Raw genomic sequence first — 72,089 nt, 5'->3', positions numbered from 1 at the left:
ATACATAGATTACAGGCGCACTCTGATTATCATCTTGGCAGAATGGATGTCTTGGTTAGTGTGGATAAGCAATGGGCTGAGAAGTAATATCATTTGTGAGTGGTTGCAGAACAGTGATAACAGATTAATGGTGTCGCACACTGAAAGTAACTGGATGACTTATAACGGTGATGCAAAGTGAGCGGTTCTGGGTTCCATGTTTACTAAATTACAGAATACCTTTCAAGAAGTATTGAATGAATTTGGTAACACATTAGATTCAGGGGTCCATACAGTGGAATTTTTGTAATTTACTTTAGAATTTCAAGACAGAGCTCGCGCTATCGAAATATCTGATTTAGATGCATTGAACTTAATTGCGGTAATGGTAAGAGACAAGCTCCGAGACGTAATTTTGCAGGCTATTCAGATAAAGGATATGTGGCGACCTTTGGGGTTGGGGTATGAAGGCTCATTCGAGGTCGAACGTTAAGGAAAATAGTCTGTATCATTAAGGAAGGGAAGACGTCACGGTATTATTAGTAGAATACGTAGGACGAATTAAAAGGAGTGTAGCGGTAGTAGTATTGAATTGTATGGAAGAACAATGTAACCCACTTACAGAGTGAATCCTGAAAGTAAGAAAAGAGCTATATGTTATCAGATATGAAATTCGCACAGGTGAATTAAGTAATAAGACAAGTTCAGTCAATGGAGCTTCTCGATTGCCGTGTAGAGACCTGCGAGATGAGAAATGTAGTCGGGAAAATAATCAGATGGAAGGGAGAAGGTTTCACGGAGGGGTACAAACTGGAAGTAATGGAAAGGGAGGTCAGCCAAAAAAGGGAGTCCCGAAACTCAGGTGTTGGTATCGCAACAAAACGGGTCACATGAAGAAGGTATAAATGTTGTGGCAACTACTTCACCAAGGATAGGACAAACTGTTTAGCACTATTAAGTGTGGATCAAATATGCATTTACCTTTCATCTGTGCTGCGTTGAATAACGAACTTGTTTGCGGATTGTGTTAGATTTAGGTAGTACCATGTCGACTATTGATCTTGATTGATTTTTGAAATACGAGGGAATCTGTAAATGGCAAAGGGTTAGTATATGACTGCAGACAAATCTAGTTTAATTGTAAAAGGATGCTGGACGACTTTTCATGAAGGATTAATATGAGCCGGCCTGGGTGGCCGAGCGGTTCTAGGTGCTTCAGTCTGCAACAGCGCGACCGCTACGGTCGCAGGTTCGAATTCTGCCTCGGGCATGGATGTATGTGATGTCCTAAGGTTAGTTAGGTTTAAGTAGTTCTAAGTTCTAGGGGACTGATGACCTCAGAAGTTGAGTCCCATAGTGCTCAGAGCCATTTGAACCATTTGATTAATATGAAGGTTGTGGAGAATTTAACCGCTCGTTGTATTCTGGTAGCGAATTTCAGTGACGAGGCATGTGTCATTCCCGACTGGATGGGATAGAGCTTTTGTTTCAGATTTAAGCTGGAAACGTTGATTAGGTATTGTCATCATGGGCAAGAAGTTTCAATGACTGTGGATAGTGTGAAACCTCATGACAGGGTAGACAGTGAAGGGACACCAGGTAGGTATATTAGATAATTAATTCGCCCACTTAGACACAGTTGTGAAAAGTAAGATCGAGGCCCTTTGTTGGCACTGTTCCAACGTAGGACCTAAGTTGGCAGTACATCCAACATTTGCGATTTTCAGTATCGATGCCAGAAAGACTGTTTATCTCTGGGCCAGCAAGTAGGAAGTGGATGTTTCAACACAGAGTGGGAGGAGGAAGCTGACAGTTGTAAGGGCTTTCCTCATAGACAGACGTCTGTAGCTGGTCAAGTGTGTGTCCAGTTCGTGCTCTGAAAGATTGTGTATCAGACATCTGTATCCTACTTGGGCTGTACAATGGAAGAGAGTGCATATGTGGTACGTGTAGTGAGCCTAGACTGCATTTGCTCATCATGCTAAGATGCATTGTCATATTTGCTGAGTTTCATCTTGGATGGCAGTAAGGTGTATTTAGTCCAACAGTGTTCCTGTGTTAAAGCACACAGTGTTCGTTTGGGCTTTAACATTTCTACTTGCTGTTTTCTGAATGGGAGTCCCAACCTCGTTATTATCAGTTATTGGGAAGCATACTGATATTTAGTTAGTTGCAAAGAATGCTCTGACCTGTCGACTTTTGCTCAAAGCTGTGAGGACGAGTCCCGTTGATGGTTTCCTCTGGATGGCTCAATCGTGAACTAGCCAGTATGCTGGTTGAGCGGAAGCAGAAGTGGACATGTGTGTTGCATGAGAAGATTCAGTATGGAGAGTGTTTGCACTGAACGATTATTCCCTCTGCTCGGCAGTCACATTGACAGTCTCTCTGGCCTCTTAGCGTCTGGTACATTAGGAGATGTGCTTGTAGCTGCTGGCATGGTCAGCGCATGTTCATGACTCTCCCGACTGGCAAGGCCACAGCTCTCCAGTAGTCACTGGCTGTCACACTCTTTGTAATCACGAATGTGTGTGATTAGAAGGCTTTTTTCCATTGCCACATACGTTTAATAGAAACGTTGTGGTGGAGGAAGATGCTTGTGTTCTCAAATGTTGGTGCATACAAGAGCTCAGATATATTTAGTGCCACAATCTATTTGTGGTGGAAGCTTAATTACTTGATTTGTAAAATGTTTTCTTGTGATTCCCAAACGTTGAAAATATGTTTTATTATGAAAATATATTTTATTATGTAGAAAAATAATCATAAGGTGGTGGTAAGTGTTTTAAATGGCCTATTTGACCCCTATGAACTTTTAAACGATAAATTTGATAGTCTAGTACAAATGAACTATTTACCTCCGTTTTTGGTACACAATTGCACCACCTCTCTCTTTGTCCCAGCATTAGCCAATAGGTCCACAGTATTCTGTGGAGGGTTGCTAAGCTTTGTGTGCCTGTTTGGCTACATTGGTGCTTGTAAGTGTTCGCACAATAGAGGACATAACTACCTGAGAAAGTCAGACAGGGAGCAAGTCTGGAATTTCCCAATAAAAGGAATGCTGTCACCGGACGGTTTGTTCAGTGGTCAAGAGACCAAATGGAGGTCTCTCGTGTGGGTAGGCATGTTTGTCTGCTTGGACTAGTGTTGCTGCATGCAGCAGCTTGCTGTGAGGATTTCAACAACAATTTCCCTGCAGCCTCCAATAGGGGTTTCTCCATATGGCATGTGCGGTCTCACAGTGGTTCCAGTGGCTACTGCTTGGCGACACTAGCAGCGTGTGCTGATACAAGAAGTGCCATTATCCCAGATGCTTCCACAGCAAATAAAACTGTGGAAACTTGGTAAACAGACCTCCGTGGTATTTAGATGTGTGCACTTTGCGCTGTGCTTAGGTTCTGATGGTGTACAAACAATGGAGACATTCATGGGTAATCCAAAACACCAGCTAATATATCACACTCCATTCCATTCATCAGTGTTTACAGTTATTACATCATAGGATGTGGGGCAGATGTGCTCTACCAAAGCGGGATAGCCCTGTCTCCTGCAAACTTATCGATTAAAAGTTGCAAACTGAATTGAACAATATATTATATTGAAATCGATTTGAATTTTGTGTGGGAAAATACTTCCTTTCCAGCACATACTGAGTCTTTTTTCTCCCAATTTCCAGATGGGAATTTGAGGGGCAAATTGAGGGAAAGGGAGGCGCTGACTGATTTCTCAGGAGTGCGAAAAGAGGCTCAGAACTGGGGGGGGGGGGGGGGGGAGGATAGTGGAGGGTGAAGGACAGAAGGACAGATTATCCCAAGAGTTCATAAATCAACCTCCAGAGGGTCATAACCAACTTATCAGAACAATAGCATAAGGGACGGCAGGGATGAAGAAAGGTGTATGTTACATGAGAAACCACTTAGCAGAAAAGTACACTGAGGAAGCCTTGAGTTGAGAAGGAGGGAGGTTACATGAGAAAACACTTAGCAAACAATAAATTAAGGTCATAAATCAATAAGTTGTCAAATTTTAATTAACTGGCATATCAATTAATACCAAAAGTGTACCAGAATCAATTTTGTCCCACTACTCACAAATGCAACTCAGCAGTTCATCAACCTTGCCTACTCAGTCTTATACTGTACCTGTTTGCTTTCTGTTCCTCTTATTGGTTCTATATGACCTCTAATTTCGATACTGTCTTCATTCGCTCTGAACTGAAGCATCCTGTTGTCTACTCATCTTTCGACAGAGACATGCGTGGGTGACCCAGAAAAATGACTAATATATCGCACTTCATTCCACTTATCAATGCTTACAATTATTACATCATGGAGTGTAGGGGCAGATGTGCTCTGCCAAAGTGGGATAGCCTTGTCTCCTGCCACCACTGTATTTCTCACTACATCCATTTTTTACTGAATTCGTCATAGGGCAGAGGAAGGGAACATGAGTCTGGAATACCGCATCACACAGACCTCACTAACTTTCCTCAATTCCACAGTCTAATTTTTGTCATGTTGTCAGCAGATGTTTCTACTTTTTGCAGACGTTACTGCAATAACCTTCCAAAATATGAAACTGTTGGTCAACGCCATGATCAAATCAACAGATAGTGATACCGCTACAAACCAGTTTCGAAAACATATATGTACAATGGAATGAAAGCAGGAAAAGAGGAGTACATGGACTATATACACTGAAATGCCAAAGAAACTGGTTTAGGCATGAGTATTCAAATAGAGATATATGTAAACAGACAGAACACGGCGCTGGTTCGGCAAGGCCTAAAATGGTTCAAATGGCTCTGAGCACTATGGGACTTAACTTCTAAGGTCATCAGTCCCCTAGAACTTAGAACTACTTAAACCTAACTAACCTAAGGACATCACAAACATCAATGCCCGTGGCAGGATTCGAACCTGCGACCGTAGCGGTCGCGCGGTTCCAGACTGTAGCGCCTATAACCGCTCGGCCACCACGGCCGGGGCAAGGCCTATATAAGACAACAAGTGTCTGGCGCAGTTGTTAGAATGGTTACTACTGCTACAGTAGCAGGTTATCAAGATTTAAGCGAGTTTGAACGTAGTGTTATACTCGGCTCACGAGCGATGGGACACAGCATCTCAGAGTTGGCGATGAAGAAGGGATTTTTCCGTACGACCATTTCACAAGTGTACCGTGAACATCAGGAATCCGGTAAAACATCAAATAGCCGACATGGCTGCGGCCGGAAAAAGATCCTGCAAGAATGGGACCAACGACGACTGAAGAGAATTGTTCAACGTGACAGAATTGCAACCCTTCAACAAGTGTCAGCTTGCGAACCATTCAACGAAGCATCATCGATATGGGCTTTCGGACCTGAAGGCCCACTTGTGTACCCCTGATGACCGCACAACACAAAGCCTTACGCCTCGCCTTGGCCTGTCATCGCCGACCTTGAACTGTTGATGAGTGGAAGCATGTTGCCTGGTCGGACGAGTCTCGTTTCAAATTGTATCGAGTGGATGGACATGTATGGGTATAGAGACAACCTCATGAATCCATGGACCCTGCATGTCAGCAGGGGACTGTTCAAGCTGGTGGGGGCTCTATACAGTATGGGGCTTGTGAAGTTGGAGCGATAAGTTACCCCTGATGAGTATACTCTGACACCTGACACATACGTAAGCATCCTGTCTACCTACCTGTGTCACTCATGTCCATTGTGCATTCCGACGGACTTGGGAAATTCCAGCAGGACAATGCGACACCCCATACGTCCAGAATTGCTAGAGAGTGGCTCCAGCAACACTCGTCTGAGTTTAAACACTTCCATTGGCCACCAAACTTCCTGGACATGAACATTATTGAGCATATGTGAGTTCCTTGCGACATGCTGTTCATAAGAGAGCTCCAATCCCTCGTACTCTTACGGATTTATGGTGAGCTCTGCAGAATTCGTGGTGTCAGTTCCCTCCAGCACTACTTCAGACATTATTGGAGTCCATGCCACGTCGTGTTGCGGGACTTGCGCGCTCGCGGGGGCCCTACACGATATTAGGCAGGTGTACCACTTTCTTTGGCGTTTCAGTGTATGTCATGCTTGCCCTCTTATATTATATCTGAGAAACTTACTGTTCACTTTTATTCTTTGCTCTGAAAAATTTAAGCGAAGTGACATTGTATGTCGATCCATATTATTTTTTCTGACTATGTTCAGAAAGTACCAAATACCATCGAATCCCGCGCGGGGTCCACCAGAATATGAGAACGTGAGAGAATATCTGGTTTTATGTTCCAGCCAACAAAGTTATGGAATCAGATTGCTCCTCAAGAGCACAACGGAATTTAAAGGATGTAACAAGTTATTGTGCCCTGTTCACTGTGGGTCTCAGTTAACTTTCTGTTAATTCTGCCTATGAAAATGGGTTTCATTAACTATGAAAGGAAAATCAAAGAGTAAATTATATTCAGGATTTATTCTGTAACCGACATTTTAAATACTGAAGGAATGAAGCTTTCATTATAACATTTCTGAATAAACAAGTACATTAGTCCTCAAATTAATGACGATAAGTAACAGCTGGCAGGCATCTATGATGGATATGAATAGTAATTTGATTGGGCCGATTTCATATCATTATTATCCCATTACAAAGTTAAGCAGCAAGTACACATAGATTGCAAGGCTAGCGGGTGACAACAAGCGAAGCAAACATATTGCTGGGGCAGAGTGACCGATCTAGGATTCGCTGCTTCCATAAAGTCAATGGATTAATATGCCAACCAGTATATCAAGCTGTTGTTGTAATATGTTGTTACTGGAGTCAGAGGCGACCGGCCTGGAACTCAGAGTCTAGTTCTCAATTCCCCCTCTCCCCGTACAAACAGCCATAGTGTCGTCTCTCATCTCCTCAGGTTGAGGCCGTCATCTTACGTCTCTTCCGGTTGAGTCTCTTTTCCTCCGTCTTTGCCTGTTGAGTACAAGAATTCATTCCACTAGGAGTTGCGACTGTTTCTCGCAACTCCTAGAATTTTTGGGCCAGTCACTAAATTTACTGCAAACACTGGCCAATAGTATATTTCTCTAATGTTTTCCAACCTCCCTCCAGCCGTTCTGTAAAACTATTCTTCCATCGTCTGCCTTACCACCCCCGTCAACCTAAAAAGTAGAACTGAGGAATCATATGCAGTTCAGAGATATAGGAGCATGCTCTTCCCAACGGCGCATTTTCACCGCTGTGGAAAAACGAAAAGGAAAATAAGTCTTCCTCTCTTGGAGCCAGCTCGGTGGTCCACCACCAGCCACGTGCTCATAAGTCAAACTCGGTGGTGATTTCTGGTATGCTTTCTCAAGATGTTATCAGCTGCCGGACTTTTTTTTTTTTTTTTTGTCATCACTCTACTGACTGGTTTGATGCGCCCCGCCACGAATTCCTTTCCTGTGCTAACCTCTTCATCTCAGAGTAGCACTTGCAACCTACGTCCTCAATTATTTGCGTGACGTATTCCAATCTCTGTCTTCTTCTACAGTTTTTGCCCTCTACCGCTCCCTCTAGTACCATGGAAGTCATTCCCTCATGTCTTAGCAGATTAGCAGATGTCCTATCATCCTGTCCCTTCTCCTTAACAGTGTTTTCCACATATTCCTTTCCTCTCCGATTCTGCGTAGAACCTCCTCATTCCTTACCTTATCAGTCCACCTAATTTTCAACATTCGTCTATAGCACCACATCTCAAATGCTTCGATTCTCTTCTGTTCCGGTTTTCCCACAGTCCATGTTTCACTACCATACAATGCTGTACTCCAGACGTACATCCTCAGAAATTTCTTCCTCAAATTAAGGCCGGTATTTGATAATAGTAGACTTCTCTTGACCAGAAATGCCTTTTTTGCCATAGCGAGTCTGCTTTTGATGTCCTCCTTGCTCCGTCCGTCATTGGTTATTTTACTGCCTAGGTAGCAGAATTCCTTAACTTCATTGACTTCGTGACCATCAATCCTGATGTTAAGTTTCTTGCTGTTCTCATTTCTACTACTTCTCATTACCTTTGTCTTTCTCCGATTTATTCTCAAACCATACTGTGTACTCATTAGACTGTTCATTCCGTTCAGCAGATCATTTAATTCTTCTTCACTTTCACTCAGGATAGCAATGTCATCAGCGAATTGTATCATTGATATCCTTTCACCTGGTATTTTAATTGCACTCCTGAACCTTTCTTTTATTTCCATCATTGCTTCCTCGATGTACAGATTGAAGAGCAGGGGCGAAAGGCTACAGCCTTGTCTTACACCCTTCTTAATACGAGCACTTCGTTCTTCATCGTCTACTCTTATTATTCCCTCTTGGTTGTTGTACATATTGTATATGACCCGTCTCTCCCTATAGCTTACCCCTACTTTTTTCAGAATCTCGAACAGCTTGCACCATTTTATATTGTCGAACGCTTTTTCCAGGTCGACAAGTCCTATGAAGGTGTCTTGATTTTTCTTTAGCCTTGCTTCCATTATTAGCCGTAACGTCAGAATTGCCTCTCTCGTCCCTTTAATTTTCCTAAAGCCAAACTGATCGTCACCTAGCGCATTCTCAATTTTCTTTTCCATTCTTCTGTATATTATTCTTGTAAGCAGCTTCGATGCATGAGCTGTTAAGCTGATTGTGCGATAATTCTCGCACTTGTCAGCTCTTGCCGTCTTCGGAATTGTGTGGATGATGCTTTTCCGAAAGTCAGATGGTATGTCGCCAGACTTATATATTCTACACACCAACGTGAATAGTCGTTTTGTTGCCACTTCCTCCAATGATTTTAGAAATTCTGATGGAATGTTATCTATCCCTTCTGCCTTATTTGACCGTAAGTCCTCCAAAGCTCTTTTAAATTCCGATTCTAATACTGGATCCCCTATCTCTTCTAAATCGACTACTGTTTCTTCATCTATCACATCAGACAAATCTTCACCCTCATAGAGGCTTTCAATGTATTCTTTCCACCTATCCGCTCTCTTCTCTACATTTAACAGTGGAATTACGTTACACTCTTAATGTTACCACCGTTGCTTTTAGTGACACCAAATGTTGTTTTGACTTTCCTGTATGCTGAGTCTGTCCTTCTGACAATCATATCTTTTTCGATGTCTTCACATTTTTCCTGCAGCCATTTCGTCTTAGCTTCCCTACACTTCCTATTTATTTCATTCCTCAGCAACTTGTATTTCTGTATTCCTGATTTTCCCGGAACATGTTTGTACTCCCTCCATTCATCAATCAACTGAAGTATTTCTTCTGTTACCCATGGTTTCTTCGCAGCTACCTTCTTTGTACCTATGTTTTCCTTCCCAACTTCTGTGATGGTCCTTTTTAGAGATGTCCATTCCTCTTCAACTGTACTGCCTACTGCGCTATTCCTTATTGCTGTATCTATAGCGTTAGAGAACTTCAAACGTATCTCGTCATTCCTTAGTACTTCCGTATCCCACTTCTTTGCGTATTGATTCTTTCTGTCTAATGTCTTGAATTTCAGCCTACTCTTCATCACTACTATATTGTGATCTGAGTCTATATCTGCTCCTGGGTACGCCTTACAATCCAGTATCTGATTTCGGAATCTCTGTCTGACCATGATGTAATCTAATTGAAATCTTCCCGTATCTCCCGGCCTTTTCCAAGTATACCTCCTCCTCTTGTGATTCTTGAACAGGGTATTCGCTATTACTAGCTGAAACTTGTTACAGAACTCAATTAGTCTTTCTCCTCTTTCATTCCTTGTCCCAAGCCCATATTCTCCTGTAACCATTTCTTCTACTCCTTCCCCTACAACTGCATTCCAGTCGCCTATGACTATTAGATTTTCGTCCCCCTTTACATACTGCATTACCCTTTCAATATCCTTATACACTTTCTCTATCTATTCATCTTCAGCTTGCGATATCGGCATGTATACCTGAACTATCGTTGTCGGTGTTGGTCTGCTGTCGATTCTGATTAGAACAACCCAGTCACTGAACTGTTCACAGTAACACACCCTCTGCCCACCTTCCTATTCATAACGAATCCTACACCTGTTATACCATTTTCTGCTGCTGTTGATATTACCCAATACTCATCTGACCAGAAATCCTTGTCTTCCTTCCACTTCACTTCACTGACCCTTACTATATCTAGATTGAGCCTTTGCATTTCCCTTTTCAGATTTTCTAGTTTCCCTACCACGTTCAAGCTTCTGACATTCCACGCCCCGACTCGTAGAACGTTATCCTTTCGTTGATTATTCAATCTTTTTCTCATGGTAACCTCCCCCTTGGCAGTCCCCTCCCGGAGATCCGAATGGTGGACTATTCCGGAATCTTTTGCCAATGGAGAGATCATCATGACACTTCTTCAATTACAGGCCACATGTCCTGTGGATACACGTTACGTGTCTTTAATGCAATGGTTTCCATTGCCTTCTGCATCCTCATGTCATTGATCATTGCTGATTCTTCCGCCTTTAGGGGCAATTTCCCACCCCTAGGACAAGAGATTGCCCTGAACCTCTATCCGCTCCTCCGCCCTTTTTGACAAGGCCGTTGGCAGAATGAGGCTGACTTCTTATGCCGGAAGTCTTCGGCCGCCAATGCTGATTATTTATCAAAATTTAGGCAGTGGCGGGGATCGAACCCGGGACCGAAGACGTTTTGATTATAAATCAGAGACACAACGTTTTTGTAAACCCACAATTGTCGACCATGCTCCTCTGAAATCCGTCATACCACAGAGAAATTTTTAGTCATTAACCTGTGGGTGCATTGTATGGCTTGTACGTTAGATTGAGGGTACAGTGTGGGAGGGGGTATTTTAACATCGTGGTAGCATCTTTGTGTATTGTCCGCCGACACTGGCATTCCCTAGCCCACAACCTACGTGGTGGGTCACTGCCTTCCATGACTCGGGTTCGCAAAGCCCTTATTCCATTCCCTTAGGGCTGTGAGGTCACTGTTCAGCTTGAAAAACGCGCCTCATTTGCCCCTAGAGACGAACCCCGGTTTGGCAGCCATCTCCCTTTAGAGATCAGTCTCTCTTGACAGGTTCCTGTCCATCTCTGCACATCATTATTACAGCATTCAGGAAGCCCAGTCAAAATTCAAACACATAGAGAGTTATTACTTCCATTTCAATCACTATCATGGCACTGCATTAAATTCCAAGTCCTATTGTCGAGTTTACATACTACGAACATGTTAATTTGTCCCATCACTTTTTACATGGATAAGTTGTGGCTAGACGGAATGGTTAATGTGTGTTTGTGAATTTCTATGGGACCAAACTGCTGTGGTCATTGGTCCCTAGACCTACTCACTACTTAAACTAACTTATGCTAAGAACAACACACGCACCTATGCACGTGGGAGGACTCGAACGTCCGGCGGGAGCAGCCGCGCACTCCGTTACATGGCGCCCCAAACCGAGCGGCCAGTCGGCGAGGCTCGGAATGGTTAGCCACCTCTCAAAATTAAGAATCAATATCTCATCGACGATGACAGAAGATGGAGCACAAGGATGAGGAAGGAACGAACCATTCTGGTGTTCATTTAACTGGTTTAAGGGACCAGTAGAATACTTAAATCAGAATGCCTGGATGGGAAATTGAACTCGGTTCTCAGTGAATGCGAGTCCACTATGTTAACCAATGCAGATGTGCTCAGTCTGCGATAGCTGAAAGCCGTTTTTGCCATCAACTATATGTCTCATATGGTAGTCAGTGCAGCGATTTTCATAGAGCAAAGATACTCCCGGTAAACCTTTGGCATGGTCGCAATGGAAAATCTCAATGCTTATACGATCTTAGAGATGTGGTCTCTGATACATCACGCTGATACAATGTGTCCAGTTTTGATGACACTGCACATTTCGTCGGTTCTGGGATCGAGTGGTGCACGGCCGGTCTTTTTTTTTTTTTTTTTTTTTTTTGTCGGGACGTGCTGGAACCAGCTAAGTGCCTCGTGTGGTGTAGCCTTACGGATTCTGAACAAGGCAAACATGAAAAAATGTAATAAATGATAATAAAAAGTGCTTATTTAAAAATGGGTGATCCTGATTTGACGACGAAAGGCTACGATTGCGCTGGAATCAGCATTGTAATGCTACTAAGGATTACGTGTTAGGGATGCTGTACTTTCAGTGCAGGTCGTCTTCAGTGGCTGAAAAAGAGCTCCAGCCAAAAATCTGAACGCAATAGGAGTGTGGAACGGAATAAGAGATGAGATATTGATAGTTCCAAGGTGTGGGAGTGTCCATTGGAGAAAAGAATTTTTCATATGAGTATTCTGAGGATTGAGGTAATGAAACAGTATCTGGCCGTGCTAGCCGGCCGGAGTGGCCGTGCGGTTCTAGGCGCTACAGTCTGGAACCGAGCGACCGCTACGGTCGCAGGTTCGAATCCTGCCTCGGGCATGGATGCGTGTGATGTCCTTAGGTTAGTTAGGTTTAATTAGTTCTAAGTTCTAGGCGACTGATGATCTCAGAAGTTAAGTCGCATAGTGCTCAGAGCCATTTGAACCATCTGGCCGTGCTTGTGGTCGGAAGTGACGAGTTTTGGAAGAAAGTGAAATAAGTCTAGTTCAGAGATTATGTGACGCTAACATTATTATAAAATGCGAGAAGAGTGGTACGTATATATGGTAAGTATATCTTCATGGAAGGTATTGACAGCTTGATTTTGGAGGACAATTGTAACAAAACGGTTATATCCTCAGTGGGTGGAAGAAGGGCCCATTCCTGCTTCAGACGCCATACCTAATCTTGGTTCCTAGACGGGAGAATTCATTCATTTCTTCTACTACCGTGTCGTTCCCAGTTTTGATGATATACGAATAATATTCGTTCCTTCTATGATATACGAATAATATTAGTTCCTTCTATGATATACGAATAATATTCGTTCCTTCTACTCCCCATCACCAACAACTTTGCTTCGTTTCTGCTTTAGCCATACCCTATCATAAGTATGTTCCTTTTAACAGGCCTGCAGCAGTGCACTATTTCTTACTAAATCGTATTAAAATAAAAAGGTTTTTTTGTATTGAGGCTGCATGTGCTCTACACACCGGCCTGAGGAACAAAAAATTCTGGTTACAGTGGCGGAGCGCACATCTCAGGTTTCCCGCTACAGGAAACCTGACCTTGATCCACACAAGAAGATGCCGGCGCTTAGAATACCGCCTTCTGGCCTTGATCGAACCCCTCTCGTGCAATGTACCTTCGACCCCGCATCTCACAGCAACGTAAAAGTACAGAACAGTCGGACGAAATGAGCTAGATGAACCAAGATTCAAAAGATACGACATATTGTAGTGTGCGAGCAGCGAAATATAAGATGATGGGACTCCGTGACATTCGTCAGGTACCATGAAGGCAATCAACTGAAATAAAGTAATGGTTCAGAAAAGACACTCCGACAAAGGCCACAACGAACGTTTTTAGCGGTTTTTTGTTAGCTATACACCTATTTTTCAAATACTATTCAGAAAATCTGCTTTTAACTGATCCTAAAAAATAAGCATTAAACAAGAAGTGAACTAACGACTGTGATCACTCAGCTCAATACGAAATGGTGTTGGCTGACATTCTAGTTTCTATGCAGAAATATGCGGTGTTGTGTTCACGAAAACAAGAAGCATTTATAGTAATTAACACAGGACAGAAGAAACACAAATATCATTGCTTTTGCTACCACACGTGAATTGTGAAGAAACGGAATTGTGTCACATTTATAGCGTGAGACAAAATTTAAAAATTCTCATTATGTTGATGAAATTTCTTGCTAAACCGTCTCATGTTGTAGTCATATTAATAAAGGATTTAAAATTTACTACCTATGGATGACGCTTCTTGAGAGAAATAATGACATTATTTTTCTAGACTAAAAGAATGTCACAAACGAATGAAAGCTTGTATTATAACTAGCAGTCAGACGAAAACGAGACAGACGAAAAACGTAATTAAACTGTTTACTATTTCAAAACTTATCAAAAATGGTTCAAATGGCTCTGAGCACTATGGGACTTAACATCTATGGTCATCAGTCCCCTAGAACTTAGAACTATTTAAACCTAACTAACCTAAGGACATCACACAACACCCAGTCATCACGAGGCAGAGAAAATCCCAGACCCCGCCGGGAATCGAACCCGGGAACCAAAACTTATCGCTATGACTGTTAATAAGTATATCCCAGACAAGACGGTGAACGCCTTCATGACAAAAATGTTTGCGGTTCCCTATGGAACCATTACTGTACCCAAGCGGGAATCTCTTTATTGGAAGCCAATCGAGGGCAACGAATGTCCATTTTTGGGGCTCCAAAAATATGTAAATCACATGGGTAGATGTCGAAACTTTATGGAGAATGTCTCTCAGCCCGTCCACGTGTTGCCAAGGATGTTTTGACTTTTTTGCAGAAATTTCACTGGGCAGCCCTTACACATCTTCCGCAGAGTCTCGATCTTTCCCAATGCGATTTTCGTATTTTTGGAGCCCCCGCGAAAAAAGACTTTTTGGCCGTCGATTGCCTCAGACGAAGTGGTGTACGTCTGGGTGCATTCTATAGGCAACGGAAAACATTTTTGCTTCAACGTATTAACTGCCTTGTCTCAGAGTGGGATAAATATGTAAAAGTTACTGCGATTAGTTTTGAAATAATAAAGAATTTACTTTCTTTTGTTTTTGATCTTTCTTGTTTTCATTTGACTGTCCCTTATAAGTTATTCTTTGTGGCGTGTATGGAACTGCATCACTGCATTGGGCTATTTCAACAATTTTTAATCAGAAAAGAGAGATCTGTACGTAGAAACGTATTAAAGACATTCGTAAATCGCCCTTTACATCTTGTAGGAGCTTGCAATGCCGATCTGACAGGTATATTAAGAAGTTTAGCATCTCTGGGCTTGTGTTGTTACTTACATAATACGAAATATGTACTGCAAACCAACCGGAGGTAACATGTTTAGCAGCAGCAAGCATCAGCCAATCGCGTATCAGAATATTGGCAATGTTCTGCCTAATTGACCCGTTATTATTACACTTCGTACTATAATTATTAATCTTCAAAGCAATAACATGAAATCTATAGATTATCTGACTTAATTACCGTTGGCCGCTACTCTCGTAAATTTAAGCGTAGAACACTGCCAGCTAAAGGTACTCATTAATGCAGATTATTCCCCACAAACAAGCACAGAAACTACAGTTATGTAACTGAGGAATGATTGCTAAATTAATCTTTCTAACACAAAACGAAGCGATGAGGATCTAAAAAGCAGACTCGCACACACACAAAGAGGGCATTCCTAGCATAAAGATGCCTACTACTATCAAACGTTGGTTTATTAAACTGAAGCGTCAAATGAACTGGTATAGGCAAGCGCATTTAAATACAGAGATATATAAACATGCTGAATAAGACTTAACAGTCGGCAGTGCCTATAAAAGACAAGTATCTAATGCAGTTGTTACATCAGTTACTGCTGCTACAATGGCAGATTATCGAGGTTTAAGTGATTCTGAAAGTGGTGTTATAGTCGGCGCACGAGCGATGGCACACAGCCTCTCCAATTTTCCTATACAAGCATTTCACGAGTGTACCGTGAATACCAGGAATCCGGTAAAATATCAAACCTCCGACATCGCTGCGGCCGGAAAAGATTCTGCTAGAACGGGATCAACGACGATTGAACAGAATCGTTCAGCGTGGCAGAAGTGTAACACTTCGGCAAATTGCTGCAGATTTCATTGCTGGGTCATCAACAAGCGTCAGCGTGCGAACCATTCAATAAAACATCATCGGTATGGGCTTTCGTAGCCGAAGACCCACTCGTGTATCCTTGGTGACTGCACGGCATAAAGCCTTACGCTTTGCCTGGGCCAGCCAACACCGACATTGGGTTGTTGATGGCTCGAAACATGTTGCCTAGTCGGGCAAGTATCGTTTCAAATTGTATCAAGCGGATGGAGGTGTACTGGTCTGGAGACAACCTGATGAATCCATGGAACCTGCGCATCAGAAGGAGTTGTTCAAGCTGGTGGAGGCTCTGTAATGGTGTGGGGCATGTGCAGTTGGAATGATATGGGATCGCTCATACGTCCAGATATGAGTCTGACAGGTGACACTTATGTAAGCATCCTGTCTGATCATCTGCAACCGTTAACGCACATTATGCATTCCAACGGACTTGGGCAATTCCAGCAAGACAATGCGACACACTACATGTGCAGAATTGCTACAGAGTGTCTCCAGGAACACTCTTATGAGTTTAAACACTTCCGCTGGCCACAAACTCCCCAAACACGAACATTGTTGAACATATCTGGGATGCCTTGCAACGTTTTGTTCAGAAGAGATCTCCACCACCTCATACGCTTACGGATTTATGGACAGTCCTGCAGGATTTATGGTGTCAGTCCCTCCAGCACAACTTCAGACATTAGTCGAGTCCATGCAACGTTGTGCTGCGGCTTTTCTGCTGCTTGTAGGGGCCCTACACAACATTGGGCAGTTGTACCAGTTTCTTTGGCTCTCTCATTATATCTTTCCAGGCCTAAACACAAACAACACTAATGTGGGGTGTTTATGTGGAGAGGAACTGATTGATCTGAGTGGGTGCTGAATGGGATGTGAGATGGGCAAGGGAGGGGTGCGTTGCAGCCACATTCAGAATACGGTGTAATAGGTCATTAGATTGCAGATGGAAGGAAGGGTAGATTTCATTGGTAAGTTCATCGTCTCTGAAAGCAAGGCGATTAAACTAAATTGGGAAAAAATATGGATGAGATGGACATGATGGACAGGAGAGATTTCTCAAGGAAGGAGGTTACAGCAGTCTCTAGTGACTGAAGTTTACAGTAGATGATGAAATGAACATGTTCTAAGGGTCTGAGGAGGTGCGGGGTAAGGTGGGAAAGCTGCTACAGTTTACGAGTGGGAGAAGGGAAAGTGGGGTGCAGTGCATGTCGTTCCAGAATTTTGAGGGAGCCGTTAGAATGAGCAGAAGTCCTTGTCAACAACAACGGACCGTATGGTATCTGTGGATTATGGTTTTGCACTTTTTCCCATTGTTCAGCTCGTTAGTGATTTTAGCTTACTGTGAGCCTCACTTTTGTAATATTATTGGATTTCAGATACTTTGCATATGAGATATTTGTCATAAAAGAAAAGGACAGCCAAAGAGCTGTAGTTCGTAAAGATGCTAAGCATCACAGCGCGAGAATAAAGAGACGAAATATTTTTTTTTTTTTTTTTTAATGCGCGCCTATACCTAGACGCCCGTCCATCGTTTAAATACTCTAAATAAACACTTTGACCCGCTGGGCGCAGATATTTAAAATCATTGCCGCAGCGCTTGATAGCAAGAAGCTGCGAAGCAGAAGAAAGAACAATCTATCTTTTGTTGCGAAATATTCTAGTGACCTTATTATCCCTTGTACTTTTGGTCGCCGACATGTTAAGACGTACTACATGGCATCGCTACAAGTTGTATTTTTATTTTGTGTGAAAACTATGTGAAACGACGAACAAACATTTTGGTAGCTCGGGTGTGGGTACAATATATTTACGCACACCCAAGGACACTTAGTTTTAAGAAGGAACGGACTGACAAAGCAGCGATTATTGGACTCCGCCATGCACAAAATAAATATCAGATATAAGTAATGCATTTATTGTGTATTTGTCAATGTTAAGAAGTTTAATGCCAATTTGTTCAAAATATATTAATATTTAACGATGCTGTAATTTTCTTATTCTTTTCTTTCACTAACCAAAAATAATGTTCAAATTGTATATGAGCTTTATTACAGGTTCGCTCTTTATCGCGGTGTCTCGATTGTATTTGGGAGACTACTAATGTGTTCAACTTCCAATCTGTTCACCTTTGTCTTACGAAATTCCACTAATTTGCTTTCATTTCTATTTTTATATTCAAATAGGTCCCTTGGGTATTTTCATCGAAGATTCTGATTGCGTGAAGGCAACCCGGGTCAAAAGGTCAATTATTCGCGCAATCAGTCCGTACGTCTCCTGAACACAATCGAGAACAGACGCATCGGTGATCAATTAATAATCTCTCTCTCTTTTTAAGTCTTACTAAAAAAACGGCCACATGGGAAAGCTTTAAGTACGCAATCTGGTGTTAGGTTGCATTTTGCAAGTAAATATTACCAACCAACAGTGACAGCAAAACTATTGTCATTTACTACTATTTCTTATGCAGAATAAGCAAGTTCCTAACGCCAGAGTTTGGATGGTTGAAATGTTGGTTTTGGATGTGTTAGTCCAAGAAATTTTAGTGTTTATGTAGGTTGGATGGATTGTCAGATAAATGTTTCTGGCTCGCAATTCTCGAGTGGTTTGTACAGGACTGATGTAAAAACACCATGGTTGCTCCAGAAGCTACGTATTCCTGACTCGTGTGAGCAGGGCGGGCTGTTCTAGAAGTTAGTTCCTTCCAACGAAACATTGCAGCGGGCAGGGTGTGAGGCGCAGAGGGAATCCGAATTTGGAATGTTATGGAAGGGCTTCAGTTCCGATATTTTTCAGGTGACCAAGGTCTGAGAAAACCTCGGACAGACTGTAGGGATTTGAAATCCTTTAATTCTGGGACTATGTTGTTCGTGACACAGACGGAAAATTAAAACTTTATGTCTTTCTTTACGCACGTGGTGCATAATTTCATTGACTAAGCATTATTTTATGTCTCCTAGTACTGGAATGAGATTTTCACTCTGCAGTGGAGTGTGTGCTGATATGACACATTTTGGCAGATTAAAACTGTGTGCCGGACCGAAACTTGAACTGAGGACCTTTGCCATTCGGGGGAAAATGCTCTACCATCTTTTTTTTTTTTGTCTTTGATGTCATTGTGTTCGATAAAGTTCGTTGCGGATGTCCCATGACAGGCGTTCAAGTTCAGTGTTGAACCGTTCTCTCAGTTTTTTATTTGAGAGGGCAGCTAACCCTCTGACCGAACACCCTGAGTTACCGCGCCGGCACCGATCTGAGCTATCCAAGCACGACTCACGCCCCGTCCTCACAGGAGGACGGGGCGTAAATATTCGATGGCAATCAGCTGGCTGCAAATGGTTTCCAAGTAGCCGAACATAGTCATTTAGTCAATGACCAGTTCAGCTGGACCATAAAATCCACTCCATTCCATGTAAATACAGCCCATACCATTATGGAACCACCATAATCTTGAAACTTCCTGGCAGATTAAAACTGTGTGCCGGACCGAGACTCGAACTCGGGACCTTTGCTTTTCGCGGGCAAGTGCTCTACCTTACCCGCGAAAGGCGAAGGTCCCGATTTCGATCCTCGGTACGCCATACAGTTTTAATCTGCCAGGAAGTTTAATATCAGCGCACACTCCACTGCAGACTGAAAATCTCATTCTGGAAACATCCCTGAGGCTGTGGCTAAGCCATGTCTTCACAGTATCCTTTCTTTCAGGAGTGCTAGTTCTGCAAGGTTCGCAGGAGAGCTTCTGTAAAGTATGGAAGGTAGGAGACGAGGTACTGGCAGAAGCAAAGCTGTGAGAACGGGACGTGAGTCATGCTTGGGTAGCTCAGATGGTAGAGCACTTACCCGCGAAAGGCCAAGGTCCCGAGCTCGTGTCTCGGTGCGCCACACAGTTTTAATCTGCCAGGAAGTTTCACATCCTAGTACTATTCATCTACATAGCAGTACATTTAAATTCTGTGTGAAATGAGTAAGTGGACGAGCGGATAGTGAGGTGGTGCACTGCTGTTTTAATTGCAGTCTCGCCTTCTGCAGTGTTGTCACCAAATGGCAATTACGCGCTGTATTTAGGCAGCCACTGTAACATCGTTATTCGCAGAAAAAAATCCCTGCGCGTTGCAGGCCTGAGTCACCCGCAGTGCGCTCACGAGGAAGCGGCAGTCGGCTGCCTGTGTGGCGACCTCGAAGGCGAGGCTGTAGTGCGCAGTCGCAGTGGGAGCGGACGCGTTGGCTGGCTGCGTGGGGACGCCCCTGCAAGGTGAGCGGGCCAGTGGCAGCGCGCGACCGGTCCCTACGGGCGAGGCGGCGCACACTACCGCACTACTTGCCTTGCGGCCTCGCCGCCAGCACTCGCTCTCAGATGCGAACAGGGAAATTCCCAGGTTCTGTGACGTATCTTTCACGTGGCGTCCCTCTCACTCGATATATCATTCGGGTAGACAAGCAACTGTTTAGTACGTCTACGCAGTGAAGCAAGCTGATGCTCTGTCCTAGGTGGCAGCACAGAGTATGTCACAGCTGTGAAGACTGACACTTGAGCGGAGATAGAATATGTTGCCGCGTCTGCGGAGAGCGGGAAACTTCACGTAGTTTTCTGATCTGACATTCGTTGGCTTCGCAAGGCCTCAAACGGACTGTTACATTGCAGCCTGTCCTATACCTTGGGCTTGGCGAAGGGTGAATATGTCTCCACACAAAGGTTTCTTTCCACCACGCGAGTTAATAAGAGATGATATTGATCCCCCATGGTTCGCAAAACGGGTCAGAACAATGGTGCAGAAACAGCGAAGAGACACGCCAAATTTAAAAGAACGCAGAATCGCCAAGATCGTCGAAGTTTTTCAGAAGCACGAAATTAAGCGCGTAAGTCACTGCGAGATGCTTTTAATAGTTTTCACAACGAAACTCTGTCTCTAAATCTGGCAGACAACCCAAGGAGATTCTCGTCATATGCAAATGCATATGCAGCAAGATAAGAACGGAAATGGTGATGTCTTGAATGAGAGTGCCACCAAACCAAAGTTACTAAAAACGGTTTTCCGATACTCTATCACCAAAGAAGCGAAGAAGACGAAGTAAATATTCTAGAATTTGAATCCAGAAACATGTAAGTAAATATCCTCAGTGAAGCGAAGCAGCTTAAATCACTTAACACAGGCAAGGCCTCCAGTACAGACTGTATAACAGTGAGGGGTTGTTTCTAGAGTACGCTGCTACGATAGCTCCATACCTAGGAATCTTCGAAATATCCACACCTGAAGACTGGAATGTTGTACAAGTCACACCAGTACCCAAGAAAGAAAATAGGAGTAATCCGTTGAATTGTAGACCCATATCATAAACTGGAGCAGGATTTTTGAACATGTATTGTGTTCGAACGTTTTGAATTACCACGAAGAAAACGATTTATTGACAAATAGTTAGCACAAATTCAGAAAATATCGTTCTTGTGAAACACATCTCGCTCTTTATTCTCACCACTATCAACGAGGGATGTCAAATTTACTGCAGATATTTAGATTTACAGCCTCAGATGTCGTGAGGAAAGGGGATACTCAGAGACCTCTTTCGGCAGATATTTAGATTTACAGCCTCAGATGTCGTGAGGAAAGGGGATACTCAGAGACCTCTTTCGGCAGATATTTAGATTTACAGCCTCAGATGTCGTGAGGAAAGGGGATACTCAGAGACCTCATTCGGCGCCGGAATTTTCGGTAGCCTTGGTCACAAGAAAAATGCATATACTTTGAACGTGTTGAAGGCAATCCACCAGATTGTCAGGTAGCATATAGTTCATTGCGAGTTTCAGTTCGGTGGAAATGATTAACGTCATTGGTAGCAGCTGCTGTCTTTTTTTACAAATATTTATTGTAACAGTCTCAGCTGGAATTCATCACTAAATGATAAATAGTTTCCATAACTTAACAATGCCCTTCAGACCTGTAAATTAAAATAAACCATCAATAATGAGATGAGAGTGATAATATTCTTCTCGGGTATGCAGCCGGATCATAACGTCTTCATGACACAATATTTCCGCGGTCCAACTGGCCTCCATCTTCAGGTGAGAGTGCTGGTACACGATCTCGCCGGAACTCACTTCGCAGCGCAAACGGCGGCCCCTATATAGGCCGCAGAAGACCCACAACGCGTGCGCGAGAAGGTGCCGTAACTGCCCTCTAGCGCAGTAATTAAATTTTTTTTTAAATATTTTAATTTTTGACAGCGATATCTCGATTTCGCCTGTTTCCACCACTGGCGGCGCGGTATGTTTACTGCGCTAGAGGGCAGTTACGGCACCTTCTCGCGCACGCGTTGTGGGCCTTCTGCGGCCTATACAGGGTGTTACAAAAAGGTACGGCCAAACTTTCAGGAAACATTCTTCACACACAAATAAAGAAAAGATGTTATGTGGACATGTGTCCGGAAACGCTTAATTTCCATGTTAGAGCTCATTTTAGTTTCTTCCACCTACGCTCAATGGAGCACGTTAACATGATTTCATACGGGATACTCTACCAGTGCTGCTAGAACATGTGCCTTTACAAGTACGATACAACACGTGGTTCATGCACGATGGAGCTCCTGCACATTTCAGTCTAAGTGTTCGTACGCTTCTCAACAACAGATTCGGTGACTGATGGATTGGTAGAGGCGGACCAATTCCATGGCCTCCACGTTCTCCTGACCTCAACCCTCCTGACTTTCATTTATGAGGGCATATGAAAGCTCTTGTCTACGCAACCCCGGTACCAAATGTAGAGACTCTTCGTGCTCGTATTGTGGACGGCTGTGATATAATACGCCAGTCTCCAGGGCTGCATCAGCGCATCAGGGATTCCATGCGACGGAGGATGGATGCATGTATCCTCGCTAACGGAGGACATTTTGAACATTTCCTGTAACAAAGTGTTTGAAGTCACGCTGGTACGTTCTGTTGCTGTGTGTTTCCATTCCATTATTAATGTGATTTGAAGAGAAGTAATGAAATGAGCTTTAACATGGAAAGTAAGCGTTTCCAGACACAAGTTCACATAACATATTTTCTTTCTTTGTGTGTGAGGAATGTTTCCTGAAAGCTTGGCCGTACCTTTTTGTAACACACTGTATAGCGGCCGCCGTTTGCGCTGGGAAGTCAGTTCCGGCGAGATCGTGCACCAGCACTCTCACCTGAAGATGGCGGCCAGTTGGACCGCGGAAATATTGTGTCATGAAGACGTTATGATCCGGCTGCATACCCGAGAAGAATATTATCAATTATTACGCCGGGAAAGCCTTCGTAGTCACATGAGATGAAAGTGTTGTAGCTTGGAATACTTTTCAGACGCACACCTCTAGCCAGCTCTGTAATTTTCAAGTGATGGCATTCATTTTTACTGTGATTTAGTTTCTTTCTGCAATTCCAAAAAATTACTTGAGAAAAGTTAGGTTTTTCCAAATGTGAAAAAATGTTCCAAACTACAAAATGGTGGTGTACCTAGAAACAAATATTCTGTGAAATTTAAAAGTGTTGCAGTTTTTAAAATCTTGTTAATACTGTACTTGATACTCTACATGTTAATTAATACCCTTTTAGGTAGCAATAGTAAGTAATAAATTAAATAGAAATATTATGAAACACAAGTTACTAATTAAATGTATTTTGAAACTGAAGGTATTTAAAATTAACTCAGTTTTCCACAACCAAAATATTTAAAATTGTTAAGATGTTAAGGAAACTCGGTTCATTCGCAAATACATGTTTCATGGTACTTTTTCAAGCAACAAGCTGGTGCACGGCTGACGAAGTACGGCAGCTATTTAACTAGTTCTGAAAACATATAGAATATTACATACGATAAAATTATGTAACTAAAACATGAACAATCTCTTCCCAAAAGCTATTATGTGTTATACAGCTCTTAAAAGTCTATTAATCAAACTATTTAAAATGCTGCACAAAATACAAGCTCATGTCTCACAACAACAAACACAATATAAAACAGAGGAAGCTCTTAAGCGTTCTTTTGTGCCTAAACCTATACATGATTCTAAAATCAGTCGCTAGATTGAAACACCGACAAGAAAACGCCATATATTCGTAGCTACACTATCTCCACGGTACGAGACTCGCTCTCACCTATATAAGCAGACTGAAAATATTTACAGTCCTTCAGCTTGTATCTAGTTAGTCCCAGGTTGCGAAAAGTCATAATTGTTTGCAAAAGAAGTCAGTCATAAACTGTAAAATAAGGAGAACAGTTCTGTATCACGTGTGTAACAGCATTCAGTGGTATTCAACATATTACTAATGTATGGAGTAAAGCATTTTATTTCAAGCAGGCACCTGATCGGACTTGATATTTCAATATTATAAATGAGATTAGATCTCAGAAATTGAGCTCAATCTTTGTATCTCCATTAACTGTGAAAGAAATTTTCGACTCTTTGTGAAACTAATAGTAATTATGTACATTTCTACTTCTTCTTTTTTAAGCACTGGTGATATAAAGCTGTATTATTCCCGTAACTTGTATTTTGCGTTAAATAATAATACTGTTTGAATTATTTCATTTTATTTTGAAGCCTGTACTCCCATGTAATTAAGTGGGTTTTATGTAGTTCTTGCCATATCATAAGGAACATTGCATAGTACTCCTTAACAACTTGCCACTGTATGTGGCCTATGGAACCACCGTCTGTAAATGCCACCTTGGAGGGGATTGGTAACAGCATACACTACAATATTTTACCACGTAGAGCACTATCTTGTGTTATTCGTCTATATGCTCCTACCCATCATAGTGCTTTAGTAAACACTCGTCGCCAGTTTTGTACAGGCCTCGTCGCTACTGCTGTGGGGGTCGAGTTTCCACTGTCCTCGCTGTAGTCAGAGTTTGTGAAACAGCTTCTGGTGCAGTACGCCGCTAAGACAATTCCTTCCTGCCACTATTACATAGCTATGCACCAGGGTCAGGTAACAGGATAGAAGAACGAAGGTTCTACAACACTCCATCAAATTAGTAACAAAGTCGCACCCTTCAGTGGCTGAGTGCAAATAATCGTAGGTAAACTTCATAGTATATAGCAAATGTAATTCACAACAACTGTCTGTTCACTTCTAACGGTTCACTAAACAACGTTCCCTGTCTAAATCAGCCCTGGACGACGATTTGTATGTAACAAGGTGAGCGGGAGCTGCTCTTCTATCTTCCGAGAAGGGTTCCGTCAGTTGTCGTCCGGTCATTGGCGAACTTGTAAGTAGGCTGTGGCTGTTTGGGTTTTTATGTTGGTAACCTCACCTAGCGCTCTGTACGAAAATCACTGGCTGTGCTGTGTGCAGTCTGTGGCTGGTTTGCATTGTTGGAATTTGCTATTGTAGTGTTGGGCAGTTGGCTGTTAACAGCGCGTAGCGTTGCGCAGTTGGAGGTGAGCCGCCAGCAGTGGTGGATGTGGGGAGAGAGATGGGAGAGTTTTGAGAGCGAATGATCTGGACGTGTGTCCATCAGAGACAGTAAATTTGTAAGACTGGATGTCATGAACTGATATATATATTATGACTTTTGAACACTATTAAGGTAAATACATTGTTTGTTCTCTAGCAAAATCTTTCATTTGCTAACTATGCCTATCAGTAGTTAGTGCCTTCAGTAGTTTGAATCTTTTATTTAGCTGGCAGTATTGGTGCTCGTTGTATTGCAGTAGTTCGAGTAACGAAGATTTTTGCGAGGTATGTGATTCATGAAAGGTATGGGTTATTGTTAGTCAGGGCCATTCTTTTGTAGGGATTATTAAAAGTCAGATTGCGTTGCGCTAAAAATATTGTGTGTCACTTTAAGGACATTCAATTTATAATTTTTCGAAGGGGACGTTTCATAAACTGTACTCGGCAGGCAGATGGCCGACGCGAAGTAGATATCTTCATCCTCAGAGCCGCCCGTGGCGCTGGTGGAACTCGCGCAAGTGGCGAGTCTATATGGCACTGACACCAGATCGCAGCTTTGCGCCTGTGGTACCTTTGCCCTGGCTGTGTCTTGTTCCGATGACACGGCAAATGCAACAATCTGACACTGACCGGCGCTTCAGAAAACATTTACTATCGGTCTAATGTTCATAAATTCACGTTTCGTCTGGGTATACCACAGTCTGATTAATGCTGATTCTTCTTCTTCATAAACAAAATCCTTGTAGTGCGCCTTTTTTCCTAACGTTGTCGTCTCGAACATACGCATGACGACTGGTTCATTCAGGTATCTTCTAAAACAAAATGCCATAGGCAGAAAAATTTTACCCAGAGTTTCCTTGACAGCTTTGAAGGAGAATTCTCAACGATAAGTAAAGCGTTAAGTTGGCATTTCTTTCTGTTGTTCATAATACCGTAGGAATTCCTGCCCAATTTGACATTTATCGGTATCGTCAGTGGGGTAGTTTCTGTGTGCACTGATTCCGTACTTCTCTTGGGTGATCATAACCTGCTAAGCATCGTGTTCTTCCTATTGTAGTTTACACACCATCGTAAAATTCAGTTTCAACACTTCTCTTGCACGTTCAGTCGCATTTCTATCAGCATTGCCACTCCCTTCTCCGTCTCAATGTGAATTTAATTTCGTTCGCTGCAAGCCGTCGCGAACACTTTCCATGCTCGCACTGCCGCACAACAACGCGTGCTATATTGATCTGGAACGTGGATGCATCTAGTCATGTGGCCAAGTTACTTCCACAAGTGCCGGACCTACGATTCGCTTTGTGGACTAACTCAAATAGGAAAGCTACGAAAAAAGTTTGAATCTCGGTTCCAACGAGAGATGAAAATGTCGACTAACATCACTAAAAAAATAAAAAAAAAATAAAATAAAACCATTATCTGATCAAAATATCCGGACGCTCTTATCACCACCCCAAAACACTAGTTGTCACGAGAGCGAACTCTCTAGTATAACGCAGGGATTATTACGTTTTCAGTAGAGAAGCGGTAATGGCAAAACTGGTGGGACAGGAAAGCTCGGTTACATGGTAGTGGTCTAGTCATTATGGTCAGTCCAACCCTTCTAAAGCTGTCCAAGTCGACTGTAGGCGACGTGATTGTGAAGCGCAAACGCGAAGAAACAATCACAGCTAAACCAAGACCAATTAGATGTCATGCACTGCCAGTAAGGAACCGTCGTTCATTGCAGAGGGTGGGTGTAAAAAATCTCACGAAGTCATTGGAAGGTAGCATTCATAAGATCCAAAATGCTTCCAGTAGTCCAGTTAGGACAATGTGCGTAAGTAGTTAGAAAGAATGTGATAAAATGGTCGGGCAGTTCGTCATAAGCCACACATTACTTAAGTCAGTGAATCCATTGTCGAAGCGAGAAATTTGGAGCGATGAATAACGCTATACGCTCTGGCTATCTGATGGAATGATTTGGGTTTGTCGAATGGAGAATGTCACCCGCCATCTTACGTACCACTAAATGAAGTACTGAGGTGATTTTGCGGTAAGGGGGTGTTTTTCTTGATTAGAGTGTGGTTCCCTTATTGCGTTTAAGAAACCGCTAAATGTGGAAGGATATGAAGTCACTTTGCAGCTCTGTGTACTGTGTACATTACAGTAACAGTTCTTAAGCTATGAATCTATCATTATGACAGTGCACCCTTACATAAGGCAGCACATAGCTATCAAAAAATTACAGCGGTTTGTGGAAGATAACATGGAGAGCCTAGAGTCTCAACTGTCAATGATCGATCGTATAAGACAGTATTGTTCGCATTGCAGAAAATTAAAAGCATAAGGCGGGTAGTCTTGATGATGCTTTTTCACCACATTTCTCAATTTTTTGTCCACCTTTGTGGACAACACCAGAAATGGTCTGGCCTGCCCAGAGTCCCGATCTGAACCCCGCGTAATGCCTTTGGGCTGAGTTGGAAAGTCGACTTCCCTCCAGACCCTAGTATCCAAGACCACTACCTTCTCTCGTTTCGGCGCTTGAGGAAGAATGGACTGTCATTCATCCATAGACATTCACATACTTCATTCAAAGGGACCAAGCACAGTTCAGGCGGCCATGAAAGCGAAGGGTGGAGAGACACTATTAAAATCCAATAATAGGTCTCCAGACATTTTTGATAGGGTAGTATGTTAGTATGGCAACTGGCTGTTCAGCACGGATCATCTCCTACGACATTTCACTAAATCAAGCGCATAGCTATCTAAAAATTACAGCGGTTTGTGGAAGATAACATGGAGAGCCTAGAGTCTCAACTGTCAATGATCTATCGTATAAGACAGTATTGTTCGCATTGCAGAAAATTAAAAGCATAAGGCGGGTAGTCTTGATGATGCTTTTTCACCACATTTCTCAATTTTTTTTTATTTTACGCGTCTAGTTCCGTAGGACCCAATTGAGGAGCAAATCGCCAAGGTCATGGAAGACAAGCCATATGTTTACGTAAACGCAACCAACAATATAACATAGGAATCACCTTAATTTTTCAAGGAACTCCTCTACAGAATAGAAGTACTCGCCCCTGAGGAAACTCTTCAGTTTCGTTTTGAAAGAGCGTAGATTACCGCTAAGATTTTTAAATTATTGTCGTAGCTTATCGAAAATGTATGCAGCAGTATACTGCACAAGAGTCAAGGAAGTGCGATCCAATTGCTGATTGGATTTCTCTCTAGTATTAACTGAGTGAAAAAAGTTGATATTGTTAACAAGAAACGGCAATAGAGAATGTACATACTGAGGGGCCAAAGTGAGAATACACAGACTAGTGAACAGGGGTCGCAAGAGGTTCGCGAGCTAACACCACTTATTGCCTAAACTGCCCGTTTCTGAGACAAAAATATCCTTTGAGAATGGGAAGATTTACCCCAAAATATAATAGCATACGACATAAGCGAATGACAATAAGCAAAGTAGACAACTTTTCGTGTCGTAGTATCACTTATTTCTGATACCATTCGAGTATTAAAAATGGTAGCATTAAGTCTTTGAAAAAAATCCTGAATGTGGGCTTTCCATGACAGTTTACTACATAGTAAACTGTCATCTGAAAACCATGAAATTGGAAATGCCAAGTTTCACTAATCACATGCCCATTCTGTGAAATTAAAACGTCGGGTTTTGTTGAATTGTGTGATTGAAACTGTAAAAACTGAGTCTTGCTGTGATTTAGCGTTAGCTTATTTTCTGTGTAATAAGATGCATTGTTCACGTAGCACGATGGTCGATTGTATGTTGCTGTGTCCAAAACTGATAGTATCAGCAATGTCTTCCACAACAAATCATTAACCCCTTGCGCTCCGTAAGGCAGACACAGGGCGGCTCCGCGCGCTCTTATTTAAATCGCCGCCGCCTGGGCGGCAGTGCACCGCAGAGATTTGCGCAGATCTCTTTGTGGAAACAATGTGGCCGTTGGCCAACAATTGGGGTATACATTAAAACAAAATGTGTGCTTTCCTTCATATATTTACGTAAGCTTTTACAGTACAAAACTTTCCATTGTGTGGTATTTTTTGAAACACTCTTCAGGGTGGAGAGCTGGGTTTCGTGAGCATGCTTCGCAGTAATACACAGTTTCACGCCTGCCACCTTTCTTTCTTCTGTCCCAGGAAGCTTGTTGGTAATGTGCAACTTTCCATTCATGCATTCCTCGTCATCAGAAGTTGAACTACGTCCTCGTTTCTGTCCTTGAGTTCTTTCTTCGGCAACTAATCCTCTTATAACACTTTCATGGAACGCTTTAGAGACGGTATTGTCAAGTTGTTTTTCTCACACTGTTTCTTGTATAGTAAATGGCTGTTTACAAGTCCTACCTCCAACAGCCAGAAGTATAGTTTTCGCCACCACTTGAGACTTTTCATTAGAAAACCGTAACTGGAAATAAAATGATCAGATCGAGCAACTCCACCCATCTCTGAAGTATAATCAATAATCACATTTGGTTTCTTTATTTCTTCCCTTTCCTTTCTGTTTCTCCTTTCTATGAGTGACACTGAGTTATTGGCTTTTGTAGAAAGCATGAGAACTGTTCGTTTATCTTGCCATGCCAGAACCATAATTTTGTTGTTGCAGAGGAATTTTATTTCGTCCTTCCTTAGACGCAGAGCTCCTTCCTTGATTGCAGCTGGAAGGTTTTTGCGATTGGCCTGAATCGTTCCTGTGAGATGCATGTTCTGTTTCAACAGCTCATCAGCTAATGCAACACTTGTATAAAAACGGTCAGTGTACTAATGATACCCTGATTGCCCTGTAGCATCTGTGATATTAGCTAGCAGCTGAAGAACTATTCTCTCAGAAAAATTCAAGTGTGGACAAATCAATGACTCAGTTGTTACAGCGCCAAAATTGGGTATCAAACTGCAGATATAACCATTTGATGAATCCGAAATTACATAAAGTCTGAGTCCCCATTTTGTTGGTTTTTAGGATTGTACATTTTGAATAATACACGACCCTTGAACGGTACTGTAGATTCATCAGTAGCTAAATACTGATATGGTCGATAAATTTCGAGAAACCTGCCAGACAAGTAATTCAGTACATTTGTCACTTTACTCAGACGTGACTGAACCTGACTGTTGACATGTGTAGCGCTCGTCAGGTCAGAAACATGAAGTGCCCAGAAAATCTGCATAAATCGTCGGCGACTAAAATAGTCTGGAAATAAGTTGGATGATTGTAACCATTCTCTTGAAAAAAAAAAAAAAGTCCTGCAAGTTCTTACACTTTCGTAATGCAATATTCAGTAGTACACCATGGAAGCGTTTCATTTCTTCCATGGTAACATTTCTCCAGTTCCACCATGCGGAATGTATGGAAGTGGTGTCACTTTACGTATTTTTGATGTAGCATACCTATTCGTTTCATCTGCTATTTGTTGAAATAGGTTATCTGTAAAAATTAATTGAAAGAATCCGACAGGCGATGATGGAACACAACTACTTTCTGTTATAAATCCACACTTTGATTCGTCAAAAGGAAAATCTGTGAAGTCAGTGTCAGTGTCGCTCCACATTCGCCACGAATCCTCTGCTGAATCACTAGAAACATGCACATTGTCACTGTTTTCTTCGTCATTGTCATTCGTTGTTTTGAAGTGAATCACTATCATAATCAAAATCATTTTCGCTCTCGTTTTGACTTAGAGATAGCTCTAAAAGATCTAAAATCTCTTCCTCAGAGAGGACTGTACGTGAAGAACTAGCCATTTCGAGCGCGTGGACTTGAACGTAATAATTACAATCTTTGACTTAACACAGCTGCTACTGTTCGACACCGAGTTAACACTAGTTCTCCTAGACGGCAGCACATTGCAGCAATAATGCCTAGTAGACTCAAAATACGTCTGAGAGCTTCGAAAAGTCGTGTCGAATGAGGCTCGACATCGGAGCGGAAAACAAATTTCGCGATGTCGAGTGGCACTCGACATTGGAGTGGAAAGGGTCATTAACCTGTGCGGTCGGTTTGAAAACCGGTGGTGCAACGAACACGATTGAATGTTGCTGTGTCCATAACCAATAGCATCAGCAATGTTTTCAACACAAATTATTAACCTGTGCATTATCTGAACGCTATTTTTTTCGTCAAATACCTGCATTGTCGAATAGCTTTGACTGTAAATTGTTGCTGTCACTACAAACATGACGATGAAAACACTTCGTATGTACACGCAAAATTCTTTTGCTGTAAGTAATACCATTATTAGAACTATATAAATACTGCCGCAGTTTGGAGATACAGATATGTAGCATAATATAAAAACCCTATCGAGGCTACCGCGCGGTAGGATTGGTATTTTGCTAAAAGCTATAAGAGTGTGTAAACTTTGCGTAATTTTAATTTTACAGAAAACAGATAAACCTTATAGCGAATAATGAGAATATGAAGACCGAAAAATTCAATAGTGAGTTAACGCTATCTTGGCTTGTATCACCGTCAGCAGAAAAATAGTAGTATAAAATTACGCGTTACAAGTTAACTTAATACTTCAACGTACTCTGCATCTCTATTTGAATCGCAGTGAGCTCAGAAATAAGGCAGAGGAATAGAGGCAATAAAAAAAATTCCAGAATGAGATTTTCACTCTGCAACGGAGTGTGCGCTGATATGAAACTTCCTGGCAGATTAAAACTGTGTGCCCGACCGAGACTCGAACTCGGGACCTTTGCCTTTCGCGGGCAAGTGCTCTACCATCTGAGCTACCGAAGCACGACTCAGGCCCCGTACTGACAGCCTTCTCTACTCTCGCGTTCTTCATCTTCGTGCTAGCGCTTATCGATACGCCGGAGCAGATACTATAGATGGGAGGATTTAAAAAAATGTCCAAATGTGTGTGAATTCCTAAGGGCCAAACTGCTGAGGTCATCGGTCCCTAGACTTACACACTGCTTAAACTAACCTATGCTAAGAACAACACACACAATCATGCCCGAGTGACGACTCGAACCTCCGGCGGGAGGGACCGCGCAATCCGAGACATGGCGCCTCAAACCGGGCGGCCACTACGCGCGGCCGATGATTTTGTTATTCTGTTGTCAACTTGTCAACATCAATTATTTAAAACACTGGAACGGTAATACACAGCAAATCCGTTATTGCTTTCCGTTGCTGCCGATTGTGACACAGTCAGTGTTTATTTATCGCATTTCTGTCAATTAGTTTTGTTAGTTAGAAAGAAATGGTTAATAAAATTGAAGATAGCAATCAGTACAGTGAAATAGCTTTTCTCTATTATTATCCCGTTAGTGTTACAGTTAGTTAATAACTTCTGGTCTTGAATCATCACAAAGTGATCAGTCGAACGGAAATTAACCTTCAACCGTTTTCTAAGGTTTTTGCATTTTCAACTGAGCCCTCTCGCGTACATTGACCGTAACTGTTCACAGAAATGTCACTAATTATTACGTAGATTCACCTTTTCATTGAGCATGATCATTCTCGTAACGTTTACTGGTGAACGTATTATTTAATAAAACAACTGCACTTTTGAAATTTCAGTTCAAAATTAGTGACATATTCGTTAATTACTCAAGGTTTTTAGCCTCTCCCCGATGTTATTCAACGTCTGTATTGAGCAAGCAGTAAAGAAAACAAAAGAAAAATTCGGAGTAGATATTAAAATTCATGGAGAAGAAATAAAAACTTTGAGGTTCGCCGATGACATTGTAATTCTGTCAGAGACAGCAAAGGACTTGGAAGAGCAGTTGAACGGAATGGACAGTGTCTTGAAAGGAGGATGAACATCAACAAAAGCAAAATGAGGATAATAGAATGTAGTCGAGTTAAGTCAAGTGATACTGAGGGAATTAGATTAGGAAATGAGACACTTAAAGTAGTACATGAGTTTTGCTATTTGCGGAGTAAAATAACTGATGATGGTCGAAGTGGAGAGGAGGTAAAATGTAAACTGGCAAAGCGTTTCTGAAGAAGAGAAATTTGTTAACATCGAGTATAGATTTAAGTGTCAGGAAGTCGTTTCTGAAGGTATTTGTATGGAGTGTAGCCATGTATGGAAGTGAAACATGGACGATGAATAGTTTGGACAAGAAGAGAATATAAGCTTTCGAAATGCGGTGCTACAGAAGAATGCTGAAGATAAGATGGGTAGATCACATAACTAATGAGGAGGTATTGAATAGAATTGGAGAGAAGTGGAATTTGTGGCACAACTTGACTAGAAAAGGGATCGGTTGGTAGGACATGTTCTGAGGCATCAAGGGAGCACCAATTTAGTATTGGAGGCCAGTGTGGAGGGTAAAAATCGTAGAGGGACACCAAGAGATGAAAACACTAAACAGATTTAGAAGGATGTAGATTGCAGTAGGTACTGGGAGATGAAGAAGCTTGCACAGGATAGAGTAGCATAGAGAGCTGCAAACCAGTCTCAGGGCTGAAGACCACAACAGCAAATCAAAATCAGATAAAAAAACTGCGTGAAATATATGCTTCATATGGTTGTTATTGGAACGTTTTTCGTTCGCATAGTAACTTTCACTTGTACGCCTATTCACACTCTGCAGGTACAAAATTCTATAGGCGGCTAAAATAACTCGATTTATGGTACTGGAGCAATGAGGATCCTCACCATAGTATTAATAATTATCAGAAACGGCTCTCCGGTGATAATAAAAGCAAGACAATAACATAATTAATACGTCGTGAGATTTGTCAGAGTAGGTCGGGAGTATGAGAGGAGACAGGGGGTTGCTCCTAGAATGGAAAGCCATAGTAGGTAGTGTTACGAAAATAGTTTTGGAAAGTGCAGATGAGCAACAGTAGCTGAACGAGCTAGAGCGGATAGCAACGAGTGATTCCGTAAACCAAGACTGCATTTTTGTTGTAATAGTAGCAGGATGGCCAATAACTGATAGTGAGCAATTTCAGTTTGAAAGTGGTGTACATGAAAATGAATGCAAAGATAATGAATTTCATTTACATATTGAGCTGAATGTAACATCGAAAGAAAGTGTCGGCCTAGTTGAAGCAGCAATGGGCTTGGCGTGCTCTACCAGTGTTGCTGTGCCCATAATAGCAGTGTCTGGCGGTGACAAAGCAAACTGTCAGAGTCAATGAAGTCGAAGTAATAGATGGCATGTAATGTCTTAGGCAACTCGATGAAATGTGTTACAGTTTAAGACAGTGGAAGACAGAGAGGAACAATGAGGAGAATATGAAGTGTATTAATAAATATGAAGTGTAGGAAAAGAAAGGGGGGAGCAATCTGAAAGTGATACAGAGAAATGTAGAGGTAGTTATTGAATATAGAGAGGAGGATAATTCATATGAGGTGATGACAAATCAGAATTTCATTAACTGCGTTCGCGAATGTAACGTAGTCAATGGAATTGTACAGACAGATGCAAATTGTAATATGGGCCAAGAAATGCAACTTCCGATAGTCGAATTAAGTAACAAATCAATCGGACGATTACAATCTGTATGAAGTGAAAGTATTATGTTTGGACGTATGATGAGCATAATGAAATTGTTGCTTTGTTAAATAGATAAGGAATGAAACATTTACTGCTTAAAACCGAAGAAAGAAGTAGCTAGAAGTTGAAAAAACCTCCAGATAAACTATCTGAACAGGGTGGCATTTTATGGATCTATTTATAAGTTGAACAAGACTTGTAATGGGAGGACAGTAATAGTGAATAAGAAGGATGTGTAGAAATCGTGATTCCTATAGAAATGTATCAAACAGAAAATCAAGTTTTAGCATACAGTGACAATCAAATTAGTATTCTATCTCAGACATTTTAGGAACACGTTAAACATAGATATAGTTGAGGTTATGGGTGTGAGGTTGGTAGTAAAGCTATTAAGTAAGTTGGCAGTAAAGCTGTTAAGGCTCAAGTTGTGATGCGGTTTTCAGTCAAGTGGTTTCACGTGAACACCAATAATTGACAATTGAATACCGAAATAATTAGGATATGGATAGGCTGAAAGAATCTCCAGACATTAATGTGTTTTGAAGGCACATTCAGCATCAGTTGAACAGTGTTATAGATCTAAAAGACAAGAGTTTGGAAAGATCCCCACATAAAGATACACCTTCGCATATTGCCAGCACAAGCTCATGGCATGGGGCAAGCACGCACACAGAATTACGAAATTCAGCCTCATTTATAATGGAGCTTTCAGAATTGAGACCATTCCTCATTCTTTGTTTTCTTTCTGGTATACCAATAGGTAGAAAATTAGGTGAGCATAACATTACCAGTTTGAAACGTTATCAGGGTAGGAAAGATCAACTTTCATGCCGTGTAATAATATGTATGAATCTCCAAAGAAATTAACAAATGTTCATGACTAGAGAGACATCAGTTCATTATATGATGTTTTCGACCAAGATGCTCCATAAAAAGGATTTTGTAGAGGAGATTACTTATATATTGCGGAAAATATTGCCATTAAAAAAGGTCAGAAACTATGGACAAAATAAGCGAGAAAGGGGACTATGAGAAATTTGTGCCTCTAGACATCCACAATCGCAATTGGGTCCCAAACTATACATTTAAGTGGTGAATGGAGCTAACAAGTGACAACGTTGACTGTGAGAAATATATCCTTCTAGACATCCATAGCTGCAAGTATTTTATACTCCGTTGAAGTACAGTCAAGTTTTTCATGTTTGTCTGTAAAACACTTGATTGAAAATTGTATGACAGCTTGAGCCCCGATAGGTTTACAACCGACACCAGTAAAACCTGTTAACCTCACTTCCGTAAAAGGCACACAACTGTGTCTGATTCTGTTTTAATGTGACCATAAAACGATTGAGATAGTACGCTGATTTGACTACCACTGTCTGCTAAAACTTGAGTTTCTATTCCTTACATTAGTACCACTAAAAAGATCACAAACTACATATGTAAGTGATGAATAGATCCAATCAGTGAGAAACATGACTATGAGAAGTATTTACTTCCCGAACATGGCTGACATTCATCTTCTAATGCTGAAATAATGGAAGAAGTGTGTTCGTTTGTACCAAGTAAACATTTTTGAAACGTATTTTACATAAATGTGTAAGCTATTTATAAGACAATACATGAGCAGATGACTGACTATCGCTTTATGGAAGACATATTTCCTCTGTGCGCTCTAGTACATTACCTTCGCTGTGAAAAACACAGATTAATTTTCATTCATGAACTAATTAATTAATGAAAAATTTATTGTGCTAGTTAAAAATGATGATTAATGTTATGTAGGCACATTGAATTAAGAGACGATAACCTCACAGTGTGACAATAACACTCAGAATTTCTAAAGTAGTGATGTTACTCCTTATGTATACAGGGTGGTCCAATGATAGTGACCGGGCCAAATTCTCGCGAAATAAGCATCAAACGAAAAAACTACAAAGAACAAAACTCGTCTAGCTTGAAGGGAGAAACCGGATGGCGCTATGGTTGGCCCGCTAGATGGCGCTGCCATAGGTCAAACGGATATCAACTGCGTTTTTTTAAAAATAGGATCCCCCATTTTTATTACAAATTCGTGTATTACGTAAAAAAATATGAATGTTTTAGTTGGACCACTTTTTTCGCTTTGTGATAGATGGCGCTGTAATAGTCACAAACACGTGGCTCACAATTATAGACGAACAATTGGTAACAGGTAGGTTCTTTAAATTAAAATACAGAACGTAGGTACGTTTGAACATTTTATTTCGGTTGTTTCAATGTGATACATGTACCTTTGTGAACTTATCATTTCTGAGAAAGCATGCTGTTACAACGTGATTACCTGTAGATACCACATTAATGTAATAAATGCTCAAAATGATGTCCGTCAACCTCAATGCATTTGGTAATACGTGTAACGACATTCCTCTCAATAGCGAGTAGTTCGCCTTCCGTAATGTTCGCAAATGCATTGACAATGCGGTGACGCATGTTGTCAGGCGTTGTCGGTGGATCACGATGGCAAATATCCTTCAACTTTCCCCACAGAAAGAAATCCGGGGACGCCAGATCCGGTGATCGTGCGGGCCATGGTATGTTGCTTCGACGACCAATCCACTTGTCATGAAATATGCTATTCAATACCGCTTCAGCCGCACGCGAGCTATGTGCCGGACATCCGTCATGTTGGAAGTACATCGCCATTCTGTCATGCAGTGAAACATCTTGTAGTAACATCGGTAGAACATTACGTAGGAAATCAGCAGACACAGCACCATTTACATTGTCATCGATAAAATAGGGGCCAATTATCCTTCCTCCCATAATGCCGCACCATACATTAACCCGCCAAGGTCGCTGATGTTCCACTTGTCGCAGCCATCGTGGATTTTCCGTTGCCCACTTGCGCATATTATGCCGGTTTACGTTACCGCTGTTGGTGAATGACGCTTCGTCGCTAAATAGAGCGAGTGCAAAATATCTGTCATCATCTCGTTATTTCTCTTGTGCCCAGTGGCAGAACTGTACACGTCGTTCAGAGTCGTCGCCATGCAATTCCTGGTGCTTAGAAATATGGTACCGGTGCAATCGATGTTGATGTAGCATTCTCAACACCGACGTTTTTGAGATTTCCGATTCTCGCGCAGTTTGTCTGCTACTGATGTGCGGATTAGTCGCGACAGCAGCTAAAACGTCTACTTCGACGTCATAATTTGTTGCAGGTCGTGGCTGACGTTTCACATGTGGCTGAACACTTCCTGTTTCCTTAAATAACGTAACTATCCGGCGAACGGTCCGGACACTTCGTTGATGTCGTCCAGGATACCGAGCAGCATACATAGCACACGCCCGTTGGGCATTTTGGTCACAATAGCCATACATCAACACGATATCGACTTTTTCCGCAATTTGTAAACGTTCCATTTTAACACGGGTAATGTATCACGAAGCAAATACCGTCCGCACTGGCGGAATTTTACGTGATACCACGTACTTACACGTTTGTGACCATTACAGTACGATCTATTATAAAGCGAAAAAAGTGGTCCAACTAAAACATTCATATTTCTTTTCGTTCCACACGAATACGTAATAAAAATGGGGGTTCCTATTTTAAAAAAACGCAGTTGATATCCGTTTGACCTAAGGCAGTGCCATCTACGGGGCCAACCACAGCACCATCTGGTTTCCCTCTTCAAGCTAGACAAGTTTCGCTCTTTGTAGTTTTTTCGTTTGACGCTTATTTCGTGAGATATTTGGCCCGGTCACGATCAATGGATCACGCTGTATATTAATGTATGTTTACTTATGAAACAGAAATGTTACACACTGTGTGTTCTGTGATATGCTAACAAACGTTATTCCAATCTTTTATGATACGTTTACTTACCATATTATGTGTACACTTTTATTTTTTGTAATACTCTCTGTAGTGATGTCTGTATAGATACTTGACTTATTGTAAGTACTGGAAGCTGTGTTGCATTTTTGGAAGTTTCCTTGACTCTGTTCTTACAAGTACAGATCAATGAAACATGGAGCACATACAACACTACAACACAATGCTTCACGTTCTTCACATTCTTGTTTCCCCATTTTTCAGAGTAATTTCTGTCTGTCAACACCAATTATTCAAAATACTGTAAGGACGCAAATTTACTTCAAATCCCAAAAATAATGTTACAAAGGAAGGTAATAAACACTTGGGCAGTCATATTTTCCTCAAGTTTACTATCAATCTCTTTCCTAAAGTAACCTTGGCGTGATACTATCGTCACTTAGCTTTCAAAAATGTGCAAGCCGTAGCCGCAAGTTGACAGCGAGAGTGACCGGAAGGGAGTAGTGGCGAAACTATGCACTCATTAGTTGCAAGTGACCGGAAGCGAGTAATGGCGAAAGCACGCACTCATTAGTTGCAAGTGACAGTGGGCGACGCTGGACGAGAGCAGTGGAGGAAACGCATGCACAACTCAGCGTGTGAACTTCATGGTTATAAAGTGTTGGGCGAGCCATTGTCAAGATCATCAGCAGAAGTGTGATCCATCGTGCAGTTAGTATTTAAGGAGACTTCAAGAGGAAGAAGAGTACTGTCAGGCCAAACATAATTAGTTCTGCTAGTAAACGGAAGGAAGAACCTGTTGCCTAGCAACTTACGTCAGCAAATCATTACACTGTACATTTCAGGTCAAAGTACGCCTGTGCCATTTCAGAAATGACTAACGAAAATGCTCTGAGCTCATCTATTTGAGACCCCATCTACATATGTGTGGTATATCCAATTGGCGTTCCCTACGCGCTGCTTGAGCAAATGTGCTTCCACTGCATATCTGTGCGATGCGCCGCGTACCGTCTACAGTGAAAGCTTGCATTATCGATATCACATCGATTGCCTTTTTGTGGTAAAATCGCAGAACGACGCCAGCAAGGAGTTTTTATGTAACAGGAATACACTCATAATTTAAATGGAAAGTTCCATCTCGATTAATGAGGGAGCCAGACAGTCGTATTTCCACTGTTTTGTTGACGATGTACCTCAAATGTTTAATATATCGGCCACAATTTTTGTTTCACTGTATTTCGTCAAATCACCAGGGAAATGCGTTGTTCGGCGATAGCGGGATTATTGACTTGGAGGAGGCGAATATGCCGCTCGTGTTCTACAGTGCGATCCTGCACTGTCCGCGTCCTTTGCCTTACGTAAGATTTGATAAATACTCAGGGAATCCTGCGAACACTTGACTTTCGCAGCTCGTTTAACAGATGCGAATAGCACCGAGCTTTTTGGAGGACGAAAGATTTCATTAACTTTACTTGTCCCTAATATTCTGCCTATTTTTACTCGAAGATTTCCTATATATGGTAGATAAGCGGTCGTTTTGAAGGCCTCATCCTCTTGCTTATATTGTCTTTTGCACGTCTGTAGAGCTCTTTGCTGAGACGCATATTTATTGCTCAAGAGCACAGTTTACAGATGGTCCATTCAGTTTTCACATTACTGTCACCCGAGATGGTATGGACTCGGTTCATTAAACTCTTCAGAACGCCCATCGTTTGTGCCAGGTGTGCCATCCGGTTGCCATTGCGCATGAACTGCTTGAGAGAATGTGCTTCTGCTGCATTTCTGTGCGCTCATACGGGTCTATATAAGCGGACTTCCGAAACATCGCATGCAAAAGTGTGCCATCACTCTTGTCGCACTAAGACGTCTAAAAACGGCAAACAAACAAATTTCTTCACCGTCACAGTATATTTTATGTTCTCGTGTCTGGAGTTCAGATATTGAAGGAACTCCTGGAGTCTGTCCAACCCATGAGGTCAAACGACTAAATAAAGAAAAATGTGGCGCCAATGTCAATTTTTCGGTGCTCAATCATCAATGAATCACTGCAAATACGACAGCCTGAGTCCCTTATTAATCGAGACAGCGTTTTCCAGTGATGTTCTGCAAGCAATCCTCTCAGAGGAAAACTTCTTGCTCCGTGTAGCCGTCGTCGCTCTAGTATATTACCATACGAAACATTCGATATGACATCTATAAAGCGAGCTTTCACCACGGTGGACGCGTGGTGCAGCAACAGATTCACAGCCGCTCGGAATTAGCCGAGCGGTCTTGGCGCTGCAGTCGTGGACTGTGCGGCTGGTCCCGGCGGAGGTTCGAGTCCTCCCTCGGGCATGGGTGTGTGTGTGTGTGTGTTTGTCCTTAGGATAATTTAGGTTAAGTAGTGTGTAAGCTTAGGCACTGATGGCCTTAGCAGTTAAGTCCCATAAGATTTCACACACATTTGAACATTTTTGAATAGAGGCACATTCACTCGAGCAGCGCATCTACTCGTACCACGCCAATAACGTACATCTTCCAGAATGAGATTTTCACTCTGCAGCGGAGTGTGCGCTGATAACAAACTTCCTGGCAGATTAAAACTGTGTGCTGGACCGACACTCCAACTCGGGACCTTTGCCTTTCGCGGGCAAGTGCTCTACCAACTGAGCTTCCCAAGCACGACTCACGCCCCGTCCTCACAGCTTTACTTCTGCCAGTGTCTCGTCTCCCACGTTCCAAACTTTACAGAAGCTCTCATGCAAACCTTTCAGAAATAGCACTCCTGAAAGAAAGGATAATGTGGAGACATGGCTTAGCCACAGCCTGGGGGGTGTTTCCAGAAGGTAGGAGACGAGGTACTGGCAGAAGTAAAGCTGTCAGGAGGGGGCGTGAGTTGTGCTTGGGTAGCTCAGTTGGTAGAGCACTTGCCCGCGAAAGGCAAAGGTACCCAGTTCGAGTCTCGGTCCGGTACACAGCTTTAATCTGCCAGGAAGTTTCAACATAACATCTTGCATCTGCGGGCGGCGTCTTAAGTATTTGAACTCAATGCATTTTCGTCAGTATTTACGTGAAGGTAGTCAGAAGTCGCTGAAATATCGTGGCTTGCAGACATCCGGCAGTTCTCCCAAAATTTTATGGAACAATCCGTAAGCCGTGAAAGCTTTAAATTACACGTATACGACGGCGTTATGTAACTTCATGTATTTGTTTATGTGTTGTGTCATTCTTGGCTGTCGTGTATTCGGCGTTGATTGTTTCTGCTGCTGCTGCTTGTGATATATTCAGTGTTCATTTATAGCCTTTGCCGATAATGAGTTATGTTTTCTTCTAAAGAAATTATTAATAAAAATTGAAGATAGTAGGCATTATAGTAAAGCACCTTTCTTCTGTCATTATCGCGTAACGTGTCACCACTAGTTAATGACTTTTGATTTTGAATCATCACAAAGTGATCAGCATAATGCAAATCGAAATTCAAACATTTTCTAACGTTTCTGCATTTTTAGCCGTGCTCTCTGGCGTACTTTGACCTTAACTGTTCACATAATTTTCATTAGTTATTAGGTAAATTCACATTTTCATTTAACATAGTCAATTTAAAAAATGGTTTAAATGGCTCTGAGAACTATGGGACTTAACTTCTGAGGTAATCAGACCCCTAGAACGTAGAACTACTTAAACCTAACTAACCTAAGGACATCACACACATCCATGCCCGAGGCAGGATTCGAACCTGTGACCGTAGACTGAAGTGCCTAGAACCGGTCGGCCACCCCGGCCGGCAATCATTTCATAGCTTGTGCTTAAATACTAGCTATTGGCCGTATTATTTCGTAAAAGAACTTCAGAGTTGCTAAGTTTAAGTTCAAAATTAGTAACATTTTCGTCAACTACTCAAAATCAACTAACACATTTACGTGAAATTTATGGTTTTTTTTATCGTTACTAGTGCAGGATGTTTCGTTCACTTAATAACTTTTAGTTGTACACTTATCCAGACTGTGCAAAATTCTTTGGAATCATCACATTCCTGAAAACTACAGGACAGTAGGTAATTTGTGTTATTTAAATATTGGAGACAGTGGACACGATACAACTCTAGTACGATCCACGTGCAAGAAGCTACGGATTATGGTACCGGTTGTAGGGTTTGCCAAAAATAGGCAACCTTCTTGTGTGTGGATGACTAAAAATAGGCATCGTTATTCCGTGATGTTACCGAGAGAAGCAGTCTCACTGTGTGCGTACTAGCCAGGTCACGGACTTGAGAAATAGATATAGCACGTGGTCAAAATAACTTTTGGAGGTTCTCAGCCAGGCGTCAGGGAAAGAATGAGCATGAAAGATAAGGTTGACCGTATTTGGTCGTCCCTCTGGTTGATACCAAGGAGTTTGTTGGCTCTATGACGGAGAGCAAAATAATATGGTGAGCACTTGATGTTTGGTATCTTTTTTTTAGTTAACTTGATAACAGCAAGTCCAAAGCAATATCCAATTCAAGTCCTTGAGGTAGGCGAAGTCGAATATCCGTATTAACAACAGATGCTGAGCGACAACTCTTAATCTAGAGCGACCGAACTGAACTAACAGACAGACTAGACTAGAGATCGGTGGGTGTCCTTTAAGTCAGGTCCGTGGTGGTGCTGGTAGCATAGGTTAACGAGGGTGCGTCACAGAGCCGGCCACAGCTTGATAGTACATTCACGTGAGTTACTGGTAACTTCTAGTCGTGGATTGGCATAGCATGGTACCTACAAGCTGCGAAGGGAACCTTGAGGCGTAGAAAGAAGAAGGCTGTTCTGTCAGGCCAAGGAGGTGCCTTAACTGCGCAGTTTCGACCACGTGCTAGGCGAGTTGGCGGTGTGGGACGGGCGCTCATCATTTCATGGAGATGGCGACATCAGTAACTCGACAGGCCAGAGAGGTCTGCCACGTGTAAGAGAGCTGATAACACATTCAGAAGCGTGTGACTGTTGGGCTCAGGCGGTGGCATGGGAAGTGTGGCTGGGAAGCGATAACAGCTGTGAAGGTCAGCGCAGAAGGGAAACACTGACTGCAGAGACGCTCAAACAAGGCGAGGAAACGTGTTGGAACAGAATAACGTGAGACAAGCAGGTAGATTCCAGCAACAGCACAACCATTTGAAGGAAATAAAACGATGGTAACTCTGATAGTGCATTGGAATTAGTGGCCCCAGGACAGCATGAGCTGTTCAACAAAGCATGAATAGTAAGATCTTCCAGGAGGAGACTCCTAGTCAAGGATCTGAGAACCACTTGATGTGATGTACAAGTAGGGGCCATTTTATGGAAAATTATCGTTGCAAGAGGACTTTGGATTATTATTCATCCAAAATGTTTGAAAACAGAATAGATCGCAGGAAGACCATTCCACAGGGGGTTGGACTATTGATGTATTACAGCATTTTTTTAGAGAAGCTGTTAGGGGCTTTGTGAAGGAAGCTGACTCAGCCGAAAATATTCGTCTGATTTTGAAATTGAACGTGTTCATACAGGGCCTTATTGTAATTCAAATGTGGTGAGAGGAGAGACTAATTCTCTCTGAAGACGTTGATACAGCCTCCACAGAGGAGATGTGTATTGCACAAACAAAAGAAAAGCCAATATGGAGGAATGTAACAACAATGGCGAGGACTGGGAGATATGAGGACTTAAAAGGTTACAGCTATGGAAAACCAGGGGACACGGCGAAAGTTCGTTGCGCACGTAAATGCAGGTACGAATTTTTGAAACAGCAACCGAAAGAAAGCTTAAAGAGAAAGAACAAGGGTTCGGGTAGACGAACGAAATCTGAATGGGATTTTAAAGTGCACTATGGAGAAACAGAATGGCTAAAACCATTTAAGCTTTCGCAGTTAAATTTACAGCGCGCTATGCACAGAGTCCAGTGATGTAACGGAATCAGAGAGGAGACCCTGCAAGACATTGTAACGAATGTGGGTGGTTAGTGAAAAGAAAATGTAAGAAGCTGAAAAGCTAAAAGGTGGCATAAAGAGGCAGACGCATTGCACCGTGTCGGGCAAGATATTTAACTACACAAATGAGAACGGAACGGAAAACGGAAGGCAACGACGTTTTTGTTAGCCAGAGGTGATCAAATAAGTCTGATTTAAAAGCGAAGCTTATGGAATGCGGAGATATGTAATCGAGAAGTTGGTGATAAGATTCGAGGGTTCGCCAGTGGAAGGTGCTATAGATCGTGAGTTGCAGGTCGCAAGAGCAAGGGCTCTGTTAGTGACATATACATTTCATGGAATTGTGACGTAGGTAAATTTTCCGTTTGAGGGCCTGTTAGGAAAAGATTTCCTAATTGGACACAAAACAGTAGTAGATTATGGCACAAAGGTGTACTGATTCATGGGAATCAGGTTTAGTTGTGCAGCGTGGGAGAAGCAGACGTTAGTGGTAATATGTTAGGAGACGTTAGTGTGAAGGCGCTAAGAGCTGCGAAACATCAATATGTTTGTTCGTTTCTCCATGGAGCCGTGAAATGAAGAACATGGTAGGAGCCGGTTCGGTAGCGGTAGGAGCAGCGAGAAACAGATGTGTTAGTGTGGTTGTGGTAGGTGCGCTTTTACTGCTACAGTCGGAACCACAAAACCCAGAAAAGTTGGACTGAACAGGATAGGAGCCAGTCTCTTGCGGTAGGAAATGGCAGTATGCTAATTAGATTTTGGCTGGATCCACAAAATCTCAGACATGTCAGTGCAAAAGAAAATGTGCAGGATATGAGGTAATAACAAAGCAAAGACTGATAATAGGTCCCAGAGGGGAATTGAGTTTTGAATGCTTGTAGATTTAGGGAAAATATCGGAATTCATCGTTACTGTGTTGTTCTTTGATATTGTCAATGAGGAGATATATGCAATCTGTTGATTCAAAAGGTGTGTGGATAAAAATCCTACGCCATGAACGCATATTTTCTTTACCGGTACCGGTTTCAGCTCATTACCGAGTCATTTTCAGATCTAAAGTGAAAATCTTAGTTGCTTATGTAAATTGACAACGTTTTCATGATCAACTAAGATTTTGATAGGATGTCTTCACTCTCTCCGTGGCGACGGCACCTTACTGTCACTGATGTGTAGTTGCTGTTCCATTCAGCATCTCGTACAAGCAAATCATTTGCGTCTTCACCTGTGGCTATTCGTACTTTACGTACTTGGGCTACGCACAGCTCTGTTTAAAAAGAATAGTTCGATGTAGTCGTAGAGTCATCCACACACATCTGATTTCATGCTCTGCAGCTAATTCGCAGCTGTGATCCTGAAGTCAAATAATGACAAAGTATGAGGTAGTCATGCTGTATTCGTTTTCTGTGTAAATGTCGAGAATACGAAAACAATACAGAAGATTTCGTAAATCAATGAATAAAATAGATACAGGTACATAGATTTCAGGGATGATAACTATATGTAGTGAAATGCTATCTTCTGAGATAGTGCTTGTTCAATTCACATGAAACGATTAAAAGTTGTTAATTCGGAGATTTACGTGTAAATGTTTCTTCACTGTGAAATATGAACTTCTGTACTTTTAAACATATTGAAATATTGTTGTGTTATTGGATGGGTCTCATTTATCTGACATCACTGACGTATTCAGATTTGTAAGAATATTTGATCCTAAATTATTATACGCTCTCAAAGCCATCTTTCAGCTTGTCTCAAAGTCCACTATAGCTGGGAGCACTGCTCCCTGCCCTAGGACGGCACAGCCTTGCAGATAAATACACCTTGCCTTGTACCAAATCTCAGTGGCCAACTAGCTCGCCTATATACGTATAACGTTACAGCATAAAGCCTGCTGATGGGGTACCCTGCTGCCACCTCATAGACTCTGGTTCCTTGCCACTGGGGTCCGACACCTCCAGAAGCAGAGCCACAGCATTAGTCACTCTGGAGAACACCGCCGTCTCCCACTACTCTGGACATGGCACTACTCACTCCAATCACCCAAATCCGGGACACTGTCACAACATACTGACAATACAACAGCCGGAAGCAGGAATGTGCTGATAACAAGGCCATTTCCCACCGGATCACCCCTCTGAGGAACACTTACAGTGGCATGTGCACCTAGTGTGACTGAGTGCAAGGTTTAACGACTGTCATTTGCTGTCTACCTTCTACAGACGTGCTGCCATGTGCTTTTTTGTGATGAACAAAAAAGAACTTTCAAAACGTATTGCTATGCCTCCGTCCTTCTACAGCAGAGAATGCCTTTCACGCCATCCTTCCTGACTTACTTTACATCTGGTGTCAGAAGAACATTTCTTACAAGTCGATGTGATTGATAAGTGGAGGGCACTAATGGTAGTGATCCAACAGCAGTGAAATGGCTCAGATGGTGACAGTGTAATCCTTGAATCTTTCACTTTGGCCCATTCCCGTCAGTCCAGTCCCCATTATGTTGTGGTAACTCGGAAGTGCCCGACACAAGTAGTTTTATTTATTTATTTACTGATCCTGATCTCGTTAGGGCCATCAGGCCCTCTCTGATATCACATCATGATTTCACACATACATTACTGCTCCAGCGTAAGGCCAACCGCCAGCGTGCCAGTAGAGCAGAGATGGCTGCGAAGAATACGTCGACCAATAGCACGCTGATCGATCCCTCTCAAGGACGTCAAAGTGACAGAAGCGGCCACTAGGCGAAGAGAACATTAGCGCCGCTCCTGACTGGTCTTAACCCAGTTCTATGAGTTCTACAGACGTGTCAAGACCAGTGACTTGGGTAGAAGCATCCATCGTGTTGCTTCACTTGTTTTGGAATCTTTATACACTCCTGGAAATTGAAATAAGAACACCGTGAATTCATTGTCCCAGGAAGGGGAAACTTTATTGACACATTCCTGGGGTCAGATACATCACATGATCACACTGACAGAACCACAGGCACATAGACACAGGCAACAGAGCATGCACAATGTCGGCACTAGTACAGTGTATATCCACCTTTCGAAGCAATGCAGGCTGCTATTCTCCCATGGAGACGATCGTAGAGATGCTGGATGTAGTCCTGTGGAACGGCTTGCCATGTCATTTCCACCTGGCGCCTCAGTTGGACCAGCGTTCGTGCTGGACGTGCAGACCGCGTGAGACGACGCTTCATCCAGTCCCAAACATGCTCAATGGGGGACAGATCCGGAGATCTTGCTGGCCAGGGTAGTTGACTTACACCTTCTAGAGCATGTTGGGTGGCACGGGATACATGCGGACGTGTCCTGTTGGAACAGCAAGTTCCCTTGCCGGTCTAGGAATGGTAGAACGATGGGTTCGATGACGGTTTGGATGTACCGTGCACTATTCAGTGTCCCCTCGACGATCACCAGTGGTGTACGGCCAGTGTAGGAGATCGCTCCCCACACCATGATGCGGGTGTTGGCCCTGTGTGCCTCGGTCGTATGCAGTCCTGATTGTGGCGCTCACCTGCACGGCGCCAAACACGCATACGAGCGTCATTGGCACCAAGGCAGAAGCGACTCTCATCGCTGAAGACGACACGTCTCCATTCGTCCCTCCATTCACGCCTGTCGCGACACCACTGGAGGCGGGCTGCACGATGTTGGGTCGTGAGCGGAAGACGGCCTAACGGTGTGCGGGACCGTAGCCCAGCTTCATGGAGACGGTTGCGAATGGTCCTCGCCGATACCCCAGGAGCAACAGTGTCCCTAATTTGCTGGGAAGTGGCGGTGCGGTCCCCTACGGCACTGCGTAGGATCCTACGGTCTTGGCGTGCATCCGTGCGTCGCTGCGGTCCGGTCCCAGGTCGACGGGCACGTGCACCTTCCGCCGACCACTGGCGACAACGTCGATGTACTGTAGAGACCTCACGCCCCACGTGTTGAGCAATTCGGCGGTACTTCCACCCGGCCTCCCGCATGCCCACGATACGCCCTCGCTCAAAGTCCGTCAACTGCACATACGGTTCACGTCCACGCTGTCGCGGCATGCTACCAGTGTTAAAGACTGCGATGGAGCTCCATATGCCACGGCAAACTGGCTGACACTGACGGCGGCGGTGCACAAATGCTGCGCAGCTAGCGCCATTCGACGGCTAACACCGCGGTTCCTGGTGTGTCCGCTGTGCCGTGCGTGTGATCATTGCTTGTACAGCCCTCTCGCAGTGTCCGGAGCAAGTATGGTGGGTCTGACACACCGGTGTCAATGTGTTCTTTTTTCCATTTCCAGGAGTGTAATACACATTCAAACGGTAAGGTGGAACGTTTTGCCAGAATATTCAAGCAGCAGATGGGTAAAATTCGCAAAGCACACATCAGGGATCAAGCATTGCAACTGGTTCTCGCCTCCTATCGTTCGGATACACAATACTGCCCATCGCCAGCGGAACTGCCTCACGGCCGCCGCCATCGGACACTGTTCCACCTGCCTCACCCTCCTCAGCATCCGGTTCGAAAGGATCGCTTCGTGCCGTGTGATATTGTCTTTTTCAGGGTTTTTAGCGGCAGTGGACGATGGGCGCGAGACGAGGTCATTCGTCGACTTGGGGCATGCGTGCACCTCATTTCAGGCTCAGAGGAACTGCAGCGCCGGCATCATAATCAAATTCGCCACTTCTGTATCTGTTCCTCCAGTTTCACGGATCCCGAGGACAGCGCGGTGACAGCAGCCGCCAGAGAGTGTCATCACGATACCGCGGGACGCCCCCATGGAGACGTAGCCTTCGTCTCCTCTGCCTCCTCTCGTCCTACCAATGGAGCTGGACCTGCCCGCGCCGCAGCAACCGACGCCTTCTACATCTTGCTGTCGGCATCATGAGGTGGACACGTACCCTTCTGGTCGTTTTCCGGGGAACGTTTCCTCCAGAGCGAAGACCGGATGGCGGGGTATGACAGGAAGCCTGATGTTCGCTTGTGATGGGATTCGTTCTGTTTGTTTAAAGTTGTTGCGGTGTGTATGTATTGTAAAATGTATGAAAATGTAGCAGTAAGAACAACAGTATTATTTAAGGAATAATTTCTGATGATTATTATTTATGTGCTGCTGAGCCAGATTATTTTGAATCATTTTGTCATGCCATATCACTACAATTAAATATTGAAATGCTGTTACATTAATTCAGCAAGTGATATTAAAATGTATGCACCAAATAATTTACATATCACACCACAGCCTCTTCCCATAACAACACTGGTGTCGTAAATATTTTTTTTAATGTCACGGATAAATTACTGTGAGAAAAAGTAATCCTACGCACCAGCCACAAAATTTATTTCGTTTAGGTAAAGTCTGAGATTGTCCCACTGAATGTTATTTTCACTTTCAGAACAGAAAAATAATAAATTCCTGTGCGAGCTTGTCGTCGCAGTTCAAATATTGTAGTATCAAACGAAAGAATTAATGTCTGATTATTTTTGCAGTTTGAAATTGCGGCTCCATACGCTCAAGTAATGGCAGCATCCACTGTATTGGAACATTGATCGTATTGCATGTCGACCTTTGCTTGCGCCACATCTATGTATTTCTCAAACCTAAGAATTGTGATTGACCCATTTGGTAAACTCTTCAATACCATTTGCTTGAATGTTTCTAGCAGTCCGTGAAGTAGGTTTTCTAGCTGCTCCATCTTTGACAACTCGGCAGGATCCAACATTTGGCGACGAGATATACGAAAGACCCTGTGCCTCGCGGCCGCATTTTTCGTGTGCTTTTCTGTTTGCTGGCGCCTTAATTCTACATTGTCTTTTCTTTGCAAGGATGTGTTTACTTGCTTCAACAGTATCTCTTATAGTGTTCTTGCTGATCAGTTTTTCCATGTGGGCGTCCCAGAACTTTTCTTTGCTTATGTGCTGCTTTTTATTGCTTGCCTTGTCTGTTTATTGTGCTTGTCTCTTCAAACATGGGCACCCCATCTTTTTCACCCCCTGCTCAGGCACGTCAGTTGCAAGTGATAGATGTAATGCAGCTAACACAGATGTATCAGTTCTAGAGACAACAAATTGCAACTCTGCTAAATGCGGTACAGCAGCTACTCACCGCTCAAGCTTCCAATACAATGCAGCAGGAACCTACAGTAGCTCCGAGCGCCATATCACCTTTTCGGCAGTTTAATGAACAACAAGAGGAATGGCTCGAGTGGTTGCAAAAGTTTGAAGGCCACGTAATTGTTCACAACGTACGAGGTACAGTGAAACCCTCATCGTTTTTTGTCCACGGTAGGGAGTGCTATGTTCCTCCTCATTTAGAAATTATCCCCTAACGCCACACCAAGTGCATTTTCGTATGAGCAGGTTTTAGATTCGGTAACTAACTATTATGAGCAACAAGTGGATGTGGTAGCAGCTAGGTGCTAATTCTCTTGTTGCAGAAAAAATGTCAGAACACTACTTATCGTGAGGGGAGCTTCCTGGCAGATTAAAACTGTGTGCCAGACCGAGACTCGAACTCGGGATCTTTGTCTTTCGCGGGCAAGTGCTCTATCGTGAGGGGGTAATAGATTTTCAACGTTTGATGAGGGAATTCAAATTCAAATGTGCTTGTGATGCTTTATATTCAGATGTTATGTTGCGTGATGCAATTGTGTACATTGTAACTAATGTGAAACTTAGAAACAGAATTTGAAGCAGTCCGATCCAACATTTCAGCACATGGTGCAAATAGTAGATCGGTACGATTCAGGTGCTGTGTCATCTGATAAATTTGAGCAGCCACTAGTATGTCGAGCTGCTGTATGTCCATCCTTTTTGCAGGAGGTCTCTGCGACGACGGCCGTTTACTATCGTGACAAAAAAATCAAAAACACCTACAGCCGTCCTTATGGTTTTATTTTATTTTGTCGCTACCAGTTTCAACGCATCAAAAACAGCCTGGAGATGACGCAATGAAGCGTTGAAACTGGTAGCGACAAAATAAAATAAAATCATAAGGACGACTGTAGGTGTTTTTATTTTTTGTCACTAATATGTCGGGTTAGTCGTCTGTTGCTTGTGACTGGCCTATTAGGCAGTGGCAGCTTGCAATACCCACTCCACATAAACAGTTCTCTATGCCGCGCAAACAGTTTTCTACACAGACGAACAGAATTAAGTCACGCTGTCGGTGCTGTTCACGACACAAACGCCGAGACCGCCTGTCCAGACAAGCACAGTGTTACGGTTATGGCAAGAAAGGTCACGTACAATACGTATGTTTGCAACGGAACAAATATAAGAATTCTGCCCACTTACTAAAATCTGGTCACAGGGCCCATGTAATCAGTGCAGTGTATCCAAAGCCTGCTGCAAACATGAGCGAAACTAGTAAGTGAACAGTTTCTTCAGTTGTACGTCAGTCCAACAAGCTTTTTGTTCAATTGCATGTTAGTGGAAAACGTGTGAAAATTCAGCTGGACACGGGTGCCTCTGTTACAATGCTGAATCGTAGCACATTTGAACTGTTAGGCTCCACACGCGTGTCTAAAACTAGCGAACACCTGACGGCTTATAATTGACAAGACATTCACGTTCTCGGAAAATGTATTTTGCCTACTATGTATCGCTCACATACGCAAACTGTAGCTTTCACTGTGCTACAGTCACGCGATTGTGGGAACATATTTGGCATTGATTCTTTAATTTATTTGGCTTTCAAATTCAGGACAATGTGTTGTTAGTGACTGCATTCAATGCTAACGACATGGTAAAAGAATGTCACGATCTCTTTTCTGAAGCTTTAGGCAAGGCAAACAATTTTGTTGCACATATTACTATGAAAGACAACGCTCAGCCGAAATTTTGCCCGGCCAGAACCGTTCCCATTGCATTACAAGACAAAGTTGCTGCTGAACTTAAAGAATCGCAAGATCGCGGAGCTATGCAGCGATACAAGTTAGTCAATGGGCAAGTCCACTCGTTTTGCTCCCCAAACCTTCAAGTCGCATTTGCCTCTGTGTTAACTTTAATTGGACAGTCAACCCACAATCTGTGACTGATACTTATCCATTGCCACGCCCAGAGGACCTCATGGACGGATTAGGTGTTAGTCGCTGCTTTTCTAAAGTTCATTTGCGCGACGCATATCTTCAAATACCGCTTGATGAACAACCTCAAAAAGTGTGTGTTATGAACATTGGTTTAGGCTTGTTTAAATATTTGCGTTTGCCTTTTTGCAGTGTTTCCGCACCCGCCATTTTTCACCAGTATTTGGAACAGTTGACTGCTCAAGTATCAAACTGTTCAAACTATCTGGACGATATTGCCGTAGCAGGTCGTACATCTGAAGAACACATTGAAAATTTGCATGCTTTGTTTCGTGTGTTATCTGACGCAAGACTAAAGTGTAGACTGGACAAGTATGAATTTTTTAAACCTGAGTTGCAGTATCTTGGTCATGTCATAAACATCAAGGTATATATCCTCTTCAGTCACATTTGTTAGCCATACGAGACCCGCCAGTTCCTCGCAATAACACAGAATTTCAGTCAGTCTTAGGAAAAGTGAACTGTTATATTTGGTTCCTACCGAATGCTGCACAAATCTCAGCTGCTTTACATCGCTTTCGTCGCAAGAATGTTCTCTTTGTTTCGACAGAAGCTTTTCAAAAACTTAAAGATGTATTGCTCAATGATCGGTGCTTGGTTCACTTTGATCCTGATAAACCATTTGTATTGCAAGTTGACGCTTCCTCTTACGGAATCGGTGCAGTGCTTTCGCACAGATTTGGTAATACTGACAGACCTATTGCTTTCGCGTCAGAAGTGCTGTCCAAAGCTCAGAGTAACTATTCACAAATAGAGAAAGAGGCACTGGCTATTGTCTATGGTGCCACCAAATTGCACCAGTAGAAAATTCTACTTAGTAACGGATCACAAGCAATTGCAGTTCTTGTTTCATCCGACGAATCCGGTTCCGGTACGAACTGACCAAAAATTGCAAAGATGGGCTTTGTTGTTGTCTCAATACCAGTACGAGATTGTGTATCGTCCGACAGCTCAACATGGTAATGCTGACGCACTTTCACGTCTTGGCCCTGATACATAATGTGACGCTTCTGTTGTATCTTGTTGTCACACTGATGCTCACGATTCTGAATTGCTTCAGTCCTTTCCTCTGAACTACACGAAAATTGCACAGGCCATGGAAGCTGATTCAGATCTGAACATTTTGCTACAATACATTCGCACATGTTGACCTCGCTCATTGCGTAGCATAAAGAACACCGTAGTGCGCCGATACTTTTCACGTCGGCATAGCGTCGCTATACAGCAAGGTATGATTCTTGTTCAAAATGACAGTGGACAGTCACGTGTGTTGATCCCCAAAGATTTTCGAAAAGAATTGTTGCAATTACTTCACCAAGAACACTGGAGGATTGTTAATACGCAACAGTTAGCGCGTCGACACTGTACTTGGCGGGGTGTGGACACCCAAATAGAACAGATGACGTCATAGTGTCACACATGTGCGAAAAATCAGTCCGCTCCCCCACAAACATTCTCTCCTTGGCCTAAGTCGCAATCACCATGACAACGTGTCCACATAGACTTTGCTGGACCTTTTTGGAACACTCGCTGGTTGATTATGGTGGACTCTTATAGAAGTTTACTTTTGCTGTGCCAATGATCTCGACAACGTCACGTAGCACAATTCAGGTGTTTGGCACTATTTATTTGCCTCGAAGGTTCGCCTGAAGTATAGTGTCGGACAACGGCTCTCACTTCACGTCAAATGAATTTGAAACATTCTGTGAACGCAGTGGCACACAGCATCTAATTACTGCACCGTCCCATACACAGTCAAATGGTGAAGCAGAACGTTTTGACAGAATATTCAAGCAGCAGATGGGTAAAATTCGCAAAGCACACACCAGGGAACAAGCATTGCAACTGTTTCTCGCCTCCTATCGTTCGGATCCACGAGATTGTCCATCGCCAGCGGAACTGCCTCACGGCCGCCGCCACCAGACACTGTGCCACCTGCTCCACCCACCTCAGTATCCGGCTCCGAAGGAAGGTTGGCAAGTATCGCTTCGTGCCACGTGATATTGTCTTTTGCAGGGCTTTTAGCGGCCGCGGATGGTGGGCGCGAGGCGAGATCCTTCGTCGACTTGGGGCATGCATGTATATCATTTCAGGCTCAGAGGGATTGCAGCGCCGGCATCACAATAATATTCGCCACTGTCACGTGCACGGTGATCCTTCTGTATCTGTTCCCTAAGATTCACGGATCCCGAGGACAGCGTGGTGACAGCCGCCCCCAGAGGGTGTCATCACGATACCGCGGGACGACCGCATGGAGACGGAGCCTTCGCCTCCTCCGTGTCCTCTCGTCCTACCGATGGAGCTGGACCCGCCCACGTCGCAGCAACCGACGCCTTCTACATCTTACTTTGGGCGCCATGTGGTGGACACGTACCATTCTGTTCGTTTTCCGGGGAACGTTTCCTACAGAGCGAAGGCCGGATGGCGGGGTATGACCGGAAGCCTGATGTTCCCTTGTGATGGGTTTCGTTCTGTTTGTTTAAAGTTGTTGTGGCGCTGTGTCCGTGTTATTGTAAAATGTATGAAAATGTAGCAGCAAGAATAACAGAATTATTTGAAAGAAAGGAATAATGTCTGATGATTATTATTTATGTGTCGCTGAGCCCGACTATAATGAATTATATTCTCATACCTTATCACTACAACTAAATATTGAAATCCTGTTTCATTAATTCAGGAAGTGACATTAAAATGTATGCAGCAAATAATTTATGCACCACAGTCTCTTCCCATAACAACACTGAAGTCGTAAATATTTTCTTTTAAAGTCATTGATAAATTACTCTGAGAAAAATTAATCTTGCACACCAGGCACAAAAATTATTTCATTTACGTAACGTCTCAGATTGTCCTACAGCATGTTATTTTCACTGTTAGAATAGAAAAATAATAAATTGCTGTTGGTTCTTGTCCTCGGAGCTCAAATATTGTAATATCGATCGAAAGACTTAATGTTTATTTCTGCAGTTTGAAATTACCGCTCCATACGCGCACCTAATGACAGCATCCACTGTATTGGGACATTGATTATATTCATGTCACCCTTTGCTTGCGACACATCTGTCTATTTCTCAAAGTTAGGTATTGTCATTGATACATTTCGTAATCAGACTCTCTAATACGATTTGCTTGAGTTGTTGTCTAGCGATCCGAGAAGCAGGTTTCCTAGACACACCATCTGTGACAACTAGGAAGGATCCAACAATTACCTTTCTTAGATCATAGTTACCTAACATATAACCATTTTAATATGACAACTAGTATTAAAATCATAAGTGGCAATGTGAGAAGCAGGTTTCCTAGACACACCATCTATGACAACTAGGCAGGATCAACAATTACCATTCTTAGATCATAGTTACCTAACATATAACCATTTTAATATGACAACTAGTATTAAAATGATAAGTGGTAAACTATACTGACTACGAACTAATACAGTTAATACTGGCAATATACGTACTACTGCAGCTACTACCATCAATTGTGATAATAGTAGTAGTAACAGTAATAATAATGACAATGATAACAATAAGAAGAATATTTAGATGTACACACCACATGTGTTATGACATAGCGATTTCTGCGGAAAGGAAATTTAAGGAGACTGTATCGGCTAAAATACTAGAAAATGAGGAAGATCAGGTTGGAAAGAGGGATTTACAAGAGTAACGAGTGTGTACAGGGACAATGGTGGTCCTTATTTTTGTTGTAGTAGATACGTCATTAACTGTCTGCTGAAGCTGGAGATGTTATTCAGTTCCCTAATTTAATGCAGGAGGTTATTCTACAGCCGGGTTCCTTCTTCTGAAAAGTACTTACAAAAAGTGACTGGAGGCCGGAGTGGGACGGAAAGGATTTTGATCTGGCGAGAGCAGGTGTTTTTGCCACCTTGTTCAGAGAAGAGCGTTAAGGTCAAGGAGAGATATGAGGGACAGTGTTCATTGATAAAACAGTAGAGAATACGGTGGGTGCGGAAATGTCTCTGCTAGTCTACTTGCAACTAGGATGGCTGGCTGTGCATGTGATGGTGAGATTTGACCAAAGAGTCGAACATCACAGGAAGAAAGAACACAGACATTTGTAACCAATTCCTGAGAAAGACGTTGCACGATAACATCCCTGTAATCAATAATTGCGAGTATAAATGTTTGTAAAAGTCTCTTGTTCGGGTCAAGAGATAAGAGAGTTTTATATTTCTGTAGGGTATGGAGAGATGCTGATGCCTTCTTGCACACTGCAGTTACGTGCTCAGTCCAATTTTGATTTACATCAGTTATTTTGCCTAGAATTTTTGCTGAAGGAGAGAAGATATTTCTTCCATTTAAAGTTAAATATGATGAGAATTCCGGACATTTTGGTCTAATGAGCTTGGAATGATCAGCCAGTGCCACTTGGATTTGGATGGTCTGAGCTTTAATCATATATCCTGTACCCGTTTTGATAGTGCACATAGGTCGGTATTGGGATTCTCGATAGCTTTCTTCAGGTGTATTCGTTTTGCACTTAGATAAAACTGGAGGTCATCAACATATGCGTGGTATTTGCAGTAGGACGAACCTGATGCCACCTCATTTGCATACGGTGAAAAGAGTATAGGACCTAATACCAAACGCTGGGGGACACTCAGTCTAATTCGCCTGGACACGTTGTCAAAAAAATTTTCAAATGAGTGTCAAATCTTATGGGACTTAACTGCTAAGGTCATCAGTCCCTAATCTGACAGACTACTTAACCTAAATTATCCTAAGGACAAACAAACACATCCATGCCCGATGGAGGACTCGAACCTCCGCCGGGACCAGCCGCACAGGACACGTTGTCCCATGCGCTGAATCGCACAATATAATTTGGTGGGTATGCTGACAGAAAGGCCTTTACGCAAGACAGCGCAGCGAAAACGCATGGCTAAGGCGAAAAGGCCATGGGCATCTAGGGCATTCAGGTCAGTGTAATTAGTAGACAAATGCAAGCATGGGTTGTTGTAAATAGAGAAGTAGGAATTTAGTAACATTTAATTGCCTGTAGGAAGTAGGCTGAGAGCTACTAGGAAATAGGAGAACTGTTAGCTAACAAAGTATATGTATGTGGTAGAATGACAACTGCCTGGGGAGTTGTTAGAGAATCTTGTTTAGTTCCAGGATGTAAGGTATTTTTTGGTAGATGTAGACAATGGTACAGCACTGACCAAGAAGGACGTGGACCAAATGAGGAAGAATATCAAATGGTTAGAATTTCGTACCTTTGCATCATGCGACACTGACTCAATGTGTTACAGATGCGAGATGATCGTAAGACGGGCCGTTGTCATTAAACCGCTCTAGATCCCACGAGATACACTGAGCTAGACTGCAGAAATCCGCGTAAGTTATTTGTCCAAGCTAAAAGAGAACATATCGGGTACTATGGAAAATATTATGAAGTGCGCTAAGGGCAAAGGAGGGTAGCAGAAAAACGGCTGTGATCCAGGAAGTAAGTCAGTGATATCGAGGAGCTCATGCAGCCCAATATGTTGGACAAGTCTCTCGGTATGAGATAACAGTGACTTGAAGTACCATGAAATATGTAGGATACGTATTAAGAGATGATGCTATTATTATGATGTGTTATCATGTGTGGATCCACAGCCTCGACATGATTTCTGAATGATACATCGATTTTAAATATCCGCCTAGGCTGTCCAGTTCTTTATTCCAGAGGATCGTTATTTCATCATGTGTTACATCTTTGACCAGTTTCGGTCTGTGGGCACTTTCAGATGCCTGCAACAACGGTACTAGTAAAGTAAAAATACAAACCACTCTTTCAACATTGTTTGTTTAGTATGTTATTATTACTGTTAAATTACTAAAAGTAGCGTTGGCAGTATGTGCATTATATTTAAAACAGTGTCTTAGCATGCCTTACATGGGCCCTGATTCAAAATTTGTAGCGGGACCCTTTAACTCGACTGTGGCGAAGCTCAAATGGAGGGTAAAGATTTATCGCAAAAGAAACAAAAACTCTCATTTTGAATAAAATTGATATTTATTGATTACGTATAGATTACATAGGTAAGTAATTATTTACAATTAATGCTTCTAGGAGCCAAGTTAGGCAAACAATTCAAATATATACTTTTCTCGCATTCTTTCAGCAGACTCACTTATTAAATCATCCTTAGCTGAAGACGATTTCAGTTTTTCAAGATGTTCTGCCTCCATAGACAGCACTGACAAGTCTGAAAGCTGTTCTTGGCTCATAGAATTCCTAAGTTTATAATCAGTTTTAATTTAGAAAAACTTCTTTCAGCTGTTGCAGGCGTTACAGGAAGGGTCAAAAATGGGAAACATTCTGTTATTACCTCTGTAAAACTAGATGCAAGGTTATTGAATTTGATCATTAATAATTCCGTTGGTTCCTTAATGGAATGGGTTATCAGAATTTTAATGTTTAAGCACATTTTCAAAGAAATTAATAGTTCTTACAGTTCAAATGACACGTCTTTACTGTATTTAGCAGTCAGTTTTCCCATTTCAGATCTGATCTGATACCTCAATAACAAAACGTAGTTCCATCATCCAGTTTCCCACGAACTAACCACCAGTGTAGGTGCCTCGCTGCGCCATTATATCATTATTCTACTTTACGTGCACCTTCATGCCTTATCCGTCTCCTCCCGCCTGAATTTCAGACAACTCGCACTCTACAACAATGAAAGCCGTCTCAAGATATACTACTCTTTCCAGTCCCAGTCACATGTATAAACAGCAGTACCGTTATACCTGATGACAACTATCGTTTTCACTTATAACCTGTATCATCGTTATACCATGGCTTCATTTACTTTATCATGGGTGACTATATTTTAAAAGTGATATGACATCCTCAGAGTTTTAAAAATCATCGATAATTTCCACCTTCATGTTTTTAAAGAAGCTTACAGGCATTTGAAAATGACCACACGTCGAGAGTGACTGTGATCAAATGTAAGTCACATTCTATAAAGAATTTGGCAGCCTAGATGGATATTTGAAATGTTTTCATAATTCAATATTGAAATTATGATTATGTTGTGTTCTGGAAGTTTATGAGGAGTTACGTGAATTTTTGAAATATCGTGAGGAATATGATGAAGTTATGATATGATGAAGTTGGTGTTATGAATTCATTATCGTGTAACTGTAGTGGACTGTGTTATTGAGGTATAGGTTAGTGGAGTTTTGATTGTTCCGAGTCAGTACGTCTGAAAATGCGACCACAGCAGTACTACCACAGACTCCTTCCTTTTGGAAATAATGGTCCTTCTTTATGTGTCTGCCTCTTAGCTCAGTGTTCAGCGTGCCTGGCTCCTATACGGAAGACGATTACCGGTACTGCCAGGGATTTTTCGTCAGCGGTAGGACTCGAACGGGCTGCACTCATCCTCATGATGGAAATTAAAGAGCTACTTGAGTGAGAAATAACGGCTCCCAGATCAAGTAACCAGAAAGCCAACAATGAGTGAGAGAGTGTTGTTCTGAACCCACGACCCTCAGTACCGCATCCAGTGATGCCACTGGCCAGAGGATGAAACAGCGGTCGGTCGGTCCCGATTTACCCATCAGGCTCAGAACGCGGCATTTTGCTTTGTTTGCTCTTTCGTTAAAATGTAGTGATAAAATAATAGAGTAGTGTGCATAAACTGAGATAACAAAATTCATGGGATAGTGATATGCGCATATACAGATGGCTGTAGTGTCCCATATAGAAATTATAAGAAGACAGTGCATTGGAGGAGGTATCTGTACTGAGCTGATTCAGTTAAAAAGGTTTCCGACGTGGTTATGCCCGCACGACGGGAATTAACCGACTTTGAATGTGTAATGGTAGTTGGAGCTACATGCATTGGACATTCCATTTCCGAAATCATCAGGGAATTCAATATTCCGAGATCGACAGTATGTCAAGAGTGTGCTGAGAATACTAAATTTCAGGCATTGCGTCACAACATTGGACAACGCAGTTCCAGTATCGGAAAATGACATGCGGCCAGGAGAACGGTTTGCTGACCACATGCCCCAGTGACGCCTGTGGGCTGAGGATGACACGGCGGCCGGTCGGTGCCGTTAGGTCTTCATGGCCTGTTCTGGAGGTTTCGTATGGACAATGTTGTAGCCGCAGGTCATCACTTAACGACCGAGAGCAGCGGCATTTGCGTAGATTTGTCAGTGCTATCAGACAAGCAACACTGCATGACGTAAACGTACAAGTCAATGTGGGGCGTACAACGAACATATACATTATGACGTGCAGCGAAATTTGGCGTTAATGGGCTATGGCGGCAGACGACCGAGGGGAGTACCTTTGCTAACAGCCCGACATCGCCTACAGCGTCTCTCATGGGCTCGTGACCATACTGGTTGGGTCCTATGACGACTGGAATACCGTGGCTTGGTCAGGTATGTCCCTATTTCAGTTGGTAAGAGCTGATGGTAGAGTTAGACCGTGGCGCAGATCCGACGAAGCCTTGGACTCAAGTTGATACCAAGACCCTGTGCAGGCTGGTAGTGGCGCCTTAATGGTGTGAGCAGGGATTTGGTCCTCTGGTTAGTTCGCCTACTTGGAGACCATGATCAGCCATTGATTGACTTCATGTTCCCAACCAATGATGGAATCTTTATAGATGACTTTGCGCCATGTCACAGGGCCACAATTGTGTGCAATTGGTTTGAAGAATTTTTTGGACAGTTCGAGCGAATGATCTGGTCACCCAGATCGACCGACATGAATCCCATCGAACATTTATGATTACGTAATCGAGAGGTCAGTTGGTGCACTAAATCCTGCACAGCTATACAGGCAGCATGGCTCAATATTTCTGCAAGGGACTTCCAACGACTTGTTGATTCCATGTTACGTCAAGCTGCTGCACTACGCTGAGCAAAATGAGATTTGACACGATGTTACGAGGTATTCCGTGACTTTCATCACCTGTTTTTCATTTAGGTCATCAGCATCAGCCTTCTGACTGGTTTGATACGGCCCGCCACGGATTCCTCTCCGGTGCTAATCTTTTCATTTCAGAATAGCGCTTACAATCTGTGTCCTCAATTATTTGCTGGATGTATTCCAATCTCTGTCGTCCTCTACAGTTTTTGCCCTCTACAGCTCCCTCTAGCACCAGGGAAATCATTCACTCATGTCTTAACAGATGTCCTATCATCCTGTCCCTTCTTCTTGTCAATGTTTTCCACATATTCCTTTCCTCTCCGATTCTGCATATAACCTCCTCATTCCTTATCAGTCCACCTACTTTTCAACATTCGTCTGTATCACTACATCTCAAATGGCTCGATTCTCTTCTGTTCCGGTTTTCCCACAGTGCATGTCTCACTACCATACAATGCTGTACTTCAGACGTATGTTCTCAGCAATTTCTTACTCAAATTAAGGCCGATATCTGATGTAAATAGACATCTCTTGGCCAGGAATGCCTTTTTACCGTACCTAGTCCGCTTTTGATGTCCTCCTTGCAGCATCTGTCGTTGGTTATTTTACCGCCTAGGTATCAGAATTCCTTAACTTCATCTACTTCGTGACCCTCAATCCTAATGTTAAGTTTCTCGCTGTTGTCATTTCTACTACTTCTCATTACCTTCGTCTTTCTTCGATTTACTCTCAGCCATATAGTGTACTCATTAGACTGTTCATTCCGTTCAGCAGATCATGTAATTCCTCTTCACTTTCGCTCAGGACAGCAAAGTCATCAGCGAATCGTGACAGTGATATCCTTTCACCTTGAATTTTAATTTCACTCATGAACCTTTCTTTTATTTCCATCATTGCTTCCTCGATGTACAGATTGAACAGGTGGGGCGAAAGGCAACTTGGATGCATGAGTTGTTAGCCGGCCGGAGTGGCCGAGCGGTTCTAGGCGCTTCAGTCTGGAACCGCGCGACAGCTACGGTCGCAGGTTCCATTTTAATGCGAGCACTTCGTTCTTGGTCGTTATAGCGTCCCCAGTGCTATATTACAAAAATACTTAAAAAAGTATTTATAAATTGAATAATATATTTTTATCATGTAGCCGTAAAATAATAATTTCTCTGTCCAAGTTTCAAATGCAAAGAAATAATTTATGACAAAATGATCTAAAGAGGTGACAAGATACACTCTTTTGTTAATTTTTTTAGTCGACTTCTCTTCTTCTCTTGTCTTTATTGTGTAGCGACGGACATCTTGCGAGTGCTGGCAAATGTAAGCATATTTGTATGAGTTAAGCATATAATATAGTGATTTAATATTATTGTGCACTTTCAATTTGTAAGAGGTGATCCCGATTTCATGTCCGCCTTCCTTGAATTAACCTACATTTAAGTAATTTACAGCTCAACAATCGCATTACGTGGCGATATTAACTTATGAAAAATTAGCGGAAGCTGAAAACTCGCCCGCTATTAGCATAATATTAATTTTTCTCCACAGCCGCCCGACGTTGCAGAAAATACTTAGCTTTAAGATTCTTATTTTCAGTACCATAGCCGAGAGCCAGAACCAGGACTCCGACTGCAATACAGTGGTTAACGGAGGTAAGAAAAATACTCTCGCGCGTGTGTGGGCCGCTATTGTAATTAATAACTAAATATCTTTTGCTTTAAAGTGAATTGACTAGCCGAGGAAATTAATATGAAAAGTTTATTACATTGTTCAACTTAAAAATCATTTTTATTAAGGCCCACCACGTAAATCGGCAACAATCAAAAAATAATAATAACAATAATATATATATATATATATATATATTAAATTACGACGGCCGACGGACGCGAGATCGTCCACTCTTATTATTCCCTCTTGGCTGTTGTACATATTGTATATGACCCGCCTCTCCCTATAGCTTACCCCTACTTTTTCCAAATTTCGAACGTCTTGCGCTATTTTAAATTGTCGAACGCTTTTTCCAGGTCGACAAATCCTATGAACGTGTCTAGATTTTTCTTTAGTCTTGCTTCCGTTATTAACCGCAACGTCAGAATTGTCTCTCTGGTGCCTTTACTGTTCGTAAAGCCAAACTGATTGTCCTCTAACTCATCCTCAATTTTCTTTTCCATTCTTCTGTATATTATTCTTGTAAGCAACTTGGATGCATGAGTTGTTAGCCGGCCGGAGTGACCGAGCGGTTCTAGGCGCTTCAGTCTGGAACCGAGCGACAGCTACGGTCGCAGGTTCGAATCCTGCCTCGGGCATGAATGTGTGTGTCGTCGTTAGGTTAGTTAGGTTTAAGTAGTTCTAAGTTCTGGGGGACTGATGACCTCAGATGATAAGTCCCATAGTGCTCAAAGCCATTTGAACCATGTTTTGAGCTGTTAAGCTGACTGTGCGGTAGTTCTCGCAATTGTCAGTTCTTGCCGTCTTCGGAATTGTGTGGATGATGTATTTCCGAAAGTCAGATGGTATATATGCCCAGACTCATAGATTCTACACACCTACGTGAATAGTCGTTTTATTGCCACTTTCCCCAAAGAATTTTGAAATTCTTATGGAATGCTATCTATCCCTTCTGCCTTTTTTGACATTAACTCCTCCAAAGCTCTTTTAAATTCTGATTCTAAAATTGGATCCCATAACTCACGTGAATCAACTGCTGTTTTTTCTTCTATCACATCAGACAAATATTCTCCTTTCATATAGGCTTGCAATGTACGGGGTTATTACAAATGATTGAAGCGATTTCACAGCTCTACAATAACTTTATTATTTGAGATATTTTCACAATGCTTTGCACACACATACAAAAACTGAAAAAGGTTTTTAGGCATTCACAAATGTTCGATATGTGCCCCTTTAGTGATTCGGCAGACATACAGCCGATAATCAAGTTCCTTCCACACTCGGCGCAGCATGTCCCCATCAATGAGTTCGAAAGCATCATTGATGCGAGCTCGCAGTTCTGGCACGTTTCTTGGTAGAGGAGGTTTAAACACTGAATCTTTCACATAACTCCACAGAAAGAAATCGCATGGGATTAAGTCGGGAGAGCGTGGAGGCCATGACATGAATTGCTGATCATGATCTCCACCACGACCGATCTATCGGTTTTCCAATCTCCTGTTTAAGAAATGCCGAACATCATGATGGAAGTACGGTGGAGCACCATCCTGTTGAAAGATGAAGTCGGCGCTGTCGGTGTCCAGTTGTGGCATGAGCCAATTTTCCAGCATGTCCAGATACAAGTGTCCTGTAACGTTTTTTTCGCAGAAGAAAAAGGGGCCGTAAACTTTAAACCGTGAGATTGCACAAAACGCGTTAACTTTTGGTGAATTGCGAATTTGCTGCATGAATGCGTGAGGATTCTCTACCGCCCAGATTCGCACGTTGTGTCTGTTCACTTCACCATTAAGAAAAGATGTTGCTTCATCACTGAAAACAAGTTTCGCACTGAACGCATCCTCTTCCATGAGCTGTTGCAACCGCGCCGAAAATTCAAAGCGTTTGACTTTGCCATCGGGTGTCAGGGCTTGTAGCAGTTGTAAACGGTAAGGCTTCTGCCTTAGCCTTTTCCGTAAGATTTTCCAAACCGTCGGCTGTGATACGTTTAGCTCCCTGCTTGCTTTATTCGTCGACTTCCGCGGGCTACGGGTGAAACTTGCCCGCACGCGTTCAACCGTTTCTTCGCTCACTGCAGGCCGACCCGTTGATTTCCCCTTACAGAGGCATCCAGAAGCTTTAAACTGCGCATACCATCGCCGAATGGAGTTAGCAGTTGGTGGATCTTTGTTGAACTTCTTCCTGAAGTGTCGTTGCATTGTTATGACTGACTGATGTGAATGCATTTCAAGCACGACATACGCTTTCTCGGCTCCTGTCGCCATTTTGTCTCACTGCGCTCTCGAGCGCTTTGGCGGCAGAAACCTGAAGTGCGGCTTCAGCCGAACAAAACTTTATGAGTTTTTCTACGTATCTGTAGTGTGTCGTGACCATATGTCAATGAATGGAGCTGCAGTGAATTTATGAAATCGCTTCAATCATTTGTAATAGCCCTGTATTCTTTCCACCTATCCGCAGACTCCTCTGGATTTAACAGTGGAATTCTCGTTGCACCCTTAATGTTACCACCCTTACTTTTAATGTCACCGAAGGGTGTTTTGACTTTCCTGTACGCTGAGTCTGTCCTTCCGACAATCATTACTTTTCGTAGTCTTCACATTTTTCCTGCAGCCATTTCGTCTTAGCTTCCCTGCACTTCCTATTTATTTCATTCCTCAGCGACTTGTATTTCTGTATTCTTGAGTTTCCCGGAACATTTTTGTACTTCCTCCTTTCATCAATCAGCTGAAGAATTTATTCTGTTACCCATGGTTTCTTCGCAGTTAACTTCTTTGTACCTCTGTTTTCCTTCCCAACTTCCGTGATGGCCCTTTTTAGTGATATACATTTCTCTTCAACTGTACTGCCTACTGAGCTATTCCTTATTCATGTATCTATAGCCTTAGAGAACTTCAAGCTTATCTGGTCATTCCTTGGAACTTCCGTATCCCACTTTTTTTGCATATTGATTCTTCCTGACGAATGTCTTAAACTTCAGCCTGCTCTTCATTACTATATTGTGATCTAACTTTATGTCTGCTCCTGGGTACGCCTTACAATCCAGTATTTAAATCTTCCCGTATCACCTGGCCTTTTTCAAGTTTACCTCCTCCTCTTGTGATTCTTGAACAGAATATTCGCAATTACTAGCTGCACCTTGTTACAGAACTCAACTAGTCTTTCTTCTTTATCGTTCCTTGTCCCAAGCCCATATTCTCCTGTAACCTTTTCTTCTACTCCTTCCCCTACAACTGCATTCCAGCCCTCCATGACTATTTAATTTTCATCCCCCTTTACATGCTGTATTACCCTTATAATATCCTCATACACTTTCTCTATCTCCTCATCTTCAGCTACCTGAACTATCGTTGTCTGTGTTGCTTTGCTATACGCATCTGACCAGAAATCCTTCTTTCCACTTCACTTCACTGGCCCCTACTGTATCTAAATTGAGCCTTTGCATTTCCCTTTTCAGGTTGTCTAGTTTCCCTACCACGTTCAAGCTTCTAACATTTCACTCCCTGACTTTTAGAACGTTATCCTTCCGTTCATTATTCAATCTTTTTCTCATGGTAACCTCCCCCTTGGCAGTCCCCTCTCAGAGATCCGAATGGGGGACTATTCCAGAACCTTTTGACAATGGAGAGATCATCACGACACTTCTTCAATTACAGGCCATATGTCCTGCGGATACACGTTACATGTGTTTAATGCAGTGGTTTCCCTTGCCTTCTCATCCTCAAGCTGTTGATCATTGCTGATCCTTCCGCCTTTAGGAGCAGTTTTCCACCCCTAGGACAAGAGAGTGCCCTGAACCTCTGTCCGCTCGTCCGCCCTCTTTGACAAGGCCGTTGGCAGAATGAGGGGTGGCGTCTTATGCCAGAAGTCTTCGGCCGCCATTGCTGATTATTAATCAAATGTTAAGCAGCGGCGGGATTCGAAACCAGGACCGAAAACGTTTTTCATTATGAATCAAACCACGGCTGTGTAGATAAGTTAGTACAGATCAAGAAGTGTATGGGTTAGCCTTGAACACTGTAAGAGATCCTAGTATGGTTTACGTAAGATGGCCCTATACTTGTTACTCATGTCTTCTTACTAGTTACTGAAATCATTTGTTTATTTGTACAGGGAGCGACTTCGGCCTCATTCGGATAATTCCTTTGCAATGCGTCGTTTTTATTGTCTTAGAGTGTGCGTTAATGCTTTCGTTACAGCCAGTTTGTCAAGCAGGCCCCAGCCGGTCCACCAGATTTTTCTAAGGAGGGAGGAAATGTAACGACAGGGCGTGGCTCACAACCAGCAGCGTCCTAAATAGCAACCCAGTTCCTGAGCAATGTTTAGCCTCCAGGAAGTTTCGACAGCACTGTAGTCAGAGGCAGTACTTGTCTTTCACATTAGCATGACGACTTTGTGTGTATATATACCTGTACTGGACGAGTAGATCGTCGGCACGACCGGGCTATGCGTTGATGCCCACCTTGTCTTGATAACTACCACAGGACCGCTGACGCTCTTCTGTCGCAGCTACCATTGTTGCAGGTGGACTGTGAGTCAGTCATACGCACCGATGTCCACCATGTGTCGGTCTCTATCGTGAGGTCTTCTGTCCCAGCTGCCATCGTTGCAAGTGGACTCTGAACCAGTCACTGCTTCGTGACGGCTCCGCCATTAGGTCGCCTGCATTCTGCTTTTTCTGCCTGCTGGGTATCTAGACACCGCTATATGGTCCGAGGTACGAACTGAGGTCCTCGCAGCTCCGTGCTGCTACATGCAACGCCGCAGCCATTGATCCAGTGTCCGTCAACGAGGCAACACCATCGCCTCCCGCTAGGCTTGCCACTGGCTCATCTACCTCTGCCTTTCCGAAGACTTTTATGATGCGAAAGTTTTGTAGGAAGGATGCTGTGAGAATTTTAACGCGGATACACATAAGAGGAGATTGAAGAGGCACGTCATTAAGGTGACGTTAAAAGGGAAACACCGATGAATTCTTTTATAAAGCATCTTACAAAGGTATAGAGTTTATGAGGGTTACTGCACAGAACTTTAAAACGACTATGGCAATATCTCACCACTCACTGTCGCTACAAAACAGAGAGACTTTCGTGTATTATTCAGTTTTTAAATTGAGTGACAAATTTTTATTCTCAAGTTTACAACAGTGTAATTATTAATCTTAATATCGACTGTCGTTCGGATTACTGTATCAATCGTTTTTTGTGTATTTCGGGATCTCAGTTGTTATGGAGCGGTTCACGAAAGAAGAACATGTTATCATTGTGAAAACCCAATACGGAACCGGCGACTGCTATGCAGAGACTGTTCATAGACTTCGCGGGATCTTCGGATGTAATAACTCTCTTACAGCATCAACAGTTGTGCGGTTGATAAAGAAATTCGAGGAAATCGGACGAAACTGTACGGTTCTTACGGAACAAAACATTGCATTGGTGCAGGATAGTATGGCTGGGAGCCCTCAAAAATCACAACGTCGTTCTCAACAATTGGCAGCCTTTTGCAAAGAATTTTGATAAAGGATCTTCATATTCACCCACACAAGACTCAGTTGGCGCAATATCTTAAACAGATAGATCATGTGAAAAGGAGAAACTTCGTCGAGTGGACTCTCACAAAACAAGAAGAAGAGAACAATTTTGCAAAAAGAATAATATTCAGTGAGCAGGCAAATTTTCATTTGTGTACATTCGTTAACCGACAAAATTGCCGCATTTGGGATCAAGAAATCCCAAGGGCGATCCAAGAGAGCCACATGTGTTCACTGCAAACCACAGTTTGGTGTGGTTTTTGGATAGGTAGTGTGATTGGTCACCTCTTTTATGAAGATTTCGGCGATAATGCAGTAACAGTTAACTGTGTGTGTTTTCGTGAAATGGTCGGAAACAACTTCTGGCCTGTTCTTGATGAACTGAATATGGGATTTCAGCAGGAGGGGGTTATGTGTCACACATGCCGAAATGCAATAATTCTACTTTCTGAAAGGCTCTCTCAGTCTGTCATCCCAGTTCGTGGAGACTTGGAACGGCCACCCAGATCTTATGACCTTACTCCATGTGACTTGTTTTTATAGGGTTATGTGAAGTCCAAGGTCTACGAGAACAAACCAAAAGAAGTTCTCTAACTTACGGAAAAAATTCAACCTGTCACCACCCGCATCAACAGAGATGTCTGTGAAACGGCCATCACGAACTTCATAGACTAATCACTGCTTGCCGAGACAGTGGAGGTGAACATATGCTGTTGTTGTGGTCTTCAGTCCTGAGGCTGGTTTAATGCAGCTTTCCATGCTACTCTATCCTGTGCAAGCTTCTTCATCTCGCAGTACTTACTGCAACCTGCATCCTTCTGAATCTGTTTAGTGTATTCATCTCTTGGTCTGCCTCTACCTTTTTTACCATCCACGCTGCCCTCCAATGCTAAATTTGTGATCGCTTCATGCCTCAGAACATGTCCTACCAACCGGCCCCTTCTTCTTGTCAAGTTGTGCCACAAACTCCTCTTCTCCCCAATTCTATTCAATACCTCCTCATTAGTTATGTGATCTACCCATCTAATCTTCAGCATTCTTCTGTGGCACCACATTTCGAAAGCTTCTATTCTCTTCTTGTGCAAACTATTTATCGTCCATGTTTCACTTCCATACACGGTTACACTCCATACAAATACTTTCTGGAACGACTTCCTGAGACTTAAATCTACACTCGATGTTAACCAAATTTCTCTTCTTCAGAAACGCTTTCCTTGCCATTGCCAGTCTACATTTTATATCCTCTCTACTTCGACCATCTTCAGTTATTTTGCTCCCCAAATAGCAAAACTCCTTTACTACTTTAAGTGTCTCATTTCATAACCTAATACCCTCAGCATCACCCGATATAAATCGTCCACATTTCATTATATATGATTTAATTTTCCCGCACTTAAATGGGAGTGTATGTAGAAAAAATAAAAAAAACGATTTTTTTATTTCGATACATTTTTAACTTAATTTTACTTATTTTAAAAATTGTGTAACACATGAAAGATCCTACACGAAGCAGGTAGGATTCTTATTTCTCAACTACTGTGGGCACATAAAACTGATGACGATGAAATCCCACACTACGAGGAGCGTAGGAAACGATGCGGGAGACCCGCAAGACCACCGCACCTTGCAAGGTCGAAGCGGAGGTGGTTTGTCATTGCCTTCCTCCGACCGTAATGGAGAGGATTGATGACGATGAAGACAACACAACAACGCCCAATCATCTCGAGGCAGGGAAAATCCCTGACCCCACTGGGAATCGAACCCGGGACCCCGTGCGCAGGAAGCGAGAACGTTTCCGTAAGACCACGAGCTGCGTACGTATAAACTTAGAAAACGAATTGGGTTTCTGTATACACTGCATTGTAGGATAGGAACAGAAAGAGACTCCAGCTAAGCTGATGCCTATCTGGAATGTAATGAAAGAAAATGTAGTAGTACACTTTATTTTAGAAGTGATAAGTTGATTTTGCGCATTATTACAGTGCGTGTTATTCGAGATCCAGCAGAGATGTTACAGACTGAAACGGAAAAGAAGTGCCGGATATATGCAGGTGCTGTTTCGTCGTTTGGAAGCGTTGCGGGGGCTGGGCCGTGGCCGGGGACAGGCGCCCGTCTAGCTAGGGGCACTCGCAGCCGGGCCAGTCTGGGCAGTCACAGCCATGTCCGGAGGAGCCGCCTCTGAAGCTGGCGTGGCCACTGCCGCCCCTGCTGCCGCCGCCCCCGCGACCGCTGCTGCCTTCGTAGCCAGACTCACGAGCCGTCCTGTGGTGCGCCCCAACCAGACACATCACCAGCAGCACGCCGACCAGCACCACCTGGCGGCCCCAAATCACAAATCTCGGTCACTTAATGTCCACGCTCCTCAAGCCTGAACGGTTTCGCAATCGACATATCTCATCCTTGCTACAAAAGTGACACAACCATAAAGTCAAGGTTTTCGTAAATAGAGAGGAACGTGTTGGGCAGTAACGAAATGTCACTCAGACAAACAAATGTATCAGCACAAATGAGAGTGGATATAAACCCAGGATCAAGTAGTGTTTTAGGTATTCCCAGCATTACACCCAAAGATCTGCCCATTGTTTTAGTTATGTCACTTTTGGTGTCTTCATCAGAGATGTATCTGTTGATTATTTAAAGTTCTGACACCTTTATAAATGAAAACGTGTACATATGCCACTTTTGATGTTCAAATTATACTTATTAATAACATCTTATTTTGAATTTCGTCGGATATTTAGTAAGACAGGCTGCGACGACTAGTTTATTCCTGATTGGATCAAACACATAATGTTTGTAGAAGAACTTTACGTTAAATGACAGTAATATTTAGCAGTTTAGTTTCTAACAGTGGACTCAACAATGACTCAATCATAAGAAGATTCGAATATATCGAGTGACGTTTTCATCGATAGATGTTTGTTATACTGGAGCCAAGGTGGCCCCTGACGGCCGGCAACCCATACTACATCACAGAGGATGAGGTTCTCTATTTCCAAGGCGTACCAAAAGCACCACTGTAAACACCAGCTATTTACATACAAGATAATGGAAACAGACGTTCCGAGCAGTACTTCCTGCAGGGGGAGCTCGAGCCATGGCCTGCAGGAAGTATCACTACGCCAAAGTCTGACTGGCTAGAGACAGCTATTTAGGGGCTAGAACCAGCCCCGAAGTTTAGTTCACTCCAGATGCCGACCTAGTCTCTGAAATGGACTCTTACTAGTGTGTGTGTGTTACCACGAACCTTTGTCGAAAATTAGAATTGAACTTTTGTTTGCCTCAATTAGGAAACTTTTACTGGTGTCGTTATTGTTACTTCTTAGTTGCAGTTCAGTCATCAAACATGTGAACTTACTTCAATAAAAGTTGTGTTTGGAAAAAATTACGAATTGTCAGTCGCTACACAAGTGGTACGTCCTTTGTGGTGTAATATGGGTTGAGGGACCTCAGGGGCTACCTTGGCTTCGGCATAACAAAGTTGAACATTCTTCTTCTTGTTTTCAGGCAGGGGAAACCTATTAGACTACACTTTAACCAATCTGCGAACGAAACAGTAATTTC

The 72,089-nt window shown here is 42.7% G+C and overlaps 1 long non-coding RNA gene across 1 annotated transcript; it reads left to right on the top strand.

Moving 5' to 3' along the window:
* The first annotated feature begins 19,861 nt into the window (after positions 1 to 19,861).
* LOC126481686 (uncharacterized) lies at positions 19,862 to 54,928 on the top strand. Its single transcript, XR_007587615.1, has 3 exons — positions 19,862 to 19,987; positions 49,047 to 49,298; positions 54,607 to 54,928. It is a non-coding gene; the product is annotated as an uncharacterized LOC126481686 (long non-coding RNA).
* The last annotated feature ends 17,161 nt before the right edge of the window (positions 54,929 to 72,089 follow it).

This window comes from Schistocerca serialis, chromosome 5, assembly GCF_023864345.2.
Source record: "Schistocerca serialis cubense isolate TAMUIC-IGC-003099 chromosome 5, iqSchSeri2.2, whole genome shotgun sequence".
In the NCBI taxonomy this organism is placed as follows: Eukaryota; Metazoa; Arthropoda; class Insecta; order Orthoptera; family Acrididae; genus Schistocerca; species Schistocerca serialis.
Note: the sequence above shows the minus strand (reverse complement) of the source record. Positions and strands in the feature narration are given on the sequence as shown.